General features: G+C 29.7%; 2 protein-coding genes across 2 annotated transcripts; both read left to right on the top strand.

Moving 5' to 3' along the window:
* Positions 1-32,535: 32,535 nt before the first annotated feature.
* On the top strand, positions 32,536-33,192 carry LOC141911541 (uncharacterized). The gene has a single exon (XM_074802531.1). It carries the CDS (start codon positions 32,536-32,538, stop codon positions 33,190-33,192), a length of 657 nt encoding a protein of 218 aa, XP_074658632.1.
* An 11,551-nt stretch (positions 33,193-44,743) lies between these two features.
* On the top strand, positions 44,744-49,120 carry LOC141911540 (uncharacterized). The gene is made up of 2 exons (XM_074802530.1): positions 44,744-47,104; positions 47,147-49,120. The coding sequence occupies exons 1-2, from the start codon at positions 44,744-44,746 to the stop codon at positions 49,118-49,120; spliced, it is 4,335 nt and encodes a 1,444-aa protein (XP_074658631.1).
* The last annotated feature ends 22,969 nt before the right edge of the window (positions 49,121-72,089 follow it).

The raw sequence follows: 72,089 nt of genomic DNA, 5'->3' as shown, positions 1-72,089 counted from the left end.
GCATTTTTCACGAAAGTTAAATCGGGAAAATTTCAATTTTTATCAGCCAATCAGGAAGTTGTGTCTTCCCTGTGATTGGTTTATCCGAAAATATCAGCAGCTGTTCACGTGAATTATCGCGATTTCATTACTGGCGCTTTTGCGCATGACGTCATGTATCAACACGCGACAATACTTCCGCGTTCGCTACGTGTTCGCTGATTGGCCCATTTACTGGGAAATTCCACAGAAGCCTAATGTGGTTTGTTACAAGCGCTGTGATTGGCCCGACCCGATTCTGGCATGGCTTTAGCTTAGTGGGTTCGAATCCCTTGACGGGTGAAAATGATGGATCCTATCAATATCTATTGAAACAAATAAGTTTCCCGGTTGGGCAGCCGCGGATATCTACCGGAAGTGTTCCGGTTCGATATTTCGAGGTTTCTTTGAATTTTGGAGTGATATTGAAATCCGGTAAATACCAGCGGTAGATTGTGAAAACCCATTGCATGATATTTGTATTACTTAATCAACGAAAAGCGTCGGGGCCGCGCCAGGAGTTTTCGTGATTCAAGTAGCGCAATAGCCTACTTCTTCGTGTTCGTCCACCTCAATTTTCACTCCGCCGATCTCTGACACGGCTCTGTCCCCGTCGGCGCTGTGATTGCACTTTCGTACCACCAAAATTTTTTATTTCTATATCAGGGAGGTCTGGAGAATAAAAAAGTCAAAATTTGGATATCACATAGGCCTGAGTTCATCGAATAAGTCGACCATGGTCGTTACGTTTCCGTACTTATTACCACCTAAAACCGTCTGAACAATTTTGTCACAACCAACATTTCGTTTACAGAAATCAGGTGTTCACGTGAATCCGCGGTATCGTCTACTGTTTTACTTCCGGGTTTTATTTTAAGATTTAAAATTGTATTTCAAGATCGATTTCTATGAAGTCTTTAGTTGATTTGGTGTTTGGGAGGAATTTTTATTTGCTCTACAGAAAATTCATCCTTGACAATTGCGCAAGGTTCGCGAAAAAAAGGTTTTACCAAATCGGGTGTATGACCTTGATATGCTAATTAGCCATGTGCCCGAATTGCAAATTCAATCAAATTTTATTCTGCCAAAAAATGTTAAATACAATTCGCTTTCCGAGAGTTAATGGTATGCTGCATGGAACAAAGTTGTTTTGAGATGGGTCTTGAAGCTATTGAGGTCGAGAGATAACCATCTAGATAGTTCGTGAGAGTTCCAAAGTTTTGAAGACGCTTCAAGGTAATGTCTTGATATTTGTTTTATACGTGTATCTACCCTAGACACATCTTCAGGCCAAAAACTGGCCCTGTCAGATTCAAGATGGCCGACTGGCAGCCATTGTTGTTCGCCAAAATCAGCACTTTTTACAAATTTTTGAAGTTTTCGAGGGAAATTTTGAAGACACTTTTATCAATAACCTTGATCATTCGTATATATTTGTATCCCCCGAGGGCCCATCGGCATGAGAAAAATTGAGTCGATCGGACTCGAGATGGCCGTACTGTGACCTTTTTTGTTCCCAAAAATGTCAATTTTGGCCTGAATTCTGAGTACTGTAGCTTTCTAATGGTGCGCCATGTTTCATTGAAATTTGTAATGGGTATTCTTTGGAAAGGGATCTTTTAAATCCGAGAGGGTATTTTTGACCAGGCAATTATGACGCACTTGGCAGCCATCTTGGGGTCATCAGTACTAATTCGTAGGTGGAAAAAAAGTTTTTCCACATCATAATTGATACTTAAGCATATTTTGCTACTATAATCAATTGGAAAGTTGTAGCTCATGACATGTTCTATGATATCGAGGTGAGTTTCAAGCTCATTGGTTTTTTTTATGGCCACCAGGGGGCGTTGAACAATACAATAACTTAGTATTTCTATATTACATTCGTTCCTGCTGTCTGTGTTAACACACGATTTTACTATGTAAATGATATTGAGCAGGGAGTGTATATTGATAAATATAACCCACAGATTACATCATTTATAAAAAGCAAATCTGACAGGCTGGCCATTGTGCCCCTTGGGGCTCTTGTTTGCTTCCATTTTAATACTAAAATTTTTATTAAAATTGATTTTAGAAGTTATTCATTTATATTTTATTCATATATATGAATATTTTAAGAGTAATAGGGAATATCTTGTTTCATATCAAAGGTTGAAAGGGCTAGTGAGTAAAAAATGAAAAATATGAAAATAATAATAATTTCTATTTGAATTAGGAGTGAAACTCATATAAAATGAAAAATAAATTCGAGTGTGCGAGAATTATTTTTCATTTTATATGAGTTTCGCTACTAATTCAAATAGAAATTGTTATTATTTTCATATTTTTCATTTTTTATGAGCTCGACCTTTCGACCTTTGGTATGAAACAAGATATTCCCTATTACTGACACTCTGCCGGATGAAACTCTGCACTTTCTAGAAGTTTTCGAACGGGCTTTTAACGTCAGCAAGGCATTAAGTTTGTCGGTAATTATATCCGCCACAGCTGCATTAATGGGGCCCAATACAACGATTGAAGTTGGACCACACCTGTCGACGTCACCGAATATATATATGACAACAGTTGCAGCATCGGGGGCGGGCAAAAGTATTGCCTTCGACAAGTTAATGAAACCGGCATTTAATACTTTTCAAGCTGTGAAACACGAGTCTGCAAATCGAGACGTACTCTACAGCAGGTAAATTGGTGAATGCAGCATGTTCGCACAGTATCGAACGATTCGATGGATCTTGTATTCATTTATGATGTGTATATATTTTCTTAATACAGGTATTCACAGTCACCAACAGCGTTCCGGCGGTTATGGCTTTACTACATCAGACGAAGGAGGACGAATCCTTAAAGCAATCAACCAAAAACAAAGCAAAGGGGAGTCTGAGCAAGCTCTACTTTGTAAACTATGGGGAGGGGGCGAAGGAGATACCGTTAATCTATCATCAGGACAACGTGGATTTGACAAATCTCCATGCACATCATAACTCAACCAGACACTTATCTGACTGAATTGGTGCAGATTCAAGGAACGGCAGATTGTTTTTATGACCGGTTGATTTGCATAGTGTGCAAGCCAAAATATTTTGCGGCCGAAATAAACAACGAAAACGCTGCTCTTTATAAAGCTGATGTTATTAATGATATATACGATATGATATACAATACACACAGCCGGCCGAGGGTTTACACCCTCGATGCAGCAGCATCGACAATGTACACTACCCTCAAAAACAACTTTGCTGCATATATGGCTGCTAAATATGCATTCGACTCATCAGACGGTAAGTACAATTCTTTCTTTAATGACAGTTCACGTTATTTATTGATACAATTTGCAGGCAATCTAACGTGTTACGTTACATTATTTCAGACGGTGTAGATACTGAAACGGAAACTCCGAAAATGGAGGCATCGCTGATGTCCACGAAAGACCCGATGCACGTGGTTAAACTTGCAGCAGTGCTTCATGTGTTTTGTTCGGCACAAACTGGAGTTGACATTCCACTAGTCATTAATGAACAGATGTGGAGCGTTGCAACGTCATTACTGCACGGGTCTATAAAGCAAAAGGCAGTGTTCACAGAGGTATATACTCACACAAATATGTATGCACCTTTTTGTTGTCAGTGATTTTTTAAGTTGCTAAACTAACAGTTTCATTTACTTTCAGGCAGTATCTTCCCTTTCCAAGGCCACCATCAATGCACCTCGTGTTTTTACATACCAACAGAAGGTGGTTAATGTCATTTTGGAAAGTGACGGCCCGATTATACCTGTAAGAGCTATACAGAAGAGAATTCGAGGTAGTACAGCGCTCACACTTAAAAGTAAGCAAATGTTTTCATACACCATGCTAATCAATTCAGAATAGATTCTGTTAATATTCATGTTAAATACCTTTCTCATTGCAGTCAAATTGTCGATCATGTGTGAACAGATGTGCTTTGGGAAGTGGGTAAGGTTAAAACGCGGCCGAACATTTCGCGAGGTATTCTACAAGCCACACCCCGACAGTTTCGATGCTACCCACGCCGCTGTATTAAATACAAACTTTAACCACGATCGGTACAGAGAACGTTTCAACAACTTCGGAAATACTGAGCAATCACTAAAACAAATCGCTACAGCGCACCATCCGCATGCGCATTTATTAGCCGATTTGTACGGAAATGAAGTTACGCAGGATGTTAAACAACCTCTGGAAGAACGGAAGGAAACCCAGGACCCGCAACCGACCCAAACCGTCGAACCACAACCTTCATCCAGCTGTGGAACCCGGCACAGGCAGAAACGCCAGAAAGCGAGCGCTGCCGTTGGAGGAGCTTCTAAAAAGAAAAGATAACGATGTATATAGCTATTTTCTAATTTTTACTTCAAAATAAATATGTGCACTTGATTGTTAAAAGGCAACTTGTCCATTCTTTGACAGTGGTTTCTATAACTGTTAATCCCCTGATGACATTCGGAACTGAAATCATGCAACGAAATTTCGATAAGTGTTCTTACATAAATTACAAAGTACAGTACGGAAGGGGAAGTTCGAATGTTATGTTACAACTGGTTTATTCTATACCTTACACGGAATATCCTTCGACCTACAACTTTGACCACAGTAAGGGTTCTACAACACACGATCCTGCTGTAAAAAATTAGTGGGTTATCGACAAATGGTCAGTGAGTCGAAGATGACAGAAGCGGTCTTCTATAACCCAGTACAGTACACTGACCGTTCGATCACGCTGACGCTGTCCACGATGTCTACACTAAAATCAAAGTGTACTATAGCCCCGTACATACACCCATTCACGCTGACGCTGTCCACGATGTCTACACTAATATCAAAGTCTACTTTAGCCCCATTACATACACCTATTCACGCTGACGCTGTCCACGATGTCTACACTAAAATCAAAGTCTACTATAACACAGTAAGGTATCAGGCAGAGTTACACTTACTAGTCTATGTACACGATTTTGTGGCGCTAATAAGCTAAATTCAATTCAATGACAATGAGACTTTATTTATGTGTCACAAAATCAACATTCTCCATTTCCATGATTTTACCTAATAAACATGCTCCTCTGAGCCACCTAAACTGCAGGCATACCCCGGTAGGCTTCCTTAGATTCCACACTTCACAACCGAACCAACTGACCAAACAGTATATTTAGTCCCAGTACGCACCAACCGGCACAGGCCTAACACTGTTTGTCAACTGTGTTTTCCGTAGTAGGCTATCGATAATCACCTGATACTTTTCTGCGATGAATTCATAAAATTGACTTTGAAATTGATTGTGGAGAAGAGAGGAAATGATTCGATAGCTCTTCCTCAAAAAGAAGAGAGAAATGTCGGAAAGAAAACACAACATGGCTACTAATTGAACGGAGCCAAATTTCCGATGTTTACGGCTCGACAGTGCCTTTATAAATTATCATATATTGACGCCAATAATTTATATGGTTGGGCAATGATGCAACCCCAACCATATAAAAATTATATATTAACAGAGGTTGAAAATGATGATAAAACTATTTGGGAAAGCGCAATTATGAGTTTAGAAGATGATGCTCCAATTCGTTATTGCTTTGTAGTTGATTTAGATTATCCTGAAAATATAAAGTTTAAAACAAGAATTATTAAAAAAGAATCAAAAGTTTAAAACAAGAATTATTAAAAAATAATCTAAATTATTAATCCAAATCCATTAATCCAAGAAAAATACCGACAGTTACATACTAAAAATCAAGACTAATGACATAACAAAAGACTTAAAAACATTAAAACATCATTTTGACTTAAGCAATTATCCAAAAGATCGTGAATTATTTAGCAATGAAAATAAGAAAATTCCTGGTAAATTTAAAGATGAATTAGGAGGTGATGAAATGATTGAATTTGTTGGGATAAGAAGTAAAATGTATAGTCACAGAACAAAAGATCGCGAAGCAAAAAAGTTAAAAGGAATAACAAAGCATGTGGTTGATAAACATATAGAATTTCAAGATCATATAAAGTATTTATATAACACAATAGTAATGAAACATAAAATGAATTATTTAAGATCAGAAGATCACGAGATGTACATTAATGAAGTTGAAAAAACTAGCTTAAATCCATTCGACAATAAAAGATATATTTTGGATGATGGAATAAAAACATTACCTTATGGTTATTAAAACATAAAATCAATATCATCATATTCGAAATCACTATTGGCTTCTTCATTTTCATTGAATTGTTAAGGTTCTTCCATTTCATTTTTCTCATTTAAATAAAGGTCTATATTGTACCACATTTCATCTCGCTCTCTTTTTGTTTCTTTTTGTTAGTTAATTCATCAAATGGAATTATTATATCGATGTTTAAAAAATTTACAATCTTATTCAAAAAGAATTCATAATTAATTGAATCTGTTATTTTATTAACCGCATGATATTTTGATATATTTCTTTTATATTTTCCATATCTTCTTCTGTTAATTTAGGTTTTTTATGATAATCGTTAAATAATAAATATAAATACATTTTCTTTTCTTTTGTGTTACATGTTGACGGAATAATTCTTTTTATTATATATTTCATAGTTATTTTACCATTTTTATTTTCTATCATTTTCATTTTTTCAAGCCATTGCTTATATTCTGGTGTATGATCTTCTATAGAAAATATTTTAAAAATTTCATCTAGATATTTTAATTTTGGCTGTATGAGAAAATCTTTAATTTTTTCGTCACCCCATAAATTCATTTGCCATCCACATTCATTACAAAATACCACAGAATCTTCTTGTCTTAAGTACTCATAAATACATTGTGGGCATTTTTTCTATCAAATCTTGGTGATAGATGTTCGTTAAGTTCTTGGTATTTTCCTACGTTTTCTTTATGTTTTATTATGTAGATTTGAATTACTTGTTGTAATAATCAAGGTACAATATTTACAATAATATGTTTTTCTTGCTAATTCATTATATTGTTTTTCGAACTTTTCAAGTGTTTCTTTATTATCTGGTAACGTTTTCTCTTATTTTATTTTTTCTAATAGATTATTTTTTTCTTTCATCAAATTCTTTTTCAAATTTATGTTTCAATATTTTATTCGACAATGCTCACAGAAATGATCTTTTATATTATTCTGATAATAGAAAAAGAAAGGTTTTTTTCCAAATAATTTCAGGTTCAACTTCAACAGAGTTATTATTACTTTCGTTACTATCAACATTAACTATTAAGTCGTTGTTTTTACACTTCTCTGAATGTTTTTTGAAATAATTTCTAGAGAATGTTGTATTACAATTTGGGCAGTTTATTTTGTTGGGTTTATAATTTTCACCATGTTTATTCATATGTCTAGCTATGTGACTTTTAGCTTGCAATTTACCACAAATTTCGCATGGTATCTTCTCTTCTATTTATTAAGGGAAAAGTTTATTAAAATTATTTTTTAGTTGTTCGAGGTAATTTTTTGTGTTAAAGATAATGGTTGAATTAAAAAATATAGAATATTTGTTGATTCCAGAAAAGTTACAAATTATAAATCACATAATTTACTAGTACAATTAGATAGAGAATTTGAAAATTGTGTAGATTTAAAATTAGTATATATAAGTTTATGTAACTCATTTTACAATATATCGAATAAAACTATTGAACATGGAGTCTCTGCAGTTTATATTAAAAGTACAAAAATGGGTTAGTCTTATTCTAACACCAGGATTATAGGATTATATAATTTAGAAACATTAGCGCAAGAAATTAATAGAAGAGCTCGAGTCCAATTAGGTAGTGATGCTGGATTTGATATTAAATTTTTAAAAAGTAATAGTTCTAATAAAATAAAAATGAAGTCAGATAATTCAATAAATAAAATAGGTGTTAGACTACGTCTGAAATGTCATAGACCCTCAGCCTGATTGATTTTGATAGTTATGCGCAGTACAGAGTAGTCTGTGTTACTACCGCCGTACATGGTACCGGTACCTTCTATTTTACCATACTTCTACTTGACTTTAGTATATTAAGAACTTCAAAACTTCAAAAATTCAAGAAAGGATTTTGTAAAATTATAAAAATTTGAATTTTATATCCTTTAATGAATGTCCAGTTGATGGTATATTATTCACTCTTGAATGCAGTAGTCGTAGACCTCAATTACTCGTAAGGCTGAGTGATAGAAACCACAGGGATCCCGATATGTTAGTGTCGGGAATATTTTCCCGCCACGAATTATATTGTATTATTATTTATGTCTTCCTGACATAAAATTGGTCCCTCGGAGCCTAAGAAAAGAATCATGGAGGATTTGATGAGATTTACTGGAACTCGTCGTGGGTTACGTTCGGTCATAACAAGGTACGTGAATGACATTAACGCTTTGATATCTGCCTGCACGACCGATTACCAGGCACTCATTGATCATTCAAAATATGTCGACGAAAAATTATCAGAATTAACATCGTGCCACTACGAAATTGTATCACTCCTCGCCGGAGACGATGAAATTGAGAAAGAATTCATGACACACGACGACTATGCACGTTCCGTCGCTGAAACTAAATGCAAAGTTTTGCAGTATACAAATGGTAAAGGTGAAAGTTTACAGCCCTCGTTCAGTTCAACAAATCCCAGAACTTTGCCAATTAAACTACCAGTTTTACAACTTCCGAAATTTTCTGGTAACGTTTTTGGAGTGGAGCAGTTTTTGGGATAGCTTCGAAACAGGTGTTCATAGAACCGATATTCTATGGAAGACCTCAGACGAGATATGAGATATAACATACGAGATATGAGATGCAACATACGAGATACGACATATGACATACGAGATACGACTTGTTTTATAGTACGGGTGTCCACCCGCTAGCGCCACCGCAGTGTATATTTTTCAACATCGGCGTATACTACGACACGAGCGCAGGCAGTGGCGTATACATTAACTATGAATATCGATATGCGAAAAACGTTTCATTTGAAACGAAAAATATTCGATCAACCGCTACCGGGGACCGGCCTCTCGCTACGGTCAGTGGGCCACTCTTAGTGTGAGACACCGATGGTCCGGTGATTCGAGTTGGCTCCAAATACGGGGCTACAGCCCCTAAATCCACCAAAAACGCCTCAAATTCCAAAATCCATTTTTGAGTGTACAAAAATCCCTCAAAAAGAGTTAGCCATGGCCCCTTCAAATTGGTGGTGCTAAGAATCGCGCTAGTCAAGGGTTTAAACTTCGCGTTCGATCTAGGGTTTTCGATGAAGAATGATAGATGTATGTATATTACGAATGCCGATTACCAAAGAGTTTAAAAAAAAGTCCGACACACGCGGAATCTGTTTAGTGTACTATGATTTCAACGAATGAATTGAAACATGGACATGAATTAAAAATACTAAAGATAACATAAATTTAGTGAATGAATTATTCATTAAATATCAGAATGGAGTTCCATTGTATCACTCTCAGCTCCTGGCCCTAGTCCAGCTGATTTCGTTTATCACGACGTTTTTTGCGACGGGTGCAAACGCACCATACAAGCAACGTTCCGGTGTTCCGCTAATTCCCTGTCTAAAAAAATGTTACTTGATATTTCCATGGATCTCTCATCTTTACAAATGTAAGAGCTGTTGTGTTTTGCTGAAGATTTATTATTTATGTGGTTCCTGTAGTTTTGTCAATAAACAGTTTTAAAACTGGCCATGATAATTGATAAGAATGATCTTAAATTGGATTCTCCGATTATGAAAGTTATTCAGATTCAGCCATTAGCCCTTTTCATGAAAGATGTCAGAAAAGAAAGATAGCCAAAAAGCCCTCAGAATAAATTGAACAAATTTTCAGGGAAGGACCCCAGACTATGGCTTCAAAAAGACAGTGCCGCATACTGCCCTGACGGTTAGCGAAAACTGGCCAGTCTCGACTCTCAACGGCTGGTCTAGTGGACTCACCAGAGTAATAGGGAATATCTTGTTTCATACCAAAGGTCGAAAGGTCGAGCTCATAAAAAATGAAAAATATGAAAATAATAACAATTTCTATTTGAATTAGTAGCGAAACTCATATAAAATGAAAAATAATTCTCGCACACTCGAATTTATTTTTCATTTTATATGAGTTTCACTCCTAATTCAAATAGAAATTATTATTATTTTCATATTTTTCATTTTTTACTCACTAGCCCTTTCGACCTTTGATATGAAACAAGATATTCCCTATTACTCTTAAAATATTCATATATATGAATAAAATATAAATGAATAACTTCTAAAATCAATTTTAATAAAAAATTTAGTATTAAAATGGAAGCAAATTAGTACTACTGTTCAACATGTAATATCAATATAGATAAATCCCAAAAATCAAGACACAATAAAACTAAAACACATTTAGAGAATAAATTGAAATTAGAATATTCACAGTTATATTCAGAACAGTTAACAAAGGCAAAGAAATTTATTGATCAATGGAACAATGATCCAAATAATGAACAATACGTTGAGGAATTTGATATCAAGGATCCGAAATGACTTATCTGGACAGTTATAATTACTGCTCTTAATAGATAAACAAAAGTAGTGAGATATCAAATAGAATTCAAATAAAATATATTTAAAAAATGCATAGCTGTATATACTAGAACATGATTCTATTTGAGCCTATATACATTCCATGTAAAGAGCTATGGAATAAATCTATAAATTCTCAGCTGTTACAGCTGTTACTATGCAGACATGAATGCGTTTGAATTTTCTGTGTTCAGCTGTTTCTATTTACAGGATGAATATATAATTATGATTAACACATGTGCATTAAGCAAAACCGGACATCAATGGCCGCATGTGACGCATGTAACGCATGTGTTGTTTCTTTTTTACAGAATTTATAGAATGAATATATAATTATGATTAACGCATGCGCATTAAGCAAAAGCGCGCCTGAATGCGCGGTTTAGCCCAGTGGTATGATTTAGATATAAAGGAATCGAAACGACTAATCAAAAGCAGCGAGGAATGAAAAAGGATGACGTTGGTCGAAGAAATGGAAGAGGATTCTAAAATATTAACCAATTTAGTAAAAAATATGTATAATAAATGGAATCAGAACAACCACAAACTATCAATATTACAAATAACGCTGGTGTTATAAATATATATTACAAGAAGTGTTCTAAATGTGAATTAGATAAATCATTAACAGAATTTAGTAAGCGTAAGATTAGCAAAGATGGTTTTCAATATTGCTGTAAAACTATATACCAAACAATACCGAGAAGATAATATAGAACATTATAATTATTATATGGCAGAATATATGAGAGAAAGATATCAAACAGATCTTAATTTTAGATTGAAACAATGCTTAAGATCTAGATTAACACAATTATTCAACAAAGAAACAGATTCAGAAACACTAAATCTAATTTGTTGGGTTGTACAGATAAATTTCTTAAATCATGGATTATATTTCAATTCGATGATAAAATGAATATAGATAATTATGGTGAATACTTTCATATTGATCACGTGTTGCCTATTTCTAAATTTGACATGAGTGATGATTATAATAAGAAGCTAATCTGGAACTGGAGAAATTTAAGACCTTTAGAAAAGAAGGAAAACATTATTAAATCTAATAAACTAAATATACAGTTATATTTAGATCAACTGGATAAAGCAAAGACATTTGTTGAATTATGGAACTCAACACATAAAGAAAAATACGTTGAATGTTAAACGCTTAGAAAACCGGTTACTCTCGATCTATGTCAAACCGCCTGTATGTAATTATATTAGGTTGTTTACAAAAACATCTGTGCCGCATTTCATATTCAGTTGAATAGGGTGCACCTCATTTGAATATTGATCGAACGTGCTATTTCAGTTGAAAAGGATTAATCAATTATATTACAAAAGAAGGAACATCTGTTGCACCAGACGGTGTTTAGCTAGTGAATAACTGGCAGTTATAAACGCGCAGCACATAAGCATAGGAACGTATAGGATATTCTCTCTATAAACACAATTTTAGGAGTTTACAGTTATAAATGTAAGTACTGTTTTTGTTGTTATTAAGGCGTTGTGAAACGTTAAACATGTAAAACTTATCCTGGTAAGATGCGCCACAAATGGTTATGTGTAAGTGTATTAATCTTATTTGAAAACTACAACTTCAAGTTAGTTTTATTCTACGCTAGATATTTATCTTTTAGATAACAAAATGCTACGCGTAACAAGAAGACCATTGCTATTTGAACCAAGAAAGTGAAGATGGATGGATGTGGAATCAGAAATTATGGATATTTCAACTCATGAGATTGTAGCAGTTTAGCCTCACTGTATAGGCTTTCAATGCATTACGTTTGCCGGAATTTCAATTGCGTCATTAAGCTGTTGTTAATGACACACAGTGACAGATGTTGTATTGTACTTTATTGATTCCTGCATTCCACGCATACCTTACCGCTCCTCTCAGGAGCGGCTTGGAATGTGGAAATCGATAATGATTGTAGAATAAAATATACGTGTGTTTATGAAATAGTATTTCCACCAGTCGTTTCTTTGAATTTATTTTCAGTTTTAGGATTTATTATCAAGAATCCGAAATGACTTATCTGGACAGTTATAATTACTGCTCCTAATAGATAAACAATAGTAGTGAGATAATCTAAATCCTAATTTAAATAAAATATAATAAAAAAACAATAACTTCAACTATCTAGTGAATTCTATTATATTTTTAATACTTTCTTTTCAAAAGAGAATACTTTATATTTTGAATAGATTCAAATAGAAATTCTTTAAACTCAAATAGCTAGTATCAGTAGTCAATATCGAGTTCTTTAACTTTAACTATCTAGTATCATTTGAAGAATACTTATTATATTTTTCTTATTAAATTTCTCTAATATAAATGTCAAAGAAATCGAGTAAGAATAGTATTGATATTGAAAAAACATTAGATGATTTGGGTATAAGTGATAATAAAGATACAGTTGTTTCTAATTCTATTCAAGTTAATAACAATATAGATTATGAATACTATTTATATTGTAAGCATCATATAGAACTATTGATTGCCGGTGGAAAAACTAATGAGTTTTTAAATAGAATCATTACTTTTCAAGAACTAGACTCTATGAAACCAGATAAAGTAATAAAATATTTTAAGATTTATGAAGAAGCTAGATTAGCTAGAATAAATGATTCTATTTCAGATGGTATTGTCAAATATTATTCTAAGTTATGTAACCAGTTAATACCAATTGATGATGAAAATAAATTATATAGTGATTTGAAAAATGACTATTTAGTTATGACTGAATTACAAAAATGGGTTGGTTATGCTTCATTTCAATTAGGATCGGTTATGACATTAATTTCTACTGGCGTCATAACATTTTCGAACATTAAGCCTATGGAATATAAATCAGGTAAGAACGAAACAGATGTACTACAACCAAACGCTGAAACAGAAAATGAATCAGAACAAAAATTAACTAAAATAAATGAGTGATGGAGTTAAGAAAAAGGCTAGATCCGAGAAACAAATTAAATGGGCAAGAGAATTAGGTAAAAGATCTTCAGAATTAAAAAAAGCTAAGAAAAAGAAATTAATTGATATAAATGAATCACAGACTTTATCTGATATTGATTCAAATAATAATCCATCTGATTCTTCTAATGCTGGAAGTAATTATAAATTATATATTACAATTGGATTAGTAACAGTTATTATATTCTCCGGTGTAATATATAAATATAAGTATAAATCTGATTATAACAATAATGATTCCAATGACAATAAACCTATCATACCAAATAAGTCAAATGATAAAGTCATTGAAAATAAACCAAGATTAATATTAATGGATTAAAATAGAATGAAAAAAGAACAATATTTAAGAGATTTATATTATAACCCAGAAAGTGAAGTATCATATTCTAACGTTTCAGAATTATGGAATAAAATTAAATCTAATAATGAAAATGGTGCCGTACGGCACCCACACGGTGATATAAAATATAGCGAATTAAAATCATGGTTACAAAATCAACCAACATATCAAATCCACAAGAAAATGGATAAAACTTATTTAACATGAAAAGTTATGGTTTCATATATCGATCAACATTGGCAAGCTGATTTAATTGACATGAAGAACATAGAAGAATACAACAAAGGATATTTCTGGATACTGAATGTTATAGACATATTCAGTAGATACGCATGGTCAATTCCAATCAAAAATAAAACTGGAATAGGAGTGACAAATGCTTTTAAATCTATATTTAAAGAAGCTATTCCAGATAAGATACAATTTGATGAAGGTAAGGAATTCTATAACAAACATTTCAAAAAACTATTATCTGATAACGATGTAGATTATTTTTCAACACACTCAGATAAAAAAGCATCTATTATAGAAAGATTTAATAAAACATTGAAAACTAGAATGTGGAAATATTTTACTGCTAATGAAACATATAAATATATCGATGTATTAGATGATTTAGTGAAAGGTTACAATAATTCTAAACATAGTTCTATAAATATGAAACCTATACACGCTAGAAAAGAAGATAATTCGGAAATAGTTTGGAATAATTTATATGGAGCATTTGTTACACATGATTTCGGTGAACCTAGATTCAAAATTGGACAACACGTAAGAATATCTAAATATAGAAAAACCTTTTATAAAGGTTATACCCCAAATTTTACAGAAGAAATATTCAAGATTAAAAAGATAATATTAACTAAACCATTTGTTTATAAATTAGAAGATCTAAAAGATGAAGAAATATTAGGTTATTTCTATGAACAAGAATTATCACTTGTACCAAATCCAGATGAAATAGAATACAAAATAGAAAAAGTATTGAAAACAAAAACTCTTAAAGGGAAAAAGTATTCTTTGGTGAAATATAAATGATATGATGATAAATTTAATGAATGGATTATATCTAGTAAAATTAAAAGAATAAATGAATAAAGATTTATTTATATTCGAACCGCATAATATGTTAGTTACTGGAGTAACCAACTGTGGTAAAACACATTTCATATTAGACTTGTTAGAAACTATTTATAAGAATCATTTTGATAATATAATATTATTCTGTCCTACTTATGAAATGAATAAAACATATAATAGAGATATAGTTAAGATAAAAAAGTTTATTATATTAGATCCTAAAACAGTAAAAGAAAATTTAGATAATTGCATTAAAATAGCAATTGATACTTATTAAGGATCAAATACATTATTCATTGTAGATGATTGCGCTAATTTACATGATTCAAAAGTTAGAGAAAGTGAGTTATGTTATCTAGCTTTCTCTGGGAGACATTTTGGGATATCAACATGGGTTTTAAATCAAAAATATAATTCAATTGTTAAAGACTTTAGGGAGAATATAAGATTTCTAGTTTTATTTTATAAGAAAGATAAAAAATCTATGCAACAATCATTGGAAGAAAATCAAATTATACCTACTGAATTACATGATGAATATATGAATAAATTAAAGAATAAAAAAGGTTCAAAATTATTACTCAGACTACAATTTCCCTATGAATATAAATTTATAAAATAACTATTTATATATCTATGTATTAGATACCCTATTAGATACCCTAATACCTGATACCCCCTTATGTCTCTATTATCTTTAGTACTTTTAGTACATAAAGAATAAATCTTCATATTATTAATACTTTAAAAATAAAATAGAACTACTAAACTACTAAAGATAATAAAGATAATAAAGACATAACAAACACACATAGATTTATCATTACTGAATCAAATATATATAATAAATCTGTGAGATAGATAATTCTATGATATTTATTACATCTATATGTGTTTGTTATGTCTTTATTATCGTTAGTACTTTTAGTACTTTTAGTACATAAAGAATAAATCTTTATTTTATTAGTACTTAGAAAAATAGATATATAAATAATTTTTATATATGATAAATCTATGATTTTTATCATTATTAAAACAGTAATATATAATAAATATGCGCCATAAATAGATTTAATTATTGAAACAGTAATATATAAAATCCATCAGATGAATAAATATAATTATTGAAACAGTAATATATATATATTTATGTCTTTATTGTCTTTAGTAGTTTAGTAGTTTTAAAGATAATTTTATTCACTACTAATAAAATAAAGATTTATTCTTTATGTACTAAAAGTACTAAGCCTACTAAAGATAATAAAGACACAAGGGGGTATTATATTCATATTTTAAATTACTTTTCTGATTCTAATTCTGAAAACAATTTGAGCCATGCATCTTTTAATTCTTGTGATTTTCTTTCGCCTAATAGTTTAGTATGATAACCAATACTATTCAAACCCTTAGCAAACAATTCATAAGTTAAATAAATGTATTGGTTTAATTTGTCTTCACTTATATTTTTATATTTATTTTTTGCATCATTTCTTATTTTATTTATAACATCCTGTAAAAAATCTTCATAACTGTAGTATTGAATTATTTCATCAAAGTTATCACTTATATTATCATTAGCAGCAACTTTTTTCAATTCTGTTAAAAAATCTATATTTTTAAATTTTATGAAATAATGTATACCCCAATAATTATATAGATCAATTTTTATATGCGTCCGACCAGTTTCAATATCTGATAATACTTGTTTTGGATTATTTCTTGCATAATCGATAAAAATTGATCTATATAATTTCCTATGATAATTATTTTCGATATCAAAAAATACAGTTGGTACTCTATAAAGGTTATTTGAATCAGCAGCTTTTATTGTATGTTCAAAAGAATTATCATGTTTAATTCTATCTTTAGGTAATACAACAACATTACACTTTTCACATATATTTCTTTCTATATTATCCAAATGTATTTGTGTTAATTTATGCTTTGAAAAATTACTACGACTTATATATTTATCACATTCTTCACAATATTTATCTTCTTTAACATTATCATTATCAATTTCACTATCATTATTCAATTCATTTATAGTCTTATTCTTATTTTTCTTATGCTTGAGTGAATTAAGATGAGTTGCCCAATTCTTATAACTTTTATACTGTTTACATACGTCACAATATTTTTCATTTGTCTTTTTTGATTCAATATCATATGTAGAGGGTATATTATAAGATGTAGATGCTGTTACATCTTCTATTATAGTTTCAATATTATTACTATCTTCTATTTTAGTTTCAATATTATCTTCTATTTTATATTCAATATCATTCTTACCTTCTATTTTAGTTTCAATTTTATTTTCTATTTTAGTTTCAATATTATCTTTTATTTTACTTATTCTATATTTGAATTGATTAAAGTAATCTCCAAAATACTTACAGTATTCATCATACGGTAATATATAATATATATCTGTTATCATTTCACTTGGAGTTTGTATTTCATATATTCCACCTTCCATTTATTATATATATTTTTATTAAAGTTAAAAATTTTAATACATAACACTATTCAATTGAGAATTTACAATATTTAATTGCGCGTCAGATATAATATAAATGTGCATTTTAAAATTTTTGATTCCTTTATTCTTTGTCATGAATAATTGTATTCCATCTTTAGTGTTCTGGAGTTTTTTTCCAGAACCATGTAATGAATTATCCTCTGTTGTTCTAAAATTTAACCATAATGCATATTTATTACCGGTATAATAATCAATTTGATTAATGTTACAATTTTCAGATGATTTCACTTTTTCATTCATAAAATGTTTTCTAATTTCTGGCCATTGATCAATCATTCTCATTCCTTGACAAAATATTTTATTTGCTATACCTTCGATAGTTATTTCTACTTTTGTTATTTCAGGATTATAATAATTATCAACATTTATTGCACCATTAGTATATGTTGCAATGGTAAAAAAATATTAATATACCTTTAATAGATCTTCTTGGGAAGTTAATATTCTCATTAATAATTTCATCATTTGCATTAATAATTACAGTTTTAAATTTATCAATATAATCATATAATAATGAAAATCCTTGATTGTATTGAGTTTGAATTATACTTGAAATATTTTCATCAGTTACTGTGTCATATTCTAAACATATATTCGATAATTTATAACTCATATCTTTATTAACGCTAGATAATACAATTTCATTAACAGGAGCAAATGTTATCTCAAATATAACGTCTTCTTGAATTGCGTATTTATATAAAGGTGCATTATTATTTATCAATTCAAAGTCTAATGGAATTTTATATTTGCTTCCATATATACTTTTTATCAATTTATCTATAGCATTAGTTAATATTGCATTATGCGCTTCTGATCTTAATTTATTTTGGTTTTCTGATTGGATTCCTTGAAATATCATATTACTTCTATTTTCTTTAGTTAACCATAAATCTTTATAATGCATAAATAAATTATAATCATCTAATGAGAAAACTGTTTCTGGACCAATCTTTATAGTTAATTTTTTAATCAAATATCTTCCAACATTATCAACAACATAATTATTATTATTACCGGTTACTTTTATATCGGCTGATAAATAAATACTATTTGGAACACAAAAAGTATTTTGTGTTAATCTCGGAATTCTAACATATAAAGTTTCATCAGGATTAATATTAGAAGGGTTATGAGTAATTATATGATGTGATCTTTCTGCTTTAATAGCATTAGATATTCTATGATTCTTAGAAGGATTGATATAACTCCCACCCATTTATTAAACAAAAAAATTAATTATTTATTTTTTATCATGTTTATTTTTTATTATTTTTTCTTGATATTTTTTGATATCATATTTACTTACCCAAAAATAATAGCACTTACAACTGTAATTAAAAATAAAATAATATGTTCAGCAGCAAAGTTAATAATGTTTCCTGCAGATTTCAATATAAAACCAACAATTGATGCAATAAATCCTGGCAATGCTGCAGCAGATTTTTTAGATAGTTCCCATAAATATTTTGCTAATTTCTTTAAACCATCTTTAACTTTATCTTGTATAGAATTATTATCATTCGGGGGTTTATCTGGTTTATTTGGAGTAGGAGTAGATTTCAAAGCATTTGATATTGCTAAACCTATTGTTGTAAATAACATAGTTACTGCTGTTAGAATTGAAAGAATTGTTATTCTTTCAAACTTAAATAATAATTTTATTCTATCTTTCAATGATATTCTAGAATCTGGTTTTATTAGATATCTTTTAAAAACATCCTTTAATCTATCAATATTATAATCATATGATTTTAATAATAATTTAATTTCTTCTTTTTGTAATGCTATGTTATATTCTAAATCATCTTTTTCTTTTTCTAAATATGCATGTCTTTGTCTAAATTCATTTTCATCAATTGCTTTACGATCAAGATCTGACTTTAGTTGTTCTATTTCTTCATTTTTATCAGTTAATTCTTTTTCTAAAGTTCTAATTTTATCTCTTATACTTTTATCATGCATAATTTTATCAGTTGCAAGTCTTATACTAATAATTTCTCTTATTGCTTTATCAGAAAATATATCTAAATCTTCTAATTGTTGATTTGTTGCGTCAAGTAATCCATTCGGTAAAATTTTTTCAGTTTGAACTTCTCTTGAATTAGGTCTACTAGTTTCTGGTTCTAAATTATTATTGATTGTTTCAAATAATTTATTAATTCCTTGTTTAAATACTCTTTTATTTTGATTTATTTCTTCTTGTGTTACATCTTCTATTTCATTACTATTTATTATTCTCTTAATTCTAGATAGGTCTAACTTAAGCAGAGTTGATTTTGCTATTATTTTTTCTTCTTTTTTATAAGAGATATTAATATAATAATCCGAATCATCTTTCAACCTATAATAATATTCACCATCTAAAAACTTTAAATCTTCTACTAAAAGTCTGGCGCCTCTGGCATTTATATTATATCCAGATTCTTCAAATATAGGTTTGAAATTATGAATAAATTCATTATATTCTAAATTTTCCTTTAATAAACCTGGATTTTCATTTTCAATAGGTATTCTCGATCTAGTTCTTCTATCAAATTCATCTGTTGATTTGCCTTTAGAACCACTATCTGCTAAATTAGAATTATATGCTGATTCATTACCATCATCAATATTAGTTTCTGCATCATTATAATCATCATCAATATATCCCTCATTATTATTTCCCATTTCTCCCATTTCATAATCTTCTCCACCTTCTGCCATTTACATTATAAAAAAATGATGGTATTGTGATACCTTCTTATTTAAATAATAACTTATAACTAATAACTCTATTAATATTATAATCATATGATTTTAATAATAATTTCTTCTTTCTGAAATTCTATGTTATATTCTAAATCATCAATTTTTTTTTTAATATGCATTTATGTTTTTAAATTCAATTTCTTCAATAACTTTATTATCTCCATCTCATTTTAATTGTTCTATTTCTTTAAATTTATCATTTTTTTCTTTTTTTAATGTTCTTATTTTAAAATCTCTTTAACTTTTTTCAAGGGCAAATTTATCAGCTTCATTTCTTGTACTAATAATTTCTCAAATTGCTTTATCAGAAAATATATTTAAATCTTCTAATTCTTGATCCGTTGCATCAATTATTCCATTCGGTAAAAGTTTTTCAATTGGAACTTTATTTGATTTAAATTAACTAGTTTTAGAAGTTACATTCTGTTCAGAAGTTGTTTCTGTTTCTAAATTATCATTTATTATTTCAAATAATTCATTAATTCTTTGTTTAAATACTCTTTTATTTTGATTTATTTCTGTTTCGGTAACATTTTCTATTTCATTACTATTACTTATTCTTTTAATTCTAGATGGTTCTAAATTACTCAAAGTCGATTCTGCTATTATTTTGTTTTGATTTTTATAAGTGATATTAATAAAATAATCATCTTTCAAATGATAATAATATTCACCATCTAAAAATTTTAATTCTCTTACTAAATATCTGGCACCTCTATCATTTATATTATATCCAAATCTTTCAAATATAGGTAGGAAATTATATATAAATTCATCATTTTCTAAATTTTGTTTTACAAAATCTGGATTTTCATTTTCAGCATTTATTCTCGATCTAGTTTTTTTATCAAACTCGTCTGTTGAAGGGGCTTTAGAACCACTATCTGCTAAATTAAAATTATATGCCGATCCATCATCATTATCAATATTAGTTTCATTAAAATCAGGTTGTGGTTCATCAGGTATAAATCCTTCATTATTATTTCCCATTTCTCCCATTTCATAAGCTTCTCCACCTTCTACATACATTTATATCTTATAAAAATTAAAATTTAAAATATAATATTCCTCCTATAACAATTCCTATACAAGTTATAGCTAATTTAGTATTTTCATGGGATTTATTATCATCATTAGTTTTAATTATATCATGTTGAATAATATCAGTTTTTATATTTTCTGATGTATTGTAATCTTTTATTTTAGAATCATTATTTAATTTAATATTATTAGTTTTAGTTTCAGTTGATTGAATATGTTTTTTATTTTTTTCACCTTCCATTAATTTTGGAGCAGTAATAATCTTTTTATTTATATCATTTAATCCAAATGAATTATTTATTGTTGCAGTTTTAATTAGATTATTATAACCAATTATATTTCCCATCTTTAGTACTAAATCATTAGAAATAATTAATAGATTAGGGCCTATACAATAATTTAATCTAATATGTGATTTATCTAAATAATTTTGATATCTTACAATGTTTTCTGGAATAGATCTATTTTTATCATTATGAATTGAATCTTCAAATAATACTTTGAATTGTTTCTGTGTATCAAATGATGTATTTAAATTTCCAATTATTGGGGATCTTGTTTCAACTTGCGCACCTAAAATACATATCAAATAAGTTCTAATAGATTGATTTATTCTTTCTATACCTGATTTAGTAAAACCTTCACTATTTTCTAAAATAAAATAAACCCAACCATTATTGTTTTCTTGTTTTAAATGATCATAAAATTTCGGTAATTTATTGAAATTTAATGTTCTTAAATCCTTTGTTTCTATTTTACCATAACCTAATTTATTGTTATAGATATTATAAAAACTATTAGATGGTATGGGAAGTGCACAATATTCTGCAATCTTTTTAGGGCAAGGAAGTGATCTTATTGTTCCAATTTTTGTTCTAAAATCAGAATTATTTATATCTATATTAAATTCATTACAAATTTTATAAAACTTTGATAAATTAATATTATTATCTAATTCTTTTAAATACCTAGATCCTGGTAAAGCGCACTCTAATTCATTTAATATTATTCTGATTTGAAAGTATGTATGAAATCTAAATAAACTTTGAATTAATTTATAATTAGAATTGTTCAAATGATCATTCCAACTAATTCCACATCCTGTTGTTGCACAATAAACAGCAAAATTTAATTGGTTCTGCCAATACTTCATATTAGATTTTAATAACCACTGTTTTTCATCTTTCAATTTTTTAAAATTAATTAAATATACATGAAATATATTTTCCATCTTTGCATTAAAATTATTAGTTTCAGTAACATAAATTTCTAGTTAATGAATCTAAAACTTCATTTCTATATGTAATATCTTTATTAAAATCTATTGCTGGAATATTATATTTAATTGATTTATTATATTGGAAAGCTTTTGGAAAACTATCTGCCATTTATATAATTAAAAAATTAATAATTTATCAATTCTTTTAATAATTTATCTTGTTCTTCAACTGTTATATGGCCATTTAAACTTATTATATAATCTAGTGTATTCTTTAATTTATTAATTTCTTTTATATTAGTTTTAATTTTTTCTTTATTTCTTTTTATATTTAATTTTGAACTTATACCGGTTAAAACACTTGAACTTAATCCTAATACACCAATTGATATAGCTAAAGGTGTTAATGGACTGAATATTGCTAGAAATGTTATTACAGAACTAATTGTAACCGAACCACTTATAATAAGATAATATATAATTCTACTTTTTAAATATTTTTTCTTTTTTATCTTTAAGTCACTTTCAAATTCTAATATTTGTTTTTCTAAATATGTTTTTAATTTAGTTTTATTTATATCATGAGGAATAATATCAATATTATTAACTTTATCATCCATTTATTTAACAAAAAATAATAGATAATTAATTAGTAAACTTATAAGCAACAAATATAACAATAACAGTTCCTCCTAAAATCCAAATTATCAAGTATAATAATCAGATAATTAAGGTTTGTATAGATGTAATTTTTCTTTTTTGGTTACCGCGTTATATAAACTCATTGCATCATCAACTGATTGAAAATCTCCGTGTGAAATCTTCTGATCATATAATTCCTTGTTAATATAATCCATATAGTTTTGCCTCTTTTCTCTATATTCTTCTGCTGCTTTATTATATTTCTCTAATGCTAAATTATGTCTTCTTTGTTCTCCTAATGAACTATTTTTATCAATATGCTTGAATAAATAACCACCACCAATAAATGCTAAAGCGTTAACAATTGCCGATCCTATAATAGTTATAATTGCAGAAGCCGTTTATTTAGCAAAAAAAATTATGCATTTATATGGGAGGAATATATTTTTGTTTTTTCTAAATAATCAATAGTTAAATTAAAGTAACTGCTAATGTTAATTTTAAAATATCATTTATATCAAATCTATCAACATTAACACTTCCCATTTTGAATACTTTTTTTAATACCATTGAATAACCAACAGTTCCAACTGATAGTAATGCGCCATTATATAATCCAGTTATTATCCACTTATTATCACTCATTTATTTATCAAAAAATTACTATCATCAAAATATTTAGTTATCTTATTCATGGTTAATTCAACATTTATTTCATTACTAGTTTCATTTGTATATATTTCAATTATTATTTTTTTAATATCATCGATGATAAAATCTTCATCTAATTCATAAAATCTTAAAGATTAAATTAGTAATCTTTTCTACATTTAAAGTTTCTTTATCTATTGTTGTTTCATACTCAAATGTTGTTTCATTAGAAAATGCAATATTTTTAATATGTGTAATTTCATCATTAACGTTAAATTTCATTTCTTTCTCACGTTTAAAATCAAATCCAAAACATATACTCGGTCCAACAGTTATATTCATCTATATAGTGAAAAAATTACTCTTTACATCTTATAACTAATTCATATATCACAGGAAAGTTATTCAAATCAATTAAATATCCATAATGATTTCTTATTTCTAATTTAAAATTATTGAAATGTGGAATACAAGGTTTAAAATCACATTCAGCTAAATTATAATTTATTTGCGTTCCAAATTGTTTAACATTTTTTAATGGTAAAATATTTAATATACTAGAATTACAAATTGTATCTTTAGTTGCTTCAAATGTTTTTGTAGGATTAATTAAATTGCAATAAATATAAAAGTGTGTAAAAGTCATTATATTTGTATAAGTTTCAACACTTGAATAATGTCTATCCGGAAGAATTCCAAACAGTTTAGCTAAAGGTTTTCTTACTAGAAATCTATGTTGTTCATTAGTTAACTTTATTCTTATTTTATTAGAACTATCACTTTTAATAAATCTAATTTCAGATCTAGCAGCTGCACCCATTTTTAAACGAGCTCTTTTATTAATTTCTTGCGCTAATGTTCCTAAATTATATAATCCTGGTTTTAGATAAAGATGAAACCATTTATTCAAATTTCTAACATAAATTTTAAAAGCTAAATGATCAAGACTTTTATTCGATATATTATGAAAAGAATTACATAAACTTATATTAACTAATTTTAAATCAACACAATTCTTGAATTCTCTATCTAATTGTATTAGTAAATTATGAGATTTATAATTAGTAAGTTTTCTTGAATCAACAAATATTCTGTATTCTTTTAATTCTACCATTTATTTTACATATTTTCTTATTCGAAATCTATTTCATGATGCCCTTTTTCATTCTTACCTTTGTATACGAAATAGAAATCTCCAGAACATAATTCTTCTAAATCTTCACTTGATAATCTATGAAATCTATCCGGTAAATATGTTCTGAATTTATATGTATTTTCCTTTTAATCCTTCATATTCTAAGTGTATAACTAATTTATCTCCATATTTGTTAGTAACTGTATCGATATTTGTAATTAGATATTTCTTATGGATTATTAATTCTTTTAACTTCTTAAATTTATAATCTACTGATTTGACATTTGAAGTATCTTTTATTCTATCTAGAAATGTTTTGTTGTTCTCGCTGTGTGCTTGTTTACTCTCCATTTATAATACATATTTTTATTAAAATTTGATTAACACGTTAGAATTATTTTCATTATCTCGTTCTCTTTTGTTTCTTCTCTTTTAAATTTTAAGTATTCATCTAAATTACAACCATAAGCAACTGTATGAATTCCATCATCTAAAATATATCTTTTATCATCAAATGGGTTTAGACTTATCTTTTCAATTTCTTCAATAAACATTTCATGATCTTCAGATCTTAAACATCTCATCTTATGTTTTCTAACTTCTTCATTGAATATACAATTGATGTAATCTTTGAAATGAATATTCTTTTCTACTACACTTTTTGTTATTCCTTTTAACTTTTTAGCTTCATGTTCTTTAGTTTTATATGAATACATTTTAGATCTAATACCAATGAATTCAATCATTTCTTCACCACCTAATTCATCTTTGAATTTACCCGGGAACTTTTTTATTATCATTGCTAAACAATTCATGATTTTTAGGATAATTACTGAAATCAAAATGATGTTTTAATGTTTTTAAATCATCAGTTATGTTATCAGTTTTTATCTTTAATATGTGACTGTCAGTATCAAAATATAATATTTCTATATGTTTTTCTCCAAAAAGTGGTTGTAATATATTATAATAGAATTCATACATTAGTAATTTTGATAATTCTAAAACTGAAGCGCCAACATAGATTGGTTTATTAAATTTCATAGATGTTCTTCTCATCTTAACTGCAGCTAAATTTTCATCAAATATTCTGTTACCTAAAAACTTAGCATATGATTGTAAATGTCTAATTCTTTTACCATTACTTACTAACTCAATATCATTTCTATTTCTAATATTTTCACAAGTCTTACCATAGAATGCATTATTCATTAACTTGAAGAAATCTTTTTCGAAATCAGTTTTAGCTTCAGTTCTCTGTTTGGTGTTAAAATCTATATATTTTTCTAACCATTTAGATTGACTAAATGAAATATATCTATGTACTTTTTTTAGGATCATTCCTTGTTTTAGATAAAACTTTAACATTCTATAATGTACTACATAATTATATTTATCTTCTTGAGTTACCATTAACTTTTCTGTATGAATATGATTTTCGGGTTTAATTCTTTTTTGGTAATTTGATAATTCTTCATGAGTTACAGTTTTATGTTCGGGGCAGTATGCTAGATTTCTAGATTTAAATTTTTTATCTTCAGGATATTCTAAATCTACAACAAAGAAGTAACCAGTATCTGAATCATCTGCAATATCTAGAATTCTTTTCTTCCAATCAAATTTATCATTATTTTCATTCTGTAAAACTTCAGTTAATTCAAATACTCCATAAGGTTGAGGTTCCATCATTGCCCAACCATACAAATTATTTGCATCTATATATAATAACTTATATCCAGGGTTATCATTTACATTGAAATATCTATCACCTAATACACCTGAAACTCCTCCTCTTATAGATTTTTCAAATAATAGTAATTGATCTATATTTGTTAACAAATCCATTTTTAGATCTGTAAAGTTTAATCCACAATCCCATGTTAAACTTGGTGATGAATAACAATGGCAAGGATCAATGTTAAAATATTTTAGGTTTACATCTCTAAACCTGTCGAATATATCGGTTAATAATAATACATCTGATTTTAAATATATATCTACTAATTGCCCATGATTTTCTATTTTGAAATGATTCCAAATATTCAATGTTCTATTATATACTTCATCTTTAACATATTCATTTTTTAATTCATCATAGAATTGTTCTTTCAATAATTCAGTTATGTTAAAATCATTATGTGATTTATGAAATGAAAATGGAATTCCTCCTTTATATCTCATTAATTGAAAATCATCATTATTTGGTAAATGTTGCTTTAATATTTTTAATTCATCATCAACTAATGATTTTGATAAGTTATCTAATGAACTATTTAAAAATCTATATGAATCTTTAAATCTTAGGCAACCAAATTGGAATGATATATAATTCTCAGATGTTTTAGCTAACATTCTAAGTTTATAAGTTGGTATTTTATCTTTTGATCTATTTGAATTTAATCTTTCTATTTCATTATTAATTTCTTCTATTTTATGGCATAACTTTTTGATGAATAAATGTGCATCATATACTGATAGATTATGAAATATAACTGGTACAAAGTTAATTTTCTTAGCTTGTAAGTTACAATTCTCATGTGCAGCGCCTCTAAACTTTCCGTTCAAATGATCATGGTCTCTTACTTTTTTATCTTTATAATTAAATATCTTTTCACAATAAAAACATTTATCTGCAAACTCAAATGCTTCTTTATCTTCTTCTGTCATTATAATTTCTATATTTGTATTCAATAATTTACTAAATCTTATTTCATATTCAATTAATAAGTCACAAAAATGATTGATAACATTTTCATTTCTGTAATGATAATATTCACTTTCAATTAGTTCTGGATAATCAGATTTAATATATAACCCGAAAGCAGCAGCTGATTGATGAATCTTTTTGATAGTATTGTTTTTGGTGGTTCATCTGAAAAATCATTTTCATTAGAATTTAATTTTTTTCTTTTATAATATATTTCTTTTCTATCTTGATCAGTTAATTCTTTATTGAATGATTCAAAATCTCCATATATTACAAATGGTACTTTATTTTTGTAATCATATTTTTTGAATTCTAATATTTTATCCTTTTCATTTGGTAAAACTAATTTACAATAATCATGATTTTCACATAATTGTTTATTATTTAATAATGCACTTTCAGTTCTGAATTTATGTAAACATTTTCGACATAGATATATTTTATTATCGAAACCATTTTCTGATCTAAAAAATAAATCGATTCTTTTAATCCACATATAATGATTCTCATAATATAGTATATCTATAACATCGTTTGAATCATAATCTTTTGATAGGTATAAAGGTTCTAATGTATAATGTTTTATATTGTTACCTTTTGTATTTGGAAATTTGATTAAATCAAATACATTTATCTTTATATTATTATCTCTTTCTATTTTTGGGATGTTTTTAATTATAACAGGATACTTATCTATCTTATAATTATTTTCAAATGGTTTATAATGAGTTAATCTAAAACTATGTTGTTTATAATCTATAACTGGGTGTAAACAACTTATAATTGCCCATAGAAAACATTTATCATCTTCATTTTGTACATTTATTACAGCATTAGTTTTAAATGGTAGTTTAATATAACTCGATGCTTCAATATCTGGTTCTTTATAATATGATAGATTATTTTCATCAATTGGTTTTGATTTAGTTAACTTATTATATTTTGTGTTATAAACATGTAAAGTCATAAATATTATTTCATCAAATATTAAACCAGATCCTTCAAAATATTTCTCTTCTATTTTAGTTTTTACTTCATTATAACATTTATCTAATTTATCATCTATATGTTGTTTAGATATAATATGTTGTGAATGAGAATTTATATTATATATTGGTTTATCTTCAGATTTTATAAACTTTACTTTAACTGATATACTTATTTTAGGATATTCAACATCAGTAATTATTTTTATAATATTTTTCATATTTTCTAAATGTTTTTTATTTTCTTCTAATGTTTTTCCTTTATGAAATTTAAACTCGATAGCTGCTGGGCCAATATCACTTTTAAATGCTTCGGTTATCTCTATATCTTTTTTATTATCTAATGAATTAATATAATTTCTTACATCTTCCATGTATGGTCTTTTATTTTTTAATTTATTTTTTATGCTTTTAATTGTCTTCTGTTTCTTATCATTATCTTTATCAAAATAATCTTCACCTAAAATATCATTATTCTTATTTCTAATATGACTTTTAGATTTTAAATGTTCTTTATAATATCTTTTATCACTGAATGATTGATTACATGTATCACATTTGTATGTTTCTTTTTCATTCTTTAATTCATCTAATTTAGTTTCTAATATATCATCTTTATATTCTAGTTTCAATTTATTCTCTAAATGTGTTTTCGTTTTATTGTGTCTTGCTTTTTGGGATTTATCTATATTGATATTACATGTTGGGCAGTAGTACTTATTTGCTTCCATTTTAATACTAAATTTTTTATTAAAATTGATTTTAGAAGTTATTCATTTATATTTTATTCATATATATGAATATTTTAAGAGTAATAGGGAATATCTTGTTTCATATCAAAGGTTCGCACACTCGAATTTATTTTTCATTTTATATGAGTTTCACTCCTAATTCAAATAGAAATTATTATTATTTTCATATTTTTCATTTTTTATGAGCTCGACCTTTCGACCTTTGGTATGAAACAAGATATTCCCTATTACTCACCAGTCAGCCCCGGTAGCTCGATAGGGATGGAATTTAGCTGGGGATTTCAAACCTTGAGAGAGAGCACGGGAGTTCTTAATCTGGATACCAGGGCGATGTACGGGTTCCCGGGTTGTTTGGGATTCAAGAACTCAGGCAGGGGTGTCAAACAGCCGAGGCGTACACTAGAGGGCCGGGATTTCCGGCTGCGGAGTTTTTTTTTAGAATTTTGATTTCTAATGCAGAAAAGCCGGCGATCTAGCGGGCGGTTAACATAGTTATTTTTTCTGCAGTGAGTAACCGGAACTCCGGCTCCTGAACACCAGGCCGTTTTCAGACCAAAGGAAGACAAGAAATAGCATAATATTATGAACTTGAACAGTTTGATATCTTTTGAAAATCTTTTGATTTGAAAAACTTTGTCGCCTGCGGGAGAGGAACGGCCGGCGCGCCTAGTCCAGGGTGTTCACAGTATGGCCTAATATCGTTGTGTCCGGTCCAGGTGTCCATTATCCAAAAGAAATATATTTCTGGTTTGAATAAAATGTTGACTATGTTGGTTTCATATAATTGACGATGACTGTACGAGTCACCGTATTAAACGATTTATATGCAGTAAATATTGAAAAAACATACACTGCGGTGGCGCTAGCGGACGGACACCCGTACTGTAAATAAGTCGTATCTCGCATGTCATATGTCGTATCTCGTATGTTGCATCTCATATCTCGTATGTTATATCTCATATCTCGTATGTCGTCTGAGGTCTTCCATAATATTCCGATATATATTTGCGTTCATGTTTGTCCGATGAAGCTTATTCTTGTATATCGACCTCCGCCGATAACTACACAATTGCCGTTGATCTACTGAAGTCACGATTTGGGGAAACTTCGCGCTTAATATCAGCCTATATGAAAGCTCTATTAGAGTTAACCGAGCCATCTAATACCGCAGCTAGCATTCGAGCATTCTACGATAAGCTTATTTTATATGTCCGATTGCTCGAAGGTCTTGGAAAAACTCCAGACAGTTATGGTGAATTATTGATTCTGGTCTTGCTTGAACGGTTGCCAGTCACATTAGTACAAAATATGACCCGGGGTCGGAATTCGACTATTTGGTCATTCCCGAATTTATTAATATGCTTAAAGAATGAATTGGATATACTTGAATTTAACAAAACCTCTGTAAAGCCTGATTTTGAAGCCTCTGTGTTTATTGCATCAGGGCAGGTGGATAAATATCCGTTTTCTTCTCGAAATTGTGTATATTGTGGAGCGAAACACTCATCTATAAAATGAATAAAATATGATGTAGAAGCCAAGGTGAAATTTATACGAGAAAATCGTCTTCGTTTCAACTGTTTACTTACAGGACATATATCCCTTAACTGTAAATCAGAAACTAGGTGCAAATTTTGTAGGAAAAAGCATCATAGCAGTATTTGTGTTTCTAATAATTCTAATTCGGTAGGCTCGAACGATCATAAACATACTCAAAATTTGCAACTGGGTTCACCGGCGCGTAGCCAGAATCATAAAGGCCACAATAGTTCTCTACATAAAGTTGGTCCTCAACGAAATAATGTTTATTCAACGCCAAAGGTTGACAGATCGACTCAATGTTCTCAGCGTTTTAATAATTGTGTTCCTTTAAAAACGGCTGTTATTCATGTTTTTAGCAAAGATTATTCAACTGAAATTGGCGCTTTATTTGTCGACGGTTCTCAGAGGACGTTTGTCAATAGATCTTTGGTTGATTTTTTAGGCTTGAAACCCATTCGAGCTGATCAGATAAATATTACTGGTTTTGGTGGTGTCAATTCAAATCCACAAATCCGTTGTCTGGACGTCGTCAGTTTAAAGGTCAAGCGTACCGATCAATCCATAATAAACATTGAAGCTTTAGTGGTGCCACAAATAGCACAACCTATTAGTCTTGGTGATAGAACCATACTTAAAGATTACAATTATCTACAAGGTTTAATCTTAGCTCATCCTATTGATGATGATGAGACATTTTCAATTGATTTATTGATAGGTTGTGATTTTTATTACGATTTTGTTATGGAGTATCAGATCCGCCCGGATAATAAGCTATGGTCCTATTGCGTTAGAGTCCAAGGTTGGGTATTTTGTTAGTGGCCCTGTGGCGGATTTTTCTCAAACTAGCATTTCTTCATTTCTCAGTACGTTAACAACGCTAGATGACACTGAGGCGACCCAGTACCATGATTTTTGGACTCTTGAATCCCTAGGCATACAGCATCCCGATGACTCACCTGAAACCTCGGCAGTTTATGATTATTGCGAGGACCTTTTGACTTATGACGCTGATCGAAAAAAATACATAGCCAGATGACGGATACTATGACAAGAGTAAGACAAGGAGTTTGGATTCCCAAATTAAGACAGTTAACTAAGAAAGTACTCAGTAAGTGTATAACCTGTAAGAGAGACCAGGGTAAACCTTACTTATATCCTGACCCTCCTCCGTTACAAACCTATAGGGTTTAAGATGCTCCACCTTTTTCGGTTACGGGAGTTGACTACACGGGAGTTATCTATTGTAAAATGAATACTGTATCGTACATTTGTTTGTTTACGTGCGCTTTGACGCGTCGCATTCATTTAGAGGTTACACCTGATTTATCAACACACTCGTTTATGTTGGCTTTTAGAAAATTTTGTAGCCGTCGATCAGTCCCTAGTCTTATGTTATCTGATAATGCCACAACATTTGAGTGTAGTGCTAGTATTTTAAAGAAATTATGTCAAAGTGATGATATTGTGAATTACTTATCAGCTAAATCATGTGAGTGGCGTTTTATACCGAAAAGAGCCCCTTGGTTTGGCTGTCTATGCGAACGTTTAATCGGCATGACAAAACGCTTATTTAAAAAAATGTTGAACCGAAATAAATTAGATCGTGATGAATTAACCGCTTTGGTCGTCGAAATCGAAGCCATTATGAATGATAGACCTTTAACGTATGTTCCAAGCGAGATAAATGAACCCAATCCAATTACTCCGTCTCAGTTGTTCCAGGGAAGACGCATATCCACGGTACCGTATCCGATTGTAGATGTTGAGGATATACGAGATGCAGATTTCAACGAAGATATTACGCGATCAAGGGCTAAACACCGTCAACACTTCGTTAAAAGGTGGCAACAGGAGTGCTTGACCGCTTTGCGCGAATCTCACGCACGGTCAGGAACTAGAGAAATTTCAGTGAAAATCGGGGACGTAGTTCTGATTCATAACGATGGACCGCGAATCGCGTGGAAACTTGCGACAGTAACTAAACTTAATTTCGGTGCCGATAACATCGTTCGTTCTGTACAACTTAAAATGGCTACAGGGGTCACCAACAGACCTCTCATAAAATCATATCCGTTGGAGATCCGTGCCGACCGATCGTTTAATTTAGAAAACCGTTCGGAGGATGACGATAGTGTACGTGAGGAACGTTCGCCGCGCCCGCAGCGCCGTGCTGCCGAAATAGCACGTCAGAGGATCAGACAAACCGCGGAGCACCGTGAAAGCGAAAGCGATTAGTTGCGATTATTGTGTCTTGTGTTATAAGTCAATCGTGGAGCCTTTTTAGGCACCACACATACCGCTGTTTTGGTTTATAATTTTGCGTATTTTCTGAAGTATTCTTGTATTGAATTTGTGTATTAAATAATGTTGTGATTATTCGTTGTATTAATCGTATTATGTGATGTGTTAACGGATAAGATTTGGAATTTACTTATTGCTGGTTAATTAATATTTAGTTATAATTGTTAGTTGATGTATGTAGATTACCTTAAGTGCCCGGAGTATGTCGGGAATATTTTCCCGCCACGAATTATATTGTATTATTATTTTCGCGTTATTATTATTTTCCCGCGTGACATGCGCGGTTGTGTTGTAGAGGGCGTTGTATGGTGTGTGTGCTAGAGCTCTCGCAAGCAGGGTGGAAGTGTATGAAATTACTCTAATAAACCTTGTACGTATATACGTTGAATGGAATTCGTTATATGTTAGTTATTTATGCCTTCCTGACAGTTAGTGTAACAACTCTTTGATGCACCGCGGTCATAACTACTGGGATAGACTATAGAGGTACTTATTCCTTACTGAAATTAATTATGCTTCAGTCACCCTGTTTCATACATGTACATGTTCATTTAAACCGCATTGTTGTCTTTCAGAGGGTGGTGCATGTGAAGCTGCAAATAAAAAGAAAGAAGAAATGCCTGATGGGGCTGTCCGTTTATTAATTGTTATTATTCGTTATTATATAATCGTTATTATTAAACTTCACAAAAAGTATAGCAGCAAAATGAACGACAAGAAAACTATTTAAAAAAAACATGTATGTGTGGGGATTAATAGCTTCGAATATGCAGAAACTAAATATAAAATATTGTTACACGTGGATTCAACTCAAAATGAAGTGGAACAATATTCTAACGCCGTACAAGAATTGCGTAAAACACAACAGAAAGACGGGAGTTGATCCTAAATATTGCAAGTACTATGATGATCTTGATGAATATATTGGGTGTCGGCCATTCGTAAGACCAAGTGTAGTTCTGTCGTCATCGTCGTCGTCGTTTTCCAATATTCAGAAGTCCCAGACTCGTGAAGAGGTTGATGTGCATAAAATTACAGTAAATTCTACCTAGTTTGGATTGGTCTCAGTAGTCAGGAGTAAATCACAGGTCCCGTTTCTTGATTTTAAATAGTAGACCTTGTATAGTTTACTGTAGTAAGTCAATTCTCGATTGTCAGCAGCTGTATGATTGAGTTCATCGTTAATTCTTGTAGTTGCTGACAATCGAGAAATCTATTTTATAAGCTTTATTTTTCTTGTTTATGTTTTAACAAAATAATTTAGCAATTTATCATCTCTCAAAGACTTAAAAAGACGATTGTCTCGTTATGTTATTTTATCACTGTAATTTTTAAGCTTTTGTTCTTAATTGGTATTTTAATAGGAAGTTTATTACCGTTATTGAAGCTTCTATACATTTAGATATAGAGTTGTTGACTTATTGACTGCAGCAGTGTGCAACTTGTATGTATATGGCATAGATAAAACCTTTCCACCTACCGGTATAAGTAGTAAGGAACTATGGCTAGTGCATTTGGACTCATCCACATACTTAATAGTTGGTGACTAGAAAGGTCGTTGTCGGCGTACTCATGTGTTTAAGTGAACTTCGTTACAGATGATTTACTTAGACTTTACAAGAAGTGGTTTTAATAGAATTGCCAATTTGGGACCAGAAAAATTTCTACAATTTGGACGATACTGACTGAGGAAATCTGAGTTATAGAGGAAAGTTTATTTGAAAACAAGAAGGCAAGATCGGGACTGATGATTTTTCTCCGTTTACCATACTCGTCACCAATGCAATTTTCAATAACTTTTGGACAGCAATTTACCATGATGAACTGTGGTCTAGTCCTAATCAATAGAGAAGTACAGAGAGAGAACAATTCTTTTTCTTCTGACAATTATAGACGGACACTTTATTGAAGTTTTCAAATCAATGGTTTTATCAGATCATTGTTCACAAATATATACTGGTTGGTACTGGGTGCTGAACTTGTCAATCATAGCCAAAATCTGAAAATTTTCACTTTCTCTGAACTATATATGTACATTTATTTGATAAGCATTTTTTCATAGACAAAATAAAAAGATGGAACTACATACACGTGGTTGGTAGAACCGGTACTGGAAAAGTTTGATTTATAAAACCTTTAGACAAACATGCATAAACTTTTAAACAAACATGCATGAAGATAATTAAGCCAGAGGAGGGTGATAACTGTATTAACATTTGGAATTTACAAAGAAAGTAGCAAGCTGATGACATTACGCTTTTGTTCACCATTGGGTTGAGGATAATCTCCAAAATATTCGTTTTTATCGCCAGCCACTTCTTCACCTAAACCATCACGCAGATATTCGTCAAGTGATGTCTCGTGCTGTAGACAGATGTTATGTAAAACAAAACAGCTGGTTAAAAAGTTAATTAGCCGATTATGGTCATGCATGTCAATATATTTCAACCGTCTGAACCGCCCCTTCAGAGTACCGAAAGCATGCTCGATGCCTATTCGCGTTGAACTATGTTTGAAATTGTAATTTCTCTGATTGTTTGACAAATTACCGAAATCTTTATAAGGCACTAAAACATGCTCTTCTAGGGCATAAGCCGAGTCAGCTACAAGGTGAGAATTATCTAGGAATAATTTCCGTCGAACTGCGACATCCCCTGAATCTATGTATGAGGAGAGTTTTGAAAAACTCTGGAATCGTGTGCTGAACCAGGCCACCCGAATGAACAGATGTGAAAAAGCCTACATGGTCACACACAGCCATCACATTAATACTGTGAATTTTTTTCCTGTTAATATAGTTCTCAGGATATTCTTTCGGTGCTTTTATCGGAATGTGGGTGCCATCTAAGGCTCCTATTGCACCCGGAAAACCTTGCAATTCTTTGAACCCTTCAATGATTTCACGCTGTCTGTCCCCAGATTGCCAACTAATAACTTTGGGTAGCACATGATTCACCAATATCTTTGACATCAGACCTAAAAAGAAATAAAAATAATGCTTTGACGTCCATTTGCCTATTATGTAATGTCACGACGCACACAGCCCCAACAAAAATTAACTGTACCGTGCCGGTAAAAACTCAGCCACTTACCAACAATTTTGAAAACAGTAGCTTCACACACACCAAACACATCTCCTATACGTATCAATGGAAGTTAGCATGAAGCATAATATAGAAATATCAGTAACTGTTTTTCAGCGCTTATTTCGACATAATTTATATACAACTCGTCGATAAATGGTTGAATATATTCAATCATTACAGCATACGTTGTCTTCTCACAGCGGAAACTTCGTCTGAATTCTTCTTCGTTATATTGTTCAACAGTTTTTTCAACATAATCAGTAATCCGCGGTTTTTTATAGATACTTTTTGTATGTTTCATTACTTCTGTTTCAAGAAATATACTGGAACTCGTAGGGCATAACAGATTATTTCTGACGGCTGTAATCTTCCCATTTTTATTTTGGTATGGGTATTTGTCAGTTTTCAGCAGCTCATTGATAATAAGAAGCGCTGAACTCTTTTTCTTGTTGTCCATGGAGGCAGCCTTGTTACCTAATCGTAGTAACTAAACTGCTCATTTGTGGACCAAAGCTAATCAAATCAAAATTGTGCCTAAGGCTAAACAAAAATGATACCTTGTTTCTCCGCAGCGGCCGGGTCATTTTTGTAAAATATGATAAAATTTATAAACAGTTCATTTCTATAGCGGCCGGGTCTGTTATGGTAAAATGGATCACGATTTTTAAAAAAAGTAATGTATAGGGAAGATAGGAGGCCGGCCGGGTCAACATTTAAGCTCAGCAGAGCGGAAAAAGAAGGTATCAATTTTTTTAGCCTAATCGCACTAGCTAATCAAAACCTAATCTATTCAGCTCACAAAAACGCCTTTTGTTTATTAGCGACCTTGCAGAAGATACCTTTCCCCTTACTCCAGCGCCGGCGATAACCGCGGCTGCTTAGTCCCGAAATTGTTCCCGGTGGTAAATAGTACCGCCGCCGTATTTATCTCGCCTTTTACACACGAAATAATTATCAAAAGCTATCATGTACGATACCGTTTGAAACGGGTTAAAAAGTCTTGACTCGGTGAAAGTATCTACGAAATTCATCGTTTTTAGGCGACACGAGCTGTAGTTTATCAGTTGAGCCGATTTCGCCGGTTTGTTTACTTCCGGTACGAGCACCGACGTCTTACGGCTATCATTATAAGTTATCACCCTAATTTCTAGTCACAAAGTTAACGTCCTTATATAATCCTCAATATTACAAATCCAGTAGATGATTTCGGCACATTCATATCCTAAAAATACCGAGAATTCGACGATTGAATCGACGGTCCTGAACGCGGTCACGCATGACGACCGCCTTTCGAGACCTTATTAATCTTTACGAATGGACGATCCTGCACACATTTCACACCAAATCGGAATATTAATTCCGATTTTAGAACGCATGGTTAATTGCAAACAGGTGAACAGTTTGTTGTTATTACTTTTTTTAACTTTATATATTTCTCTAGTAAAATTAAGATCGTATTCTTTATGAAATATCTTTTATATTTTAAAAATTCTAACATTTTGACCAATTTTATATTTAAGTTTACAAAAATCATCTAAAAGAAATTCTTCATAAAAATAATTGCAAACAATTTCGGCATTTTCAGGTTTTCTAGCATCAATAGGTTTCATTCCAATGAATGATAAGATTTATTATAACCTATTAATTTTGGTAAAATGTCATTCCATTTAAAAGTATTATTTGCTGTAAAATATTTCCACACTCTTGTTCTTAATGTTTTATTAAATCGTTCAACAACTGCTGCTTTTTCATCCGATTTTGTTGAAAAATATTTGATATTATGATAATCGAAGAGTCCATGGACTAATGAATTATCAAATTCTTTTCCATCATCAAATTGTATTTTTCTCTCTCTGGTTTCACTGTCCCTGAAAGAAATTTTCTTAAAACTTTTGATATTTGTACAGCATCTTTTCGGGATTGTGGGAAACTCCATACATAACGACCAAATATATCAATTATTATGGTTATTATCTTTTTAAAGATTTTTTCATATCAATTAAATCTCCCTGCCATTGTTGATCTACATAACTAACCATAGCTTTACGAGTTCAATATTTTCTTACAATTTGTTTACGTGTTATGTATGGTTGTTCTCATATAAATTCATTTATATCTTAAAATTTAACTTAATTTTGCGGGATCATCTTATTCAATTCATCTTGTTTTACTTGACGCCATATATATTTTTTTACAGAAGGATTGGCAACTGAGGATTACAATAGTAATAGGAATAATAGGGGTTCAAGCCAAAGGTCGAAAGGTCGAAAAATAAATTCCGCACACTCGAATTTATTTTTCGACCTTTGATGTGAACCCCTATTATCCCTACTACTCTTAAAATATTCATATATATGAATATGAATAACTTCTAAAATCAATTTTGATAAAAAATTTGATATTAAAATTGAAGCAAATAAGAAGTACTTCTGTCCGTCAGAACAACCACAAACCAAAGATATTACAAATAATACCGGGGTTATAAATATTTACTACAAGAAATGTTCAAAATGTGAATTGAATAAACAATTCTCGGAATACTATAATTATAAAACTCAGAAAGATGGTAAGCAAAATTATTGTAGAACTTTTGTTAAGGAAATTAATAAGCAATACCGAGCAAATAACCCAGATTAACAAAAGGAATGGAGAGAAAATCACCCCGAATATATGAGAGAATGGAGGGATAATAATCATGAACATTTTAATGAATATAATAAAGAAAGATATAAAGCGGATCTTAATTTTAAAATGCAACAATGTTTAAGTTCTAGATTAACAAAATAATTCAGTAAAGAAGCGCATTCAGTTACACTATCTAATTTATTGGGGTGTTCAGATGAATTTCTCAAATCACGGTTTATATATCAATACGATGATAAAATGAATATAGATAATTATGGTGAATACTTTCATATTCATCACGTGTTACCAATATCGATATTTGATATGAATGATGAATACAATCAAAAGATAATCTGGAATTGGAAAAACCTGAGACCTCTTGAAAAGAAGGAAAATATTATGAAAGGAAATGAACTAGATTTAGACTTGTATTTAGACCAGTTGGTTAAAGCAAAGACATTTGTTGAATTATGAAATAGTCTTCCACAGAACGAAAAATACGTTGAATCTTTATAAACGCCCGATAATACTCAGCTATATAGCTGGTCGTATTAGCTCTAGTTTGGTAAACATCTGTTACCAGCTTACATTTCAATTGTAAAGAATTAATTAATTTCATTAAGCCTATAAAAGAACAGCTGTCACCAGCGCTGAATGGCACCGGACAGTGCCTGGATGTATTGAGTCATAGTGAATTACCGAAGGCGCAGATCATTCTGGAACGTGCACCCGAACCGAACAGACGGCATATACAGAACGCATAGGATATTCTCTCTCGAAACACAATTAGGAGTTACAGTTCTAAATGTAAGTACCGTTTTTGTTGTTATTAAGACGTCGGGAAACGTTAAACATGTTTAAGTGCTGTAATTCATATTCGACAACTACAACTTCAAGTAAGTTTTATTCTACATTCTAGATATTTAGTAAAGAAAATGTCATACACATCAAGAAGTCAACCATCTATTTCAAGTCAAACGCCAGATAGTGAGGAACCAGAAAAGATGGATATTAATACACCATCCCAAGAGACCGTAAAAGAAATAGACGACAAAAATATCGAAAAACTCAAGAAACATTTGGATTATTATAAACAATTAGTAACAATTTTGGACGAAGTAATTACAACTAAACAATCAACGATACAAGAATTGCCGAAAATACCAACTCCGAGTTTAAAAACATTATTAGGACTTAAAGAAAATAGAAGCAAATTGAGCAGTTATGAACTACACGAATACTTGAAATCAAAATTAACGGTTTATAGAGATTTATCAAACATTAAAGTAATAGACACGCATTTATTTTCAGAAATTGGTGATTTATTGATAACCGAGTATGGAACATTGTTAACAAAACAAACAAATCATCTTTGGGATTTTATAATTTCTGGGAATTCTTTAAATAAAGGGTTTGTTCTTTTTCATTCTACCCAAACTGTAAATATTTCATGGGCTAATTGGGTTAAAGAAAATATACATATTAGTGTTGAGAATGAAAGAGAACTTAGATGAATTGGAAAATTATACTCCTTTAACAAATTTCAATTATTGAGTTTGCCACTTGCTACCGTCATTAGTCATTTGAACGAAATTGAAAAAATGTTGGAAAATTACGCCGAAATCAAAGAATTCTGGTCGAAATTAGATAATCCCAATGATGATTTGTAACAGCAGTTGTTTTTCATACTACATATATTTTTAATGTATTATATTTACCCTAATTGCATTTTCTATTATTCTATGTTCAGCTGTTGTTAATGTCGCAGTGACAGATGTTGTATTATACTTTATTGATTCCTGCATTCCGCGCATACCTTAACGGGCCTCTGACGCCCGGCATGGAATGTTATAATCGATACTGACTGTAGAACAAAATATATGTGTCTATGAAATAGTAATTCCACCCGGCGTTTTCGTTAAATTGATTTTCAGTTTGAGGATTTATTTATCGAGGATCCGAAATGACTTATCTGGACGGTTATAGTTACCGCTCCTATAGATAGACCAAAGTAGTGAGATATTGGATCCTAATTTAAATAAAAAGTATTAAAAAAACAATAACTTCAACTAGCTAGTGAATTCGATTATATTTTTAATATTTTCTTTTGCATTCTAATTAACACTAGATTAAAAATAGATTTTGAATAGATTTGAATAAAAATTACATATCTTCAAATAGCTAGTATTCTTGGTCAATACTAGAATCCTTTAACTTTAACTAAATAGTATCATTTGAAGAATACTTATAATATTTTTTCGCTTTTTCTCTAATATAAATGTCAAAGAAATCGAGTAAAAATAGTATTGATAAGACAATTGAGGATTTAGGTATTACAGATAATAATGATACAGTTGTTACTACTAATTGTATTCAAAATAATAACATTGATTATAAATACTATTTAACATGTAAGCATCATCTAGAATTATCGGAAAGTGTAACGAATTCCTAAATAGAAATATAGCTGCAAAGCAGCGATACTGGGTTTTCTGCACAGGCTTAGAATCCTGTTCAATGTTTAACACAGTTTTATAAGTGGAAGCTCGACAAACAGTCAATTAGACCTACTTGAAACCATGGACAACTGGAACAGATGTCCTATTTGACTCTGGAAAATCGACTGTTAGGCGATAATTACTCTTTATGATTTCGACAAAGCATTTGATAAGGTTCAACATCAGCCGTTACTAAACAAGGCTATTAGGAAACAGTATCAATGATAGGTTGCCGAAATGGCTCAGCATTATCTCTGAACGAAAACTTGTAGCCGAAATCAATGGAGCGCCTCATCTTGGAATAAGTCGGTCAAACTAGTGGAGTCACGCAAGGTAGTATCCTAAGTCGTCTTCTGTTAAATGTCCTGACAAATGACATACACAGTAATCCAAAATATACCAGACCGAGTAAATTTCCAAAACGAGCTTAACACGCTGTTCGACCAAAAAACTTAATGATACGACAAGAAAATCTTGTACACTTTTTGTTTGAACCATTCTTTGAACTTTTCTTCATTCTGAAAGCTATGTTATTGTTGAAATGAAAAACTTTTTTTCCGGGCAAAAAAATTTGGTTGAGCGAAAACAATTTTTTCGAACGAATGTTTGAATGAAAACAATTCTGTTCGATTGAACAAAATACTTTATACTTTTGGTTCGGTGAAAAAGCTTTTTACAATATACTTGTTCGAACGAAAAACTTAATGTTCTGACAAGAAAATTCTGTTCAAATTAAAACGATTCTGTTCGATCGAACGAAAAACCTTTCGTTTCGACAAAAAGAAGTTTGTTCAACTTCGTTCTAACGATTTCTTTCAAATTGGATCAATCGAACAGAATATGATTCGTTAGAACGAAATAAATTTTGTTCCGACGAAAGAATTTTTAAGCAAAAGGTCTCATGAACGAAAAAAAGATATTTCTGGGGCTCCGCAGTAACTTAAAGCCAGACGTAGGTCGGCGTTGTGACGCGATGCGATTCTCGCATTGCATCGCAAGTTTCGGTGCAAGTCAGTTGCGATACCACTGTCAGCGACTGTGTGCGACTAGTTTCTGCCAGTCGCAAGAGTGCGTAGGTCGGTTGTGACAGTAGTGTCGCGTCGCAGAAAGTAGAACAATTGCGACTCCTTGTGACTGGCGTTGCCGAAAGTCGCAACCCGTCGCAAGGGAGTGTAGGTCGATGAGTCGTTGCGACACAATCGTCGCTGGCGGTCGTAGTGAATGGCGTCGCAAGGAGTCACAAGCCGTCGCAAGGCCGACCTACGCCCGGCTTAAGTCATTAGGAATTAATGAAATACCAGTTTCATTTATGATGAAAAAACTCAAATGAAAAGTCTGGCTTATAAAGCTGTCTGCTCAGACGAAATTTTCAAAAACAAAATCTTCATTTTTGGCAATAAAATTGATAATTGTGATTGAACTGGTCAGAACCAGTTAATCACTAATTAACATGCATTTTAATAAATCTGATTCCATTACACTGAACTTAGCATTAACCTAGTAGAGGCTACTAGCCTATGTAGGCCTATGTATATGCGTAGGCCTAACATCTGGACAGATTGGTCGAAGGCCTATTGAACCCTCCTAAATATCGGAAATTTTGTTTTGAAGTTCAATCCAATGAGTCCGTTAATAAACGCAACGATTATACTGTGTTTGTTTGAGACAGTAAAGCTCAGTCCGGTAGGTCTAAAGCCGTGTAAAACACTTCAAGCGACACAGCGAACGATCTCCTTTCCCCCACAGCGAACGCTTACTCCGAATGTTAAGTGTGAGTCCAGCATACGGATGTAAGAAATGTTTGAAAATTAATAATGTTAGACTGTGTACTACACGGTAGCGCCATCTGGCGTCTTGTGTTCGAAATAAAGATGGAGAAATCCCACCAACAGAAAATATGATCGTCCGCGTTTGATGCTTTTATTAAAACTAGTCGGAGAAGGGGAACTCGCTTATAAATACCAGCAAAAGAACATTACATGGTCCCTCGAACCGGATTGCTGTGAGAAAGTGAGTAAATAAATTGAACCAGAGAAAAAATTGCATCTAGTAGAACGAACACGCTGACGAAGAATTTATGTGACCTTGACCTTCAATAGTGAAACTAAGTTGAAAAATGGATGAAATTAGAAAGAAAATAAAAACCCGAGGAGGTCAAAGGGCTTCAAGTACAAAATTATTAAATGATGCCGACAAAATCATCAGTGATTTTCAAACATCAGATCCTGAAAAGGTCCAAGCTCTCGCATCCTTGAGCACCATGCTTGGTGAAAAGATGGCCACTCTTAAAAGAATTGACGCAGAAGTCCTAGATTTAATGAGTGGAGAGGACAGCTTTGTAGATATGGAGGCTGAAATAAAAGCAGCGGATGAGTGGACACTTAAATTGAGAAAATATATTTTGAAAGTTGATTCAACACTTGCAACCAATGTAAAACCACAATCTGCGGTCTCCAATTGTAGTCCTGTAACTGAGAAAAGGGTTACAGCAGCTGTGAGACTACCGAAGCTGGAATTAAAGAAATTTAACGGAGATATTACAGAATGGTTACCCTTTTGGAGTTGCTTTAAATCAGCAATTCATGAACGGAACGACATAGAAGATATAGAAAAATTTGCGTATCTTTCTTCAATTCTCTCAAAAATTGCAGCCGATGCTATCAGCGGATTAACAGTCACCGGAGAAAATTACCCTCATGCAATAGAAATTTTGCAGTCCCGTTTCGGCAACAAGCAACAAATAATAAATCGTCATATGGCAATGCTGTTGAATCTTGATGAAGTTAGCTCGTCAAATCACGTCGACCTTAGAAGACTGTATGACAAAATTGAGAGCCATGTTAGAGGTCTTAAGGCATTGGGGATAGAATCGGATTCTTACGGACAACTGCTAACATCTGTCGTCATAAAAAAGTTACCTGCTGGACTTCGGCTGATTTTATCAAGAAAAATTAGTAATGAAGAAAACTGGATCATGGATGCGTTGATGGAGACATTATTTGAAGAAATAAGTGCTCGAGAACGAGCGGGAAATTTGAGTACTCCAAACAGAGATCGAAATTTTTATAGGCAGAATCAGAATGCTAGAACGTTATATACCGGAGATAATAGTAGGTGGTCAACAGATCCTATTTGTGTATATTGTAAGAAAAAACATGATTCTTCAAATTGTCGTACTGTTACAGCGATTCTGTCAGAAAAGACATTTTGAAGAAAGGTGGCTACTGTTTTATATGTATAAAGAGGAATCATATTGCTTCAAGATGTCGTTCTAACATGAGGTGTCAAAAGTGTAATGGTAGACACCATGTGACTATATGTGAATTTGGCTCGAAGAAAGAATCTAGTAATGGCGAACAGTCAAGTCCGAGAGAAAACCAAACACCTAGTCCTGACCAATCAGCTGGAGAGAAAGCTATCTCAGGAGTCTGTTTATCAGCAACGAGTTCTCGGAAAGTACTCTTACAGACTGCTCAAGCAATAATGCAAGGTGATGATGGGCCAGTGAAAGTCCGAATCCTATTTGACACCGGAAGTCAGAAATCATATATTACGAAACGACTGGCTGATAGATTACACCTACAGGTACTGGGCAATCATCGTATGAACATTCAAGTTTTTGGTTCAGACACAGATGGTCAGTTTGAGGAGTATCCCATAGTAGAATCAAGATTACTGGATACAAACGGCACGGCAATGACTTTTCCACTAGTGGTAATACCCGTCATATGCACTGGTCTCTCAGTATGTGACTTGTCAAATTGCAAGAAAATGTTTCCACATCTGCGAGGAGTACATTTTTCAGAATTTTATTACAAAGACGGATCGGTGGATGTGGATATTTTAATCGGAGCTGACTTCTATTGGTCGGTGATGACTGGCGAAGTCAGGCGGAGTAACAGAGGTCCTGTGGCACTGGGAACCAAATTTGGTTGGACATTGTCTGGTCCAATCGGAGAATCTGAAACGAATCAATCATCAATGGTGTATTTTATTAACGAGAAAACAGCTAAGAAATCTACCTACAGCAACCATGATGATGATAAACACAATAATTTATTGATCACACAACAACGGAATTGTGACTGTCATCAGCTGGAAACTAAGCTCAAGAATTTTTGGTCGATCGAAAATCTTGGTCTTGAAGAAAATACTGATGATCCATTATTTGAAGAATTCAAGAAATCTGTCCAGTTTAAGGATGGTAGATACCATGTTAAGTTGCCATGGCGCGACGTGGATGACTTGATTCTTCCGGATAATTATGAGCACGCGAAGAAGAGACTTATAAATTTACTGACAAGACTGAGACGATCACCTGACATTTTATCAGAGTATGACAGCGTAATAAAAGAACAGCTTGACAATAACATAGTTCAGCTAGTAGAAAGTCCGGAAATCGGTGAAGTAGGAAAAGTGCACTATATCCCTCATCATGCAGTAATACGAAGTGGTCATTCAACTACGAAACTCCGAATTGTGTATGACGCATCGTGTAAGGCTGATGGACCCTCATTAAATGAGTTACTGCATGCCGGACCTGTGATGACTAACAATATTTTGCATATATTGCTTAGATTAAGAATGAAACCTGTTGCCTTGACAGGAGATATCGAAAAGGCATTTTTGCAGATAATGGTTGATGAAGATGATACTGATGTTCTACGATTCTTATGGGTGAAGGATACTCATGATGAAAATTCGGATGTTATCGTTTTGAAGTTCAAACGAGTAGTTTTTGGTGTAACATCCAGCCCGTACTTGCTGAACGCTACTCTGAAGTTCCACATGGAAAGTCACGAAGATCAGAAATTTGCTGAAAAGTTTCTACAGTCAGCATATGTTGATGACACAAGTTCGAGTTTTGATACCGTCGGTGAAAGTTTTGAGTTCTACCGAGAAACGAAATCATATTTAAAGAAAGCTGGATTCAACTGGCGAAAAATACACACAAATTCAGTACAGCTCAGAGATTTAATACTTCAACAGGAAGCTGATAGTTCAAACACTACAAACGGAAGCCACGTTGATGAATCCTATGCTCAGCAGACTTTGGGCATGAATGCCAGGGTGCAAGAATCTGATATGATAAAAATTCTTGGGGTCTGCTGGAACTACAGCACTGATGAAATCATGTTCGATCTTACTGATATTATAAATTACATTCAAGATCTGACACCGACTAAAAGGAATATAGTAGGAGTCGCAGCAAGGTTCTTCGACCCATTAGGAGTAATAGCACCAGCAGTGTTGAAGTTTAAACTGTTATTTCAAGACACATGTAGATCAGAAATCGGCTGGGATGAAATCGTAGACGCTGATTTAGAACGGCAATGGAAGCAAATTGTCGAGGATATGAAGAATTTTGAGACAATCCATCTGACAAGATGCTATTCAGCTGGGTTGAATGGTGGAATTGATTCATTTGAACTCCATGGCTTCTGTGACGCTTCATGTAAGGCCTACGGGGCAATGATATACTTAGTAGCTCGATCAGAAGATCAGTCGAACTCAAGTTTTGTAGCATCCAAGACCAAAGTGGCACCAACTAAACAAGTATCCATCCCACGACTAGAGTTGCTGTCTGCAGTTACACTGGCCAAACTAATGAAGGTTGTTTATGATGAATTATCATCGGTGACAAAAATCGATGAAGTATACTGTTGGACCGACTCTTAGGTGGCTCTAGCTTGGATTAAGGGAGTGACAAAAGACTGGAAACGAGTGATAAGAAAATTGATTAAACCTGAAGCATGGCGACACTGTGCTGGTATTAAAAATCCAGCTGACATTCCATCTAGAGGTATAAGATTCAGTGAACTAATGTCTGACAAAATGTTGCTCACCGGACCAGATTGGTTGCTAAAGAAGTCGCTACCAAGTAAGATCGAAAAAATTGATGACGCTTTGCCTGAAGAATGTTTAGTAGAGATGAAAATTGCTCAGCGTAATCTAATTTCATCTACATCAATGATGTGTCTTGAAGTCGGTACTGTCTCAGAAAGAGAGATAGTTATAGAAGAAATCATAGACTGTAAGAAATACAGTAGCTTTACAAAACTAGTAATGGTGACTTCTGCAGTAATGAAGGCATTTAAAGTTTGGAGAAGAAAAACCCGTGATTGGGAACTGTCAATAAATGACTTGAATGATGCTGAAAAGTTGTGGTTAACAGTGGTTCAGAAGTGTTTAAAGATACATAGACTGTATAATGTATGGCGTTTGCAACTTAAGTTATTTGAAGAAGATGGTATTATCAAAAGTGCTGGTAAATTGCAGAATTCTACCTTGAAATCTAGTCAGAAAAATCCAATCGTCCTCGTAAATCATCATGTCACTGAAATAATCATCTGGGATGCACACGAGAGGGTTATGCACCAGAAGGTGAAAGCTACGCTTGGTGAAGTGCGCTCCAGATTCTGGATAATTAGAGAAAGACAGATTGTGAAGAAATTGATAGCCAAATGCTATTTATGTAAAAAACTTGATGCATTACCATACAAGCTGCCACTACCTCCACCACTACCTGAATTCAGAGTGACTAGGTCACACCCTTTCGAAACGACTGGTGTAGATTTTGCCGGACCTATGTATGTGAAGGGAAGAAAGAAGATTTGGATCTGCTTGTTTACTTGTACTACAAGTAAAGCTGTTCATCTAGAATTGGTATTAGAGCTTACAACAGACGGTTTTCTACGATGTCTTAGAAGATATGCAGCACGTCGTGGAATGCCTAGAAAAATGATCTCTGACAATGCTAAGACTTATAGGAAAACATCAACAGAGTTAGCAAAATTTTTATCAGACCCGAGACTCAAGGAATTTGCTCTAAGAAATCGAATTGAATGGATGTTCATTTTGGAGAAAGCCCCATGGTGGGGAGGGTTTTATGAACGCCTAGTTAAGTCGGCGAAACGTTGTTTGAAGAAGATCCTTCGAGTCACGAAGCTTAGTATTGAAGAATATAATACAGTCCTCACTGAAGTGGAATTAGTTTTGAATTGTAGGCCTTTGAGCTACATAGCCTCTGATGATTTTGATGAACCTGTTACACCATCACATCTCGTGTATGGAAGACGTCTCATGGGAACACCAGATACCCATCCTTGTTCTGAAGAATATGTTCCAGAAATGGATAGAAAAGCTATGAGTGGAAGAATGAGACATCTGAAAACGTTGATGGATCACTTTTGGCAAAGATGGTCCAGCGAATACTTGCTCGAACTTAGAGAATCTCATCGGCAACAGAATAAAGAAAATTCTGACCGAAGAAAAGTAAAAATTGGTGAAATAGTTCTTGTACACGATGAAGGGAAGCAGAGAGGTGAATGGAGACTTGGAAAAATCACAGAGTTAATAACTGGTAGTGATGACAACCCGAGAGGTGCTTTTTTGAAGTTAGGAGTTCGCGATAAGAAGTCAACAACTCTTAGAAGGCCACTCAACTTGCTGTATCCATTAGAAGTTCAAGACTCGCCCGAATTAACCAGGGATGCGCAAGCAGAAAACGTTCGGAGACCTATAGGCCTAGATGTCGTCACACGTCCATCTGAAGTAGTGTGTCAATCTCGTCCGAAGAGAAAATCAAAAGAAAATGCCGAAAAGCGTTTATCTGGATGGATTAACGAACTCGAATTAAGTGACGATTGTTAGTATGTGAACTGACTAACGTTTCTACAAAGTGTTGATCGAACCTGTTATTGCGAACTTGCGAATAATGAACATTTGTGTTACTGATGGAATCGTAATTGGATACTTGTGAATATATCAACATTTCGACACTTGCGTGAACAATATCATCGAAACGAATAATGATTTGTGTAGTGATTAAATATATATTTATGGGAGGTGTGTCTAGCGCCCTCTCTTTATAGACCGTGAAGGTCTCAGTGATTCGTATGTTACAAGCCGAAGCTTGCATTTATCATTTGTGATTAACTCTTCAATTTATGCGATATGCGCTGACATTATTGTGATTAATATCAGAGGAGGTGAGCCTAGCGCCCTCTCTTAATTGACCGTGAAGGTCATATGTAATCGGAAATCTACTATTATCAGTTCGATGGTTAATTGGAAAATTAGAACTCTACGTACCCTATAAGTTAACGAACTCATCCAGTTAATGGAATATGAAGTGAACGATTATTTTACATCAGTGAACCAGACTCTAAAGTTACTATTCAGCTGTTGCGTATAGACGAGAAGATAAACTTAAATATCTGGTTGTACCAAGATGCGGTTATCATATTATGCGAAGACTCGGTTAATTTACCTAGAACTTTAACGGAACTTTATCGGTTACGTACTTTTAATTACACGAAGTGATTCATTAAGATAAACATACAATTTAATATAGTTTGATATAGTTGTATTTTGTTTTAAACGTGCAAAATTATTAAGTGAACTATCTTCATATTATAGTTGATAAACAGAAGTTAGGTTTAGTTACTTAATACTTTAACTATTATAGAGAAGTTTAGTTGTAGTGAATTTGCTTAACGTTCGAGGTTTTAAGTCCTCTTTAATTAGTTTAATCATTAAAATAGTTAATTATATATTAGCTGAATATTTTATATAATTTTCTTTGCGAAACTAATTGTAACTTAACTCAGTCTAATCTAGGGATAAGTAGGATTGCTATAAACTTTTAGAGATTTTATTGATTGTTTCTGAATCTATTTTTTGACTTGATTAGAGAATTTATTTAGATAACTTAGATTAATTTAATTTTGGAACAGTATTGTCCCAAGATGGGGAGTGTAAGAAATGTTTGAAAATTAATAATGTTAAACAGTGTACTACACGGTAGCGCCATCTGGCGTCTTGTGTTCGAAATAAAGATGGAGAAATCCCACCAACAGAAAATATGATCGTCCGAGTTTGATGCTTTTTTAAAACTAGTCGGAGAAGGGGAACTCGCTTATAAATACCAGCAAAAGAACATTACAACGGATAGGAGTTTGTTATATACTGGTATTTAGTAAATACCTTGTGCATTTGACAATGATCGGTATGTACTGTAGGAAATATAGAGTATTGATGGTATTGATATAGAGGTTGAAGCCCGCGGCCGAATAAAGTAATATATTCTTTTATTTTGATACCTCGTCGACACAACAGCTTTTCTCCGCTATATCTCTTCGGCGTGTTTAGTTTAGGCCTACGACTCCCAGGTACACTAAAGATGTATCTTAGTAAATACACGGTTAATTTAGTAAAGAAAAATAGGTATTGTTAAACTAACTCCTTGAAACCCGCAGCCAAATCACTGGTAACTGGTAATAGAGTAATAAACAGTAATAAATTAATTTGTACTCGATTTGATTCTCATGATGAGGAGAAACTCGCAGCTGGTCCCCGGAACGACGATGTAGTGACTCACGTCGATTCGTCGATGTTTACGGCTCGACAGTGCTTTTTAATCTAAAGTAGTAAATTTCCTGTGTATCGGTAATATGATTTGATGAGGAAAATGGGCTATTGTTAAAATTACTGTTTGAAGACCGCGGCTGAATGTGAAGTCTGCGGCAATAAATTCGTTCATTTATACTTGAATTGATAATCGAAGTGACAATCGGACGCGGGTTGATTTCGGGATGACGACTCGAAAAACATGTCGCCCCATTTAATGGGGCTAAATTTACGATGTTTACGGCCCGACAGTGCTTTTGTAAAGATGATTCGTGAAAAAACACGCGATGTATTTGAAGATCTCAGTGAGCTGAACGATATCATACGGATTGTATCGACAACAGCGGCAAGGTAACAAAGCCTTAGTTCTTTTAGCGAAAATAGTGTGACATAAAATAATAATAATAAGAAACTCGCGAATCTCAAAAGTAAAATTTATAATTAGGGTTTTCTCTTACATCACAGAAAACCCTAATTATAAATTTTCAAGAATTAGATAATATGAAACCAGATAAAGTAATAAAATATTTCAAAATATACGAAGAAGCTAGATTTGCCCGAATAAACGATTCTATAATTGATGGAATAGTTAAATGTTACTCTAAGTTATGTAACTGAGTAATACCAATTGATGATGAAAATAAATTATATAGTGATTTAAAGAATGATTACTTAGTTATGACAGAATTACAAAAATGGGTTGGATACGCTTCATTCCGATTAGGGCGGAATAATGATATTAATTTCTACTGGCGTAATAACATTTTCTAATTTCAAACCTACAGTAAATAAACCAGATAATATCGAATCAGATAAATCAGGAGATATTGAATCAGAACAAAAATTAACTAAAATAAATGAGCGATGATATTAAGAAGAAGCCTAGATCTGAGAAACAAATCATATGGGCAAGGGAATTAGGTAAAAGATCTTCAGAATTAAAAAGAGCTAAGAAAAAGAAATTAACTGATATAAATGAATCACCTGATATTAATTCGAATGATAATCCACCTGATTCTTCTAATACTGGAAGAAATAATTACTTTTATATTACAATTGGGTTAATCACAGTAATAATATTTTCAGGTGTGATATATAAATCTAAGTATAAATCTGATAAAGATGATGATGACGACGACGACGACGACGACGGCGACGGCGACGGCGACGGCGACGGCGACGACGACGGCGACGGCGACGGCGAAGACGACGACGACGATGATGATAAACCTATTATACCAGAAAATAAATCAAAGTCATTGAAAATAAATCAAGATTATTATTAATGGATTAAAATAAGATGAAAAAAGAACAATATCTAAGAGATTTATATTATAATCCAGAGAGTGAAGTATCATATTCTAGTGTTTCAGAATTATGGCATAAATTAAAATTTGATAATGAAAATATAAAATATATTGAATTAAGATTATGGTTACAAAATCAACCAACGTATCAAATCCATAAGAAAATGGATAGAAATTATTTAACAAGAAAAGTAATGGTGTCATCAACAATGGCAAGCAGATTTGATTGACATGAAGAACTTAGAAGAACACAACAAAGGATATTTCTGGATATTAAATATTATAGATATATTCAGCAGATACGCATGGAGTATACCAATCAAAAATAAAACTGGTATAGAAGTAACAAATGCATTCAAATCAATATTTAAAGAAGCTATTCCAGGTAAGATACAAATCGATGAAGGTAAGGAACTCTATAATAAACATTTAAAACAATTATTATCTGATAACGATATAGAGTATTTTTCAACACACTCAGATAAAAAAGCATCTATTATAGAAAGGTTTAATAAAACATTTAAAACTAGAATGTGGAAATATTTTACTGCTAATGAAACATATAAGGCTAAACAAAATTGATACCTTGTTTCTCCGCTCTGCTGAGCTTAAATTTTGACCCGGCCGGCCGCCTATCTACCCTATACATTACTTTTTTTTAAATCGTGATCAATTTTACCATAACAGACCCGGCCGCTATAGAAATGAACTGTTTATAAATTTTATCATATTTTACAAAAATGACCCGGCCGCTGCGGAGAAACAAGGTATCATTTTTGTTTAGCCTATATCGATGTGTTAGATGATTTAGTGAAAGTTTATAATAATTCCAAACATAGTTCTATAAATATGAAACACAGAAGATAATTCAGAAATAGTTTGGAATAATTTATATGGCGCATTTGTTACACATGATTTTGGAGAACCTAAATTTAAAATTGGACAACACGTTAGAATATCTAAATATAGAAAAACATTTTATAAAGGTTATACTCCAAATTTTACTGAAGAAATATTTAAAATTAAAAAAAATAATATTAACTAAACCTTTTGTTTATAAATAAGTAGATTTTAAAGATGAAGATATATTGCGTTATTTCTATGAACAAGAATTATCACTTGTACCAAATCCGGATGAAATAGAATATAAGAGAGAAAAGGTATTAAAAACAAAAACTCTTAAAGGAAAAAAGTATTCTCTGGTGAAATATAAAACGTATGATGATAAATTCAATGAATGGATTTTATCTAGTAAAATTAAAAGAATAAATGAATAAAGATTTATTTATATTTGAACTGCATAATATGTTAGTTACTGGGGTAACCAACTGTGGTAAAACGCATTTCATATTAGATTTGTTAGAAACTATTTATAAGAATCATTTTGATAAAATTAAATTATTCTGTCCTACTTATGAAATGAATAAAACGTATAATAGGGATATAGTTGAGATAAAAAAGTTTATATATTAGATCCTAAAACAGTAAAAGAAAATTTAGATAATTGTATAAAAATAGCAATTGATATTTATAAAGGTTCAAATACATTATTCACTGTGGATGATTGTGCAAATTTACATGATTCAAAAGTTAGTGAAAGTGAATTATGCAATTTAGCATTGTCTGGGAGACATTTTTGGATAACAACATGGGTTTTAAATCAAAAATATAATTCAATTGTTAAAGATTTTAGAGAAAACATTAGATTTCTAGTTTTATTCTACAATAAAGATAGGAAATCTATGCATCAATCATTGGAAGAAAATCAAATTATACCTACTGAATTACATGATGAATAGATGAATAAATTAAAAAAGGTTCAAAATTATTACTGAGACTACAATTTCCTTATGAATATAAATTTATGAAGTAAGGTATTTAAGCATTTATGTATTAGATACCTTAATACGTATTAGATGCGTATTAGATACGTATTAGATACGTATTAGATACCTTAATACTTAAAACCCCTTTTTTAAAATCTATATTATTCATTTTAATTTTTCAACTGATATGTTTTTATTTTTCAACTAATATATGAATAAGTTTGAAAATAATAGAAGTTATATAAATTAATACATATTAGATACTTAAATATGTATTAGATACCTTAATACGTATTAAATACGTATTAGATACCTAAATACTTAAAACCCCTTTTTTATTAACTATTATTTTATACCATTTTCAACTAATATATTACGTGAGTTTGTAATAATTAACATCATTTTCATCACCATCCTCCAATTCATCATCAGACTCTAACATTTTATTCAACCTATCTACCGGGTCATCATAAGTTTCTTCATTATAATCCTTTTTCATCCTATCTACCGCATCATCAATAGTTACTACATTCCGTTTCGTCCAATCTGTATCTATATAATCTTCATTATCAATATGCTTTCCAGTAACTATATTTTCCTTATCCTCTTTCTTAATGTTTGACCTTAGGATATTATTAACAATGTTCGATCCTAATATTTTATTAGCATCAGTTAAATCTAATTCATCTTTACTGAGTTCAGGTTCCTTTGATAAAAATTCGCCTAATAAATCTTTATATAAATCTTTACCATTTACTTTTTTATTTGAAACAAACTTTGTTACATATCTAAATGGGTGCTCTATAAATTCTCTTAAACCAACGCGTTTTTTGTAACATTAGTAATATGTACAGTTGTATTCATATGGTTATTCCAATTTGATGGACTGTTTGAAAATTCACCTTTACAATAACCACAATAATTTCTATTTTCACTATAATTTAATATTATTTCATTATTTTATGTAGAAGGTAAAACATTATCAGATGTAGAAGGTAAAACAATTCCAGATGTAGAAGGTAAAACATTATTGTCAATTTCATTACTTAAAATATCAACAACACCACTTTTATTATTATCTATTTTACTTATTCTATATTTGAATTGTTTAAAGTATTCTCCAAAATACTTATTATATTCATCATAAGGTATTATATAATATATATCTGATATCATTTCACTTGGACTTTGTATTTCATATATTCCTCCTTCCATTTATTATAGAATTTTTTATTAAAATTAAAATTTTAATACATAACACCATTCAATTGAGAATTTATAATATTTAATTGCGCGTCAGATATAATATAAATGTGCATTTTGTAATTTTGTAGTTTTTTCCCAGAACCATTGTAATAAATTATCTTCCGTGGTTCTAAAATCTAACCATCAAATATCAAAGCTATATTACAAGGTATTACATAATATAAGCCATCATTATTTTCATGTGTATCGATGTATGGAATATGTTTATATACTTTACCTCCTTCCATTTATTATATAGATTTTTACTAAAGTTAACTTTTTTTCACTTAAAACATAATACTATCTAATTGTGAATTTACAATATTTAATTGTGCGTCGGATATAATATAAATGCGCATTTTGAAATTTTTGCCTCCTTTTTTCTTTTTCATGAATAATTGTATTCCATCTTTAGTATTTTGTAGTTTTTTCCCAGAACCATGTAATGAATTATCCTCTGATGTTCTAAAATCTAACCATAATGCACATTTATTACCGGTATAATAATCTATTTGATTAATATTACAATCTTCAGATGATTTTACTTGTTCATTCATAAAATGTTTTCTAATTTCTGGGCACTGATCTATCATTCTCATTCCTTAACAGAATATTTTATTTGCTATACCTTCGATAGTTATTTCTACTTTTGATATTTCCGGATTATAATAATTATCAACATTTATTGCACCATTAGAATATGTAGCAATGGTAAAAAATATTAATATACCTTTAATAGATCTTCTTGGGAAGTTAATATTCTCATTAATTATTTCATCATTTGCATTAATGGTTACAATTTTAAATTTTTCAATATAATCATAGAATAATGAAATTCCTTGATTATATTGAGTTTGAATTATGCTAGCAATATTTTCATCAGTTACTGTATCATATTCTAAAAATATATTTGACAATTTATAATCCATATCTTTAACAACGCTAGATAATACAATTTCATTCACCGAAGCAAATGTTATTTCAAATATAATATCTTCTTGTATAGCATATTTATATAAAGGCGCATTATTATTTATCAATTCAAAATCTAATGGAAATTTATATTTACTACCATAAATCTTTTTTATTAAATTATCTACAGCATTAGCTACTATTGCGTTATCAGCGTCTGATCTTAATTTATTTTGATTTAAGGATTGGATGCCTTGAAATATCATATTTTTTCTATTTTTTTTTTTGTTAACCATAAATCTTTATAATGCATAAATAAATTATAATCATCTCATGAAAAAACTGTTTCGTTCCAATCTTTACTATTAATTTTTCAATCAAATATCATCCAACATTATCAACAACATAATTATTATCATGACCAGTTACATTTATATCAGCCGATAAATTAATACTATCTGGAACATAAAAAGTATTTTGATTCAATCCCGGGATTCTAACATGTAAAGGTTCATCAGGATTAATATTAGAAGGATTATGAGTAATTATATGATGAGATCTTTCTGCTTTAATAGCATAAGATATTCTAGAACTCTTAGAAGGATTTATATAACTCCCAGTCATTTATTTAACAAAAAAATTAATTATTTATTTTTTATCATATTCACTAACCCAAAAATAATAGCACTTACAACTGTAATTAAAAATAAGATTATATGTTCAGCAGCAAAGTTAATATTTGATTTTTATAAGTGATATTAATATAATAATCATCTTTCAAATGATAGTAATATTCACCATCTAAAGATTTTAATTATCTAACTAAATATCTAGCACCTCTATCATTGATAGTATATTCAGATCTTTCAAATATAGGTTTGAAATTATAAAAATATTCATTATTTTCTAAATTTTGTTTTACTAAATCTGGATTTTCGTTTTCAGCATTTATTCTCGATCTAGTTTTCTTTATCAAACTCGTCTGTTGACGGGGCTTTAGAACCACTATCTGCTAAATTAGAATTATATGCTGATCCATCATCATATATCGATATTAGTTTCATTAAAATGAGGTTGCGGTTCATCATTATATCCGTCATTATTATTTCCCATTTCTCCCATTTCATAAGCTTCTCCACCTTCTACATCCATTCATATCTTATAAAAATTAAAATTAAAAATATATTATTCCTCCTATTACAATTCCTATACAAGTTATAGCTAATTTAGTATTTTCATGGGATTTATTATCATTATTACTTTTAATTATATCATGTTGAATAATATCAGTTTTTATATTTTCTGATGTATGGTAATCTTTTATTTTAGAATCGGTATCCAATTTGATATTCTTAGTTTAAGTTTCTGGTGATTGAATATGTTTTTTAATTTTTCCACCTTCCATTAGTTTTGGAGCAGTAATAATCTTTTTATTTATGTCATTTAACCCAAACTTATTATTTATTGTTGCAGTCTTAATTAAATTATTATAACCAATTATATTTCCCATTTTTAAAACTAAATCATTAGAAATAATTAATAAATTAGGGCCTATACAATAATTAAATCTTACATGAGATTTATCTAAATAATTTTGGTACCTAACTATATTTTCTGGAATCGATCTATTTTTATCATTATAAATTTAATCTTCAAATAATACTTTAAATTATTTTTTGTGTATCAAATGATGTATTTAAATCTCCAATTATTGGGGATCTTGTTTCAACTTATGCACCTATAATACATATCAAATAAGTTCTAATTGATTGATTTATTCTTTGTATACCTGATTTAGTAAAACGTTCACTATTTTCTAAAATAAAATAAACCCAACAATTATTGTTTTCTTGTTTTAAATGATCATAAAAGTTCGGTAATTTATTGAAATTTAATGTATCTAAATCCATGTTTTCTATCTTACCATAACCTAATTTATTATTATAGATATTATAAAAATTATTAGATGGTATGGAAAGTGCACAATATTGTAAAATATTTTCAGGACAAGGAATTGATCTTATTGTTCCAATTTTTGTTCTAAAATCGGAATTATTTATATCTATATCAAATTCATTACAAATTTTATAAAACTTTGATGAATTAATGTTATTATCTAATTCTTTAAAATATCTAGATCCTGGTAAAGGGGTCTCTAATTCATTTAATAATAATCTTTTTTGAAAGTATGTATGGAATCTAAATAAACTTTGAATTAATTTATACTTAGAATTATTCAAATGATCATTCCAATTAATTCCACAACCTGTTGTTGCACAACAAACTGCAAAATTTAATTGGTTCTGCCAATACTTCATATTAGATTTTAATAGCCATTGTTTTTCATCTTTCAATTTTTTTAAATTAATTAAATATACATGAAATATATTTTCCATCTTTGCATTAAAATTATTAGTTTCAGTAACATAAATATATCAATTAATTAATGAATCTAAAACTTCATTTCTATATAGAATATCTTTATTAAAATCTATTGCAGGAATATTATATTTAATTGATTTATTATATTGAAAAGCTTTTGGAAAACTAATTGCCATTTATAAAATAAAAAAAATTAATAATCTATTAATTCTTTTAATAATTTATTCTGCTCTTGAATCGTTATATTACCATTTAAACTAATTATATAATCTAGTGTATCTTTTAATTTATTAATTTCTTTTATATCAGATTTATTTTTTCTTAATTACTTTTTATATTCAATTTTGAACTTATTTCGGTTAAAACACTTGATGATAATCCTAGCGCACCACTTGTGATAGCTAAAGGTGTTAATGGTGGGAATATTGCTAAAAATGTTATCACCGAACTAATTGTAACTGAACCACTAATAATAAAATAATATATAATTTTGCTTTTTAAATATTTTTTCTTTTTAACTTTTAAATCATTTTCAAATTCTTATATTTGTTTTTCCAAATATAATTTTAATTTAGTTTTATTTATATTATGAGGAATAATATCAACATTATCAACTGTATCATCCATTTATTTAGAAAAGAAAATTACTAATTAGTAAATTTATATACCACAAATATAACAATAACTGTTTCACCTAAAATCCAAATTATTTCATATTTCTTCTGTTCATTACTTGGGGTATAATAATCTGATATTGTAGGTTTATGTAGATGTAATTTTTCTTTATTTGTTACTGCGTTATATAAACTCATTGCTTCATCGACTGATTGAAAATCTCTATGTGAAATTATCTGATTATATAATTCTTTATTGATATAATCCATATAGTTTTGTCTCTTTTCTCTATATTCTTCTGCAGCTTTATTATATCTCTCTAATGCTAAGTCATGTCTTTTTTGTTCGGATAATGAACCATTTTTATCAATATGTTTAAATAAATATCCACCACCAGTAAATGCTAAAGCGTTAACAATTGCCGATCCTATAATAATTATAATTGCAGATGCCATTTATTTAACAGAATATTATGCATTTATATAGGAGGAATATATTTTTGTTTTTCTAAATGATCAATAGTTAAATTAGATAAAATAACTGCTAACGTTAATTTTAAGATATCATTGATATCAAATCTATCAACATTAACACTTCCCATTTTAAATACTTTTTTTAATACCATTGTATATCCAACAGTTCCAACTGATAGTAATGCTCCATTATATAAACCAGTTATTATCCACTTATTATCACTCATTTATTAATTAAAATAATCATCTTCTTCAAAATATTTAGTTAACTTAGTTATAATTATTTCAACATTTATTTCATTACTACTTTTATGATTATCATATATTTCAGTAGTAAAAGGGATAATGGGCTTTCATACCAAAGGTCGAAAGGTCGAGCTAGTAAAAAATGAAAAATATGAAAATAATAACAATTTCTATTTGAATTAGTACCGAAACTCATAAAAAATGAAAAATAATTCTCACACGCTCGAATTTATTTTTCATTTTTTATGAGTTTCACTCCTAATTAAAATAGAAATTAAAATTATTATTATTTTCATATTTTTCATTTTTTACTATGATTTTGATATGAAAGCCCATTATCCCTATTACTCTTAAAATATTAATATACATGAATAAAACATATATGAATAACATATAAATGGATAGATTATTCAATATAAAAGTGTTAGTAAAAATGTAACGAGTAATTAACGAGCCATTATAGATAGATATATAGATATATTTTAAACATATTTCAATATTTATATTTGTATGAGTTAGATTTTTAAACATTAAAAGTGTCAGTAAAGTGTGATGTAAATAATTCATATTTAAATCATTGAATAACATATAAATGAATAAAATGTGTAAAATAAATTTTAAAAAAAATTTAGTATTAAAATGGAAACAAATAAGTACTACTGTTCAACATGTAAAATCAATATAGATAAATCCCAAAAAGCAAGACAATAAAACTAAAACACATTTAGAGAATAAATTGAAATTAGAATATGAAGATGATATATTAGAAACTAAATTAGATGAATTAAAAAATGAAAAAGAAACATACAAATGTGATACATGTAATCAATCATTCAGTGATAAAAGATATTATAATGAACATTATATAATGAAAAAGAAAGATTAAATTCAAATAGATCAAAAGATAAAATACCAACTTATAAATTTAAAATGTTAGCTAGAACATCTGAGAATTATATATCATTCCAATTTGGTTGCCTAAGATTTATAGATTCATATAGATTTTTAAATAGTTCATTAGATAATTTATCAAAATCATTAGTTGATGATGAATTAAAAATATTAAAACAACACTATCCAAATAATGATGATTTCCAATTAATGAGATATAAAGGAGCGATTCCATATTCTTTCTATAAATATCATAATGATTTTAATATAACTGAATTATTAAAAGAACAATTCTATGATGAATTAAAAAATATTTGGAATCATTTTTAAATAATAAATCATGGACAATTAGTAGATCTATATCTAAAATCAGATGTATTATTATAAATCGATATATTTGAAAGGTTTAGAGATGTAAACTTAAAATATTTTAACATTGATCCTTGTCATTGTTATTCTAGTCCAGGTTTAACTTGGGATTGTGGATTAAAATTTACAGATATCAAAATGGATTTGTTAACAAATATAGATCAATTATTATTATTTGAAAAATCTATAAGAGGAGGAGTTTCAGGTGTATTAGGCGATAGATATTTCAATGTAAATGATAACCCTGGATATAAGTTATTATATATAGATGCAAATAATTTGTATGGTTGGGCAATGATGGAACCACAACCTTATGGAGTATTTGAAATAAGTGAAGTTTAACAACATGAAAATAATTATAAATTTGATTGGAAGAAAAGAATCCTAGATATTGCAGATGATTCGGATACAGGTTACTTCTTTGTTGTAGATTTAGAATATCCTGAACATATTAAATTTAAATCTAGAAATCTAGCATACTGCCCCGAACATAAAACTGTAACTCGTGAAGAACTATCAAATTATCAAAAAAGAATTAAACCCGAAAATCATATTCATACAGAAAAGTTAATGGAATTCAAGAAGGTAAATATAATTATGTAGTACATTATAGAATGTTAAAGTTTTATTTGAACCAAGGAATGGTTCTAAAAAAAAGTACATAGATATATTTCATGTAGTCAATCTAAGTGGTTAGAAAAATATATAGATTTTAACACCAAACAGAGAACTGATGCTAAAACTGATTTCGAGAAAGATTTCTTCAAGTTAATGAACAATGCATTCTATGGTAAGACTTGTGAAAATATTAGAAATAGTAATGATATTGAGTTAGTAAGTAATGGTAAAAGAATTAGACATTTACAAACATACCCTAAATTTATAGGTAACAGAATATTTGATGAAAATTTAGCTTCAGTTAAAATGAGAAGAACTTCTATGAAATTTAATAAACCAATTTATGTTGGGGCATCAGTTTTAGAATTATCAAAGTTATTAATGTATGAATTCTATTATAATGTATTACAACCTCATTTTGGAGAAAAGCATATAGAAATCTTATATTTTGATTCTGTAACAGCAGACACCCCAATATTATTAAAATGTAATGATAAAATATTGATAAGAAGAAATTCAGAAATAATTCCAAAACAAAATGAATGTTATATTTCGTATTATGAAAAAGAATTAATACAAATAAATGAATTAATGGATGTTTGGACAAGAAATGGATGGAAAAAATTAAAGAATATTATTAGACATAAAACAAATAAAAAGATTTATAGAGTAAGAACTAAATTAGGATTTGTTGATGTTACTGAAGATCATAGTTTAATTAAACAAAATGGTGATGTAATAAAACCAACTGATATAACAAGAAAATTAATTTTAGAAAATTATTTGACGCCTGCGAAAAAAAATGTATAATTTCTGGGCTAAGCTTATGTGGAATTGCAAATTTGAAATCGAAGTTTTAAGAAATTTGGGGAATGATGAGATTTGGCGATTGGGTAGATGATACAGCGGGTCTTCGACTCTAGTAGTGGTTTAAATTTTTTTATTGAAAATTCTCAATAATTGATCGCGAACTTGCGACCGACTTCATTTACTTATGCCTCTAAGCTGGTCTGCAACTTCATTGCCTCCATGGTTGAAGAACGAGCTCTTCTGATGTCTGCTTCATCATGACTTCTAGCATATCGTGTGGCCTAGCCAGCCGGCCCGGGCCAGGGGTTTGGCTGTCACTCGATATCCTAGAGTCTTGAGTCTGGGTGGGTTGAAGTAGACATTGTCATTTAAAATAACATGCTTATGTTGTTCTGTATGAATTACCCGTGTGTCATGTATGTTGTATTAATTTATTTTAAAATTTGTATTTATTGAATTTGGGAATTTTATCCCGAAATTTCAATGTAAGGATCAATAAAGAATTGAATTGTCACCTAATACACATGCCATCAGAGGACGCGGAGCCGTATATGATAGCTATGCTATTATAAATTGCTAATCTCACGAAACCTGCATACTCCTAATATCAAACATATTTTCTAAAACGTTTGAATATTGAAATTATATGTTTACACATTTTCATATTGACCGCTTGTAGCCAGCCGCTGATGAAATTCACGCCGGCCCTACACACATCGTAGATAGCTTCGTCATTCCACCTGCATGCCCTCGTCAGGGTCTGACTTTTATATCAGACTTCCAAATCGTGTATACATCCGCCATTTAACCGAATAATCCGATTTACTTATCATTTCTATTTATGCCTGCCGCTTCTGATATAATCATACATCCTTTACTATTACGATACGTCTTCTAATGATATTCAATGCAATATAACATTTCGACGTTCAAGTATAGGTCATTATATAATCACAGGAAGCCATTCTACATCTATGTCAATAATATTTTGCCAGATAGCTTGTTTGTGTACACATAGACCTGTGACGTTTTGCACATCGATTTACGGCTGTCGTTTGTAAAATGACGCTGAATGGTTAACATTGTTTAGGTTTCATAATGGTAACGTTTTAAAAGGCGTCAAAAAATTGGAGATGAATTATTACAAAAAAGATTTTACCCAAGAATGAATCATATGTCATTTGATGAAACAATTGTTAATATTTATAATATAGAACCCGAAACATTGGAAGAAAAAGAATATTTTATCAAAGGATTTTTTATGGGAGATGGTTCAGCAGGTGTGTATAATTATGTTAACCGCACTCAATATTGTTGGTATTTATGCAATCAAGATTTGAAATTATTAGAAAGAATTTAAAAATACTGTGAAGAAGTTTATTCACATAAAACATTTAAAATCGTAGATTATATGAAATCATCAGCAATTTATACTTGTAAATAACCCTAAAGATTGTGCAATTAAATATAATGATGAATTCCATATTCATGCAATAGTTAAAAGGAATACTTCAACAAAAGAAAAGATAGTTCCAGATTATGTATTAAATGCAAAATATGATTTAAGAAAATGGTTTTTCATTGGATTTTATGCTGCAGATGGTTCAAAAAACTATACAAAACAGAAAACTTTATCTTTGACACAAAAAGGAAAAGTTGCTATATCAGGATTAAATATATTATGCAATTCATTAGGATTTTATATGTTAGTTAATATTGGAAAAGATAAACCAAATGTATTTCAATTAACGCATGTAGAAAATGAACTAACTGAAGAAGCTAGAGATTTATTTGAAATATCCAATCCTACAGAATATGTTTATGATTTAAACAACTGAAGATGGTACATTTAATTGTGGATTTCCATTAATCATAAAAAATACTGACAGTTACATATTAAAGATAAAAACTAATAACATAACTGATGATTTAAAAACTTTAAAACATCATTTTGATTTCAGTAACTATCCTAAAGATCATGAATTGTTTAGCAATGATAATAAAAAGGTTCCTGGTAAATTCAAAGATGAATTAGGTGGTGAAGAAATGATTGAGATCTAAAATGTATTCATATAAAACTAAAACTCATGAATCTAAAAAGTTAAAAGGAATTACCAAAAGCGTTGTTGAAAAGAATATTCATTTCAAAGATTACATCAATTGTATATTCAATGAAGAAGTTAGAAAACATAAGATGAGATGTTTAAGATCTGAAGATCATGAAATGTTTATTGAAGAAATTGAAAAGGTTAGTTTGAATCCATTTGACGATAAAAGATATATTTTAGATGATGGAATGCATACAGTTGCGTATGGTTATAATTTAGATGAATATCTAAAGTTCAAAAGAGAAGAAACAAAAGAGAATGAGATTATGAAAAGAATTCTAACGTGTTAATCAAATTTTAATAAAAATATGTATTATAAATGGAGAGTAAACAAGCAAACAGTGAGAACCACAAATTATTTCTAGATAGAATAAAAAAATACTTCAAATGTCAAATCAGTAGATTATAAATTTAAGAAGTTAAAAGAATTAATAATCCATAAGAAATATCTAATTACAGATATTGTTACAGTTATTAACAAATATGGAGATAAATTAGTTATGCACTTAGAATATGAAGGATTAAAAGGAAATAAATATAAATTCAGAACATATTTACCAGATAGATTTCATAGATTATCAAGTGAAGATCTAGAAGAATTATGTTCTGGTGATTTCTATTTCGTAAACAAAGGTAAGAATGAAAAAGGGCACCATGAAATAGATTTTGAATAAAATATGTAAAATAAATGGTAGAATTAAAAGAATACAGAATATTTGTTGATTCTAGAACACTTACAAATTATAAATCACATAATTTACTAGTACAATTAGATAGAGAATTTAAGAATTGTGTAGATTTAAAATTAGTTAATATAAGTTTATGTAATTCTTTTTACAATGTATCGGATAAAACTATTGAACATAGAGTCTTTTTAATTCATGATAGAAATAAAAGTAAATGGTTTCATCTTTATCTTAAACCAGGTTTATATAATTTAGATACATTAGCGCAGGAAATTAATAGAAGAGCTCGTTTAAAAATGGGTGCATCTGCTGGATTTGGATTAAGACTGATTAAAAGTGATAGCTCTGATAAAATAAGAATAAAATTAGGTAATGAAGATCAACATCAATTTCTAGTTAAAAAACCTTTTGCTAAAATTTAAGGAATAACCCAGATGTATGGATACGCAATGCTGATGCTACACCAAATAGCGCAGCGCACCTGATCTATTTTTAGTTACTGTCGATGAATCGAGCACTGATGAACCCGGAAGTCAGGCAAGCTCAGCAGTTTAGCTGTACTGTAGGCCGAATATAATGGTGTTTATATTTCTAAATTGTGGATTTAAGAGTAATCGGGTTTATATTTTTATCAAGTATGGTTTACAAGAAGCAATGTTGTTAAAGGCACTATATTGCGACAACAGGTATCCAGATAGGCTAAATTAGGAAGTGATTCCGGATTTAGTATTAGAATTTTAAAAAGTGATAGTTCTAATAAAATAAAGATTAGGTTAGCTAATGACAATGTAAATTTACAGTAAGAAAACCTTTAGGTAAACTGTTAGGAATTAACCCAGATATTGTTACAGCATACGCAGAAGGTAGATCAAACTTAATACCTTACACACATTTTTATATTTATTGCAATTTAATTAATCCTACAAAAACATTTGAAGCAACTAAAGATACAATTTGTAATTCTAGTATATTAAATATTTTACCATTAAAAAATGTCAAACAATTTGGAACTCAAATAAATTATAATTTAACTGAATGTGATTTTAAACCTTGTATTCCTCAATTTAATGATTTTAAATTAGAAATAAGAAATCACAATGGATATTTAATTGATTTGAATAACTTTCCTGTAATTTATGAATTAGTTATAAGATGTAGAGAGTAATTTTTTCACTATATAAATGAATATAACTGTTGGACCGAGTATATGTTTTGGGTTTGATTTTAAACGTGAGAAAGAAATGAAATTTAACATTAATGATGTAATTACACATATTAAAAATATTGCATTTTCTAATGAAACAACATTTGAGTATGAAACAACAATAGATAAAGAAACTTTAAATGTAGAAAAGATTACTAATTTAATTAGAGAATCTTTAAGATTTTATGAATTAGATGAAGATTTTATCATCGATGATATTAAAAAAATAATAATTGAAATATATACAAATGAAACTAGTAATGAAATAAATGTTGAATTAATCATCACTAAGATAACTAAATATTTTGAAGATAGTAATTTGTTTGATAAATAAATGAGTGATAATAAGTGGATAATAACTGGATTATAAAATGGAGCATTACTATCAGTTGGAATTGTTGGTTATTCAATGGTATTAAAAAAAGTATTTAAAATGGGAAGTGTTAATGTTGATAGATTTGATATAATTGATATTTTAAAATTAACATGAGCAGTTACTTTATCTAATTTAACTATTGATTATTTGGAAAAACAAAAATATATTCCTCCCATATAAACACGTAATTGTTTTACTAAATAAATGGCTTCTGCAGTTATAACTATTATAGGATCGGCAATTGTTAACGCTTTAGCATTTACAGGTGGTGGATATTTATTTAAACATATTGATAAAAATAGTTCATTAGGAGAACAAAGAAGACATAACTTAGCATTAGAGAAATACAATAAAGCAGCAGAAGAATACAGAGAAAAACGACAAAACTATGTGGATTATATTAACAAGGAATTATATGATCAGAAGATTTCACATAGAGATTTTCAATCAGTTGATGATGCAGTGAGTTTATATAACGCGGTTACCAATAAAGAAAAATTACATCTATACAAACCTACAATATCAGATTATTATACCCCAAGTAAAGAACAACAGAAATATGAAATAATTTGGATTTTAGGTGGAACAGTTATTGTTATATTTGTTGCTTATAAGTTTACTAATTAGTAATTTTTTTTCTAAATAAATGGAAGATAAAGTTGATAATATTGATATTATTCCTCATGATATAAATAAAACTAAATTAAAAATATATTTAGAAAAACAAATATTAGAATTTGAAAGTGACTTAAAGATGGAAAAGAAAAAATATTTAAAATCTAAAATTATATATTATCTTATTATTAGTGATTCGGTTACAATTAGTTCCGTAATAACATTTCTAGAGGCAAAACTATATGGATTATATTAACAAAGAATTATATGATCAGAAGATTTCACATAGAGATTTTCAATCAGTTGATGATGCAATGAGTTTATATAACGCGGTAACAAATAAAGAAAAATTACATCTACATAAACCTACAATATCAGATTATTATACCCCAAGTAATGAACAGAAGAAATATGAAATAATATGGATTTTAGGTGGAACAGTTATTGTTATATTTGTAGCATATAAATTTACTAATTAGTAATTTTTTTTGTTAAATAAATGGAAGATAAAGTTGATAATATTGATATTATTCCTCATGATATCAGTAAAACTAAATTAAAAATATATTTAGAAAAACAAATATTAGAATTTTAAAATGATATAAAAGTTAAAAAGAAAAAATATTTAAAATCTAAAATTATATATTATCTTATTATAAGTGGTTCTGTTACAATTAGTTCTGTAATAACATTTCTAGCAATATTCAGTCCATTAACACCTTTAGCTATATCAATTGGTGTATTAGGATTAAGTTCAAGTGTTTTAACTGGTATAAGTTCAAAATTAAATATAAAAAGTAATAAAGAAAAAATTAAAACTAATATAAAAGAAATTAATAAATTAAAGAATACACTAGATTATATAATAAGTTTAAATGGCCATATAACAGTTGAAGAACAAGATAAATTATTAAAAGAATTAATAAATTATTAATTTTTTAATTATATAAATGGCAGATAGTTTTCCAAAAGCTTTCATATATAATAAATCAATTAAATATAATATTCCAGCAATAGATTTTAATAAAGATATTACATATAGAAATGAAGTTTTAAATTCATTAATTGATTTATATATTTATGTTACTTAAAGTAATAATTTTCATGTAAAGATGGAAAATATATTTCATGTGTATTGAATTAATTTTAAAAATTTAAATGAGGCAAAACAATGGTTATTAAAATCTAATATGAAGTATTGGCAGAACCAATTAAATTTTGCTGTTTATTGTGCAACAACAGGATGTGGAATTAGTTGGAATGATCATTTAAATAAACCAAGGTTACCATTGATGTTATCACTTTTTAGATTTCATACTTATTTTCAAATAAAATTAATATTAGATGAATTAGAATGTCCTTTACCAGGTTCAAAATATTTTAAAGAATTGAATAATAATATTAATTTTTCTAAGTTTTATGAAATATGTAATGTAATTCAAATAAAGATTTCAGAGCAAAAATTGGAACAATGGGTGGATTAGGAATATTATATACCAAAGAATTTGGGAAAATAATGACATTCATTCAAAGAACACTAAATTGGAATGAATTACCAAAATATTATAATAATATACAACAACAAAACAATAATGGTTGGGTTAATTTCATTTTAGAAAATAGTGAAGGTTTTACAAAATCAGGCATACAAAAAATAAATCAATCTATTAGAACTTATTTGATATGTATTCTAGGTGCGCAAGTTGAAAAAAGATCCCCAATAATTGGAAATGATAACACTTCATTCGATGCGCAGAAACAATTCAAAGTATTATTTGAAGATTCCATTCATAATGATAAAAACAGATCGATTCCAGAAAACATTGTAAGATAGAAAAAATTATTTAGATAAATCACATATTAGATTAAATTATTGTATAGGCCCTAATCTATTTATTATTTCTAATGATTTAGTATTAAAGATGGGAAACATAATTGGTTACAATAATCTAATTAAAACTGCAACAAAAAATAATTCATTTGGATTGAATGATATAAATAAAAAGATTATTACTGCTCCAAAATTAATGGAAGGTGAAAAAAATAAAAAACATATTCAATCAATAGAAACTAAAACTAAGAATATTAAATTAAATAATGATTCTAAAATAAAAGATTACAATACATCAGAAAGTATTAGAACTGATAATATTCAACATGAAATAATTAAACTAAATGATGATAATAAATCCCATGAAAATACTAAATTAGCTTTAACTTGTATAGGAATTGTAATCGGAGGAATATTATACTTTAAATTTTAATTTTTTTATTATATAAATGGATGTAGAAGGTGAAGATATTGGAATGGATAATTTTGATGAACCTGGCATAACTGATGAACAACAACCTGATTTTAGTGAAACAAGTTTTAATGACGGTAATGAGCCAGAATATTTTAGTGAAACAAGTTTTAATGACGGTAATGAGCCAGAATATAATAATAATTTAAATATGCCTGATTATATTAAAAATGCAGAATCACAATTAAATCCTGAAAATTTAGACCCAGATTTAGTAAAACAAGATTTATATAATTTAAACAAAATACCTAAATTAGAACATATCATTGAAAATTCTAAACTTAACATAAATGATGAAGACGTTGGACTTTTAGCAGATCAATTAAAATTTTTAGATAATGGTAAATGGTATTATCATTTGAAAGGTGATTATTATATTGATATTACTTATAAACGTGAAAACAAAATATTATCAGAATCAACTTAAGAAAAATTAGAACCAGATAGAATTAAAAGAATAAGTAATAGTAATGTAATAACTGATGTTTTAAAACAAGAATTAACTAATGATTATATAGACGTATTTAAACAAAGAATTAATGAATTATTTGAAATATTCAAAAAGAAATCAGAAACAGAAACAACTTCTGAACAGAATATAACTTCCAAAACTAGTAAAATTAAATCAAATAAAGTTCCAATTGAAAATCTTTTACCGAATGGATTAATCGATGCAACAGATCAACAATTAGAAGATTTAAATAATATATTTTCTGATGAAGCAATTAGAGAATTTAAAAGTATGAGACTTGCATCTGATAAAATTGCGCATGATAAAAGTATGAGATTTTAAAATTAGAACTTTAGAAAAAGAATTAACTGATAAAAATAAAGAAATAGAACAATTAAAGTCTGATTTAGATCATCAAGTAATTGATGAAATAGAATATAGGCAAAAAGAATTACGTTTAGAAAAAGAAGAAGATGATTTAGAATATAACATAGAATTACAAAAAGAAGAAATTAAATTATTATTAAAATCATATGGTTATAATATTAATAGATTAAAAGTTATTTTTAAAGATTTGTTGATTAAACCAAATTCTGAAATATCATTAAAAGATAGAATAAAGTTATTATTTAAATTAGAAGGAATAACAATTCTTTCAATTCTAACAGCTGTAACTATGTTATTTACAACAATTGGTTTAGCAATATCAAATTCTTTGAAATCTACTCCTACTCCCAATAAACCGGATAAACCCCCGAATGATAATAATTCTACACAAGATAAAGTTAAAGATGGTTTAAAGAAATTAGCAAAATATTTATGGGAACTATCTAAAAAATCTGCCGCAGCTTTACCAGGAATTATTGCATCAATTGTTGGTTTTATATTGAAATCTGCAGGAAACATTATTAACTTTGCTGCTGAACATATTATTTTATTTTTAATTACAGTCGTAAGTGCTATTATTTTTGGGTTAGTAAACATGATATATCAAAAAATATCAAGTAAACATGATAGAAAATAAATGATTAATTTTTTTGTTAAATAAATGAGTGGGCGTAATATAAATCCTTCTGATAATCATAGAATATCGATTGCTATTAAAGCAGAAAGATCACATCATATAATTACTCATAATCCTTCAAATATTAATCCCGATGAAACTTTATATGTTAGAATTCCTAGATTAACACAAAATACTTTTTATGTTCCAAATAGTATTTATTTATCAGCCGATATAAAAGTAACTGGTCATGATAATAATTATGTTGTCGATAATGTTGGAAGATATTTGATTAAAAAGTTAACAATAAAGATTGGTCCGGAAACAGTTTTCTCATTAGATGATTATAATTTATTTATGCAGATTAAAAGATTTATGGTTAACTAAAGAAAATAGAAATAATATGATATTTCAAGGCATCCAATCGGAAAACCATTATAAATTAAGATCAGGAGCTAATGACGCAATAGTAACTCGTGCCGCAGATAATTTGATTAAAAAGATTTATGGAAGCAAATATAAAATTCCATTAGACTTTGAATTGATAAATAATAATGCACCTTTATATAAATATGTAATTCAAGAAGATATTATATTTGAGATAACATTTGCTCCTGTAAATGAAATTGTATTATCTAGCGTTGTTAAAGATATGGGATATAAATTATCGAATATATGTTTAGAATATGACACAGTAACTAATGAAAATATTGCTAGCACAATTCAAACTCAATACAATCAAGGATTTTCATTATTATATGATTATATTGA

Source organism: Tubulanus polymorphus, chromosome 10 (genome assembly GCF_964204645.1).
Source record: "Tubulanus polymorphus chromosome 10, tnTubPoly1.2, whole genome shotgun sequence".
Classification (NCBI taxonomy): Eukaryota; Metazoa; Nemertea; class Palaeonemertea; order Tubulaniformes; family Tubulanidae; genus Tubulanus; species Tubulanus polymorphus.
Note: the sequence above shows the minus strand (reverse complement) of the source record. Positions and strands in the feature narration are given on the sequence as shown.

What these genes read in the sequence shown, in the direction of transcription:
- LOC141911540 (XM_074802530.1), top strand. Translation starts at nt 44,744, where the DNA reads ATGAGGTGTCAAAAGTGTAATGGTAGACACCATGTGACTATATGTGAA. An exon ending in TTTATGATGAATTATCATCG is followed by an intron (nt 47,105 to 47,146) that starts GTGACAAAAATC and finishes ACCGACTCTTAG; the next exon opens with GTGGCTCTAGCTTGGATTAA.
- LOC141911541 (XM_074802531.1), top strand. Translation starts at nt 32,536, where the DNA reads ATGTTGAACCGAAATAAATTAGATCGTGATGAATTAACCGCTTTGGTC.